Genomic DNA, 66,758 nt, shown 5'->3' with positions numbered 1-66,758 from the left:
AAACTTGCTAATAGGAGAAAGAGATGAGAGGCAAAGGAGGTCCCACCGGGCGTGCCATAAATTTGTACACACAAATTTTGTAAATCTGCAATAGAAACAAAATATGGAGTAAATAATATAATTTTATTAATTTGAGAAATTGAGGTACAATCCTCTGTAATATTCTTTACAAAAAGAAATAACTGATCCTCTGATTAAATCTCCTTTTTCTGTTAGTTGGTTGGCTCCAAGGGCTGTACAGGCTTGATCTTGAATCACCGTGGAATTTGATGAAGAATGACACGTCTTTGGCTGTGCTTGTTGTTGATCACCGTGGAATTTGATGAAGAACGGCATGATTTGATGTGCTTGGTGTTCTTCGCTTTTGGGTTTGGATGTCGGAGATGAGAGTTTCTGTATTTCTCTCTAGAATTCTAGATTTCTGAATTCTGAATTTTCTCTTTTCTCCCTTCCTCCAGGCCTCTATTTATAGGCTTCTTGGATTAATAGGATGATGATACGTGTCCTCTTTGATAAGAAAAATATCATAACTGGGCCGGGCCGGATATATCATGATAATTCTCCTTAAAAATAATTATTCCAAATATATTTTATTAGGAATAATTATTCTTTTTATTTAACCATCTGGATTGGGCTTAATTAAATAATTTAAGTGGACCAAACTTGGGCCAATTAAATAACTTAATTAAACATTAGACCCATATTTAATGAGTCCATTTGTCAAAACCAAAGTCCACATATTTTTGGACCATATATAGTCCTAACATAATTCGTTTATTCCATTTTAATGAGTAGTACTTATTATACCATGTATCGCTGGTCTCTCTCTATATAGTCTTTATACATATATATGTATATATATTCCATTTTATTCTGCTAAAGGCTTGACATCTCCTTCTAGTTAGGTATGAGGCTTGCATGGATGTGACAGATAGTGATCATAAGCCTGTCCGTTGCGTATTTAGTGTCGAGATCGCTCGAGTAGATGACTCTGTGAGAAGACAAGAGTTCGGACAAATTGTGGCATCTAATGAGAAAATCAGGTGTATGCTTGAAGAACTTTGCATGGTTCCGGAAATAATTATTAGTACGAACAATATAATCCTTCAGAACCAGGATACATCCATTTTGCGTATAACTAACAAATGTGGGGTAGACAACGCATTGTTTAAAATCATTTGTGAAGGTCAGTCCACCGTTATGGAGGATGGACAAGCATCCAATCATCATCCAAGAGGTTCTTTTGGCTTCCCTCGACGGCTTGAGGTAATTCCCTTGATTTTTAGAAAATCACGAATGCTCTTTTATCATATCATGCACTTTGGAATTAGCAACAATTTGATCTTTACTTCGATAATACACAAACATTTCCAAATTGATGTGTTGGACCATTTTCAGCATGAACTTCAACATGCTAGCCTGATTATTTCACTATATTTCATGTACTTACAAGTTTTAAGAAGTTATATCTTTTATCTAATAGAAATAGCTACAAATTTACTAGAAGTAAAATATTAGGAGAAAAAGAAATCTCTCTTTTTCTTTATTTTTGTGGTCTCATAAAACTCCCTTCTTATGGGTGAACCCACCGAAGTAAATATTCGTCACTCACAAGAGTATAGAATCAATTTGGAGTTTGAGTACTTCATGTTATGTATATCAATAAGTGTGGTCCATGAATTCTTAAAGGCATCAGACTTTCCTGTTGGCGTATGGAGTAAGATTGTTTTTGTTGGCTTACATGAGAAGCCTCAGAATATGCCTATAAATAGGCTGAATGTATAGTGAAATGAAAAAGTGAAAAAAAAAAGGTCTCTCTCTCTAAAAACTTTGCATTTTCAGTTGTCTCATAATATTACTATATATATATACACACACACACACACACATACACATATATTCATTACACATTATCAGCACGAGCTCCATCCATCTTAGATTTAAAGAAAAAGCTTTCTCTCCCTCTTTCTATCCCAATAATATATCTATTTTGTGATATTAGTTTTGACAGATTGTTGGGTTGGTTTGGTTTATTAAAGAAAATAGTATTTCTGATTCCAAAGGGTAAGAAAATTGTAATTATAGATTATTGTTCATAAAATAAATTTGTTCACTTAAATAATATATGTGCTTATACTATGGTCGGTTCTACCACTTTTATTATTTACTGATCCACTAATTATGGTCGGTCTTACCACATTTATTATTTAATATTTTATGGCTGGTTTTACCGCCTTTATTGTTTCATAATTTATTTACTATGGCTGGATTTACCATCTTTGTTATTTAAATAATTTATATTATGTTATTATTTCATTCAATGCCATTTTATTTATATACTATGCTAAATTATATTTTTATATTGTTGTCACATCTAGTTATTCTGAAAATGTCAAATTTGACAAAGCTGGAATTCGTGGCTCTGGATATTTCTGGTAAAAATTATTTATCATGGATTCTGGATGCTCAGATCCATTTGGATGTGATGGGCCCTGGAGACACAATTAAAGAAAACAATGATGTATCATTGTAAGATAAAGCAAATGCCATGATTTTCCTCCGGCGCCATATTAGTGAGGAACTAAAAACTGAATACCTCACTGAAAGAGATCCAGTTTGTTTGTGGAATAATTTGAAAGAAAGATATGATCATTAAAAAACAGTCATCCTCCCAAAGGCCAGGGCTGATTAGCTGCAACTGAGATTGCAAGATTTTAAAACTGTGGCTGAATATAACTCTACTCTATTCAAAATCAGCTCTATATTGAAATTATGTGGTGATACTGTTACTGATGAACTTTTGCTAGAAAAGACATTCACCACATTCCACGCCTCGAATGTACTCTTGCAACAACAATATCGAGAGCGTAGATTTAAACAATATTCAGAACTGATATCATGTTTGCTTATGGCAGAGCAAAATAATGAGCTTTTGTTGAGAAACCACCAGTCCCGTCCAACTGGATCGACACCGATCCCTGAAACATATGTTGTCTCATCCCGTGGTCGTGGACGCGGACGTGGTGGTAGAAATGAATATGGTCGTGGCAAAAATAACTACCACAATAATGAATATGGTCGTGGTAGAAATCATTCTTATTATGGTGAAGAATATCAATCCTCACATTTTCGCAATTAGAGATCCACACTATATCCTCAAAGGAGAGATCATCATGAAATGAAACAGGAAAAAAGGAAGGATGTGGCTCAACCTTACAAGGCACACGATAATACTTGTTATCGGTGTGGCATGACAGGGCATTGGCAAAGTATTTGTCATACACCTAAGCATCTGGCTTAACTTTACCAAGCCTCAATGAAAGAAAAGGGAAAACAAAAGGAAATGAATTTCCTTGATCATGATGAGCCAGTTGACACCACAAATTTGGAAATGAATTTCATTAATCACGATGAGCCAGTTAACATCACAAATCTGGATGTATTAGATTTTTTTGAGGACTGTGATGAAAGGATAAACTTCCTAATTGGTGATAGAAATGTCCACACCAATTAATCTTATTTTCTTTTCATATTCTGTCTACTATGTTTTTATTTTCCTTGTATTCCTTGTATTAAAGTTTTTATCCTCTAGTTTGTATTAAAGTTTATTTTGTTCTAAAAGTTTCTTTTCTGATAAAGAAATTTGCATGAATAGGAATGGATCTGACTAGTTCCAATATAAATGGAGAAGACATATGTATTGCAGATAGTGGAACAACACATACAATCCTTCGAGATCAAAAATATTTTTCCCACTTAATTCTGTCAGACGCCAGTGTCAGTATCATAACAGGTCCCACCAACTTGATTGAAGGCTCTGGACGAGCCAACATCATTTTACCACATGGAATAAGATTACAAATCAGTGATGCCTTATATTCTACAAGATCTCAGAGAAATCTGTTGAGTTTTAAAGACTTGCGTCGTAATAGGTATCATATTGAGACTACAAATGAAAGAAATGTGGAATATCTCTACATTACTTCCATTACCTCAGGCAAGATGCTGATATTAGAAAAACTCCCTGTTTTCTCTTCTGGGTTATACTATACAACCATTAGAACAATTGAGTCAAATGCTGTGATCCATAAAAAATCTTGTGACACAAAACTTTTTATGCTTTGGCATGATCGACTTGGTCACCCAGGGAGTATAATGATGCGTTGAATTATTGAAAATTCACATGGTCACCTACTAAAGGATCAAAAAAATCATCTATGCACCGCCTGCTCACAAGGTAAGTTGATTATCAAACCATCCCTTTCAAAAGTCATTGTTGAGTCTCCCCCATTTTTGCAACAAATTCACGGGGATATATGTGGGCCAATTCATCCACCCTGTGGACCATTTCGCTATTTTATGGTCTTAATTGATGCCTCAACAAGATGGTCACATGTTTGTCTGCTTTCTACTCGTAATGTTGCATTTGCTAAACTTCTTGTTCAAATCATCAAATTACGGGCACACTTTCTTAATTACCCAATTAAGACAATCCGTCTTGATAATGCCGCTGAATTTTCTTCTCAAGCTTTTGATGATTATTGCATGTCAGTTGGAATTAATGTTGAACACCCTGTTGCACACACTCATACTCAAAATGGTATGGCTGAATCTTTTATTAAAAGACTTCAGTTAATTGGTCGTCCTTTGCTTATGCGAACAAAATTACCTGTTTCTGCCTAGGGCCATGCCATATTACATGTTGCATCATTAGTTCGTATACGACCAACTGCTTATCATAAGTACTCACCATTGTAACTTGTTTTTGGTCAACAACTAAATATTTCCTACATATGAGTTTTTGGTTGTGCTGTATATATGTTCCAATTGCACCACCCCAACGCACTAAAATGGGTCCTCAACGTAGACTTGGAATTTATGTTGGTTTTGATTCTCCATCTATTATTAGATATCTTGAACCACTGACAGGTGATGTCTTTAAATCACGATTTGCTGACTGTCATTTTGATGAGACTGTTTTCCCACCATTAGGGGGAGAAAAGGCACAACAGCAACGTGATCTTACTTGGAATGCCCTAGAATTGTCTCATTTTGATCCTCGTACAAACCAATGTGAACGAGAAATTCAGAGGATCATTCACTTGCAAAACATTGCAAATCAATTACCTGATGCATTTATTGATACAAAGAAAGTGATAAAATCACATATACTAGCTGCAAATGTGCCAGCACGAATTACTGTCCCTGAGAGACCTTCTGTCAGTAATGCAGCAAATGCATCTATAACACGCCTGAAGCGTGGCAGACCAGTTGGCGCAAAAGATACCGCTCCTCGTAAGAGGAAATCACAAAGAAAAGCGGGCACTCCTGAAGAGGCCACAAAAGGAGCAACAGATATTATTGATCAATCTGAAACAATAGCCTTTGATAAGGCAGAGGCTCTTGATGAGTCTCAGGTACCTAAACATGATGAAATAATAAATATTGATGAGGCAAAGGCAACAGATGATGATGTGGCCCTTGATGAGACACATGCCCTTGATGAGGCAAAAGTACCTAAAAATGATGAGATCTCACTAAATTATGAAACGAGATGGAATAGAAATGAAATTGTTGTAGACAACATATTCTCATATCTCGTTACTCTTGATATTGATAATGAGGATCCGGAACCTCAAAATGTCGAAGAATGTCGATGAAGAAATAATTGGCCAAAATAGAAAGAAGCAATACAAGCAGAACTAAATTCATTAGCTAAACGTGAAGTATTTGGACCAGTAGTCCAGACACCGTGTTAATCCTGTTTGGTACAAATGGGTGTTTGTATGAAAACGTAATGAGAAAAATGAAATTGTGAGATACAAAGCTCGACTAGTAGCTCAAGGTTTCTCACAGAGACCTGGTATTGATTATGAGGAAACATACTCTTCTGTGATTGATGCACCTACTTTTAGATTCATAATACATTTGGCAGTCACAGAAAGATTGCATATGCATCTAATGGACGTGGTTACAACACATTTATATGGATCACTAGATAGTGATATTTATATGAAAATTCTAGAAGGATTTAAAATGCCTGAAACAAAACCACGTAATATGTACTCGATAAAATTACAACGATCCTTGTATGGATTGAAGCAATCTGGACGAATGTGGTATAATCGCCTTAGCGATTACTTGCTCAAAGAAGGGTATGTAAACAGTTATATTTGTCTATGCATTTTTATTAACAAATCAGAATCTGGTTTTGTTATTGTTGTAGTATATGTTGATGATCTGAATCTTGTGGGAACATTGGATGAGATCGAAAAGACGGCCACTTATTTAAAGAAAGAATTCGAAATAAAAGATCTCGGAAAGACAAAATTCTGCCTTGGGCTGTAGGTTGAATATTTTTTAAGCGGTATTCTCATCCATCAATCAACATATACAGAAAAGATTCTGAAACGTTTTTATATGGATAAAGCCTATCGATTGAGCTCTCCAATGGTTGTCCGATCACTTGACATCAAGAAAGATCCTTTTCGTCCTCGAGAGGATGATGAAGAACTCCTTGGTCCTGAAGTGCCCTATCTCAGTGCGATTGGTGCTCTTTTGTATCTTGCAAATTGCACAAGACCTGATATAATTTTTCCAGTCAATTTATTAGCACGATCCAGTTCTGCACCAACTCATAGACATTGGAATGGAATCAAACATATACTACGATATCTTCGTGGTACAACTGATATGGGCTTGTTTTATTTGAAGGCACCAAATTCTCCATTAATTGGATATGCAGATGTCGGTTATCTCTCTGACCCACATAAAGCTTATTCACAAACAGGATATGTGTTTACATGTGGCGGCACTGCTATATCATGGCGATCAATGAAACAGATAATGATTACAACTTCTTCAAATCATTCTAAGATACTCGCAATTCATGAGGTAAACAGGGAATACATTTGGTTGAGATCAATGATTCAACATATTCGAATAACATGTGGCCTCTCATCAATAAAAGATAGCCCAACAATATTTATGAAGATAATGCGGCATACATTGCACATATGAAAGAAGGGTATATTAAAAGTAACAGGACCAAGCACATCTCACTAAAATTCTTTTATGCACATGAACTCCAGAAAAAGGGTGATATTGATATTTAGAAGATATGTTCATGTGAAAATCTAGCAAATCTATTCATTAAAATGCTTCCAACTACAACATTCAAGAAGCTGGTGCACAACATTGGAATGCGTCAACTAAATGATCTTCAAGGTTGATCTAATAAGGGGGTGCAATTGATTGAAAAGGTATTGGCATACTGTACTCTTTTTCCTTCGTCCAAGTTTTGTCCCACTGGGTTTTCCTGGCAAGGTTTTAATGAGGCAATTTTTTTTTTTTTTTAATCTATGCAATACCATTTTTAGATATACAAGACTACTGTACTCTTTTCCCTTCGCTAAGGTTTTATCCCACTAGGTTTTCCTTAATAAGGTTTTAACGAGGCATATTCTTAGTGTAATTTTGTGGACCCCAAGGGGGAGTGTTATGTATATCAATAAGTGGGGTCCACGAATTCCTAAAGGCATCAGACTTTCCTGTTGGCGTATGGAGTAAGATTGTTTTTGTTGGCTTACATGAGAAGCCTCAGAATATGCCTATAAATAGGCTTCATGTATAGTGAAATGAAAAAGTGAAAAAGAAAAGGGTCTCTCTCTCTCTCTCTTTCTCTCTCTAAAAACTTTGCATTTTCAGTTGTCTCATAATATTACTATATATATATATACACACACACACACACACACATACACATATATTCATTACACTTCAAGAATTTTCTACACTTTTTGAAGTTCAATTGATCTAACTAAAAAGCTTAATTTATCCTATACATCACAAACTTGGATTGGTCGACCTTGACCACGGTTGGTCCAGTAGCTACTGGTCCTACCCTTGACTAGCCCACCTTTTTCACATAATCAACCAATGTGTACGTGGAAGGATCAATCCACAACAGGCCCAAATGATCCACCTACAATTTTATACACTTACAGTTTCTAATCAATTTCTGGACACCAATGGTAGAGACAAGTTTTATGTATTAAGAGTATAATGATTCATTCAATTAGAGATCGCAAACTTACATCAAGGTTTGAGTAAATTTTAAATCTCTTATCTGAAGTGAATGTTCTCACTTATTGTAGATCCCTTTGGTAAATGTCTCTCACTTACATCTTCATCTTGTTGATAATGATATTGCCTTTAGGAATCACCCATAAGTATCTATGAATGAACTTGGAAAGCTTACCTTGTTGGAGCCTCCATCAGATGAGAACATTAACCCTAAAATCTTCTAAAAATTAGTACACAAAGGCATAACCTAAATTAGACATGGATCCATGTATAGGCAAAATAAGAATAATAAACCTAAAGAATTCTCACTCATAAGAGACAAGTGTTTGTCAGTACCAACTAGGAAAAAGAAAAATCAATTTCTGGACATTATCAATTAACCAAGGTCAATTAGGTATGTTATCTAAAACCAAAGATATCTAATTTTATTATTTTGAGAGTGTGCGATCAATGACTTAGAGATCAATGACTTAGAGGAACCTCATTGTTGCAAACTTGTCTCCACGTCAATCCTTAATTTTCACTTTAGGGTCGAAATGAAGTGGCTCAAACCCCAACAACTAAATTATTTGCTAGCGAAATAAGTCATGAAATATTCTAAACAAAACGCACACATAAGAAATAATCTTATTAACCACAAAAATTAAATTACTCTTACATAGTTATAACCTTCAGCTCCTCGACTCTAATCTTTAAAGGATTCCGTTTAAATTCTTGAAGCACAATTGCACACCATGAAACAAAAATGTCAAGCACAGTATAACCCCAAGACAAACATAGAAATATGATACTAACTATACATATGAAAATAAAATAAAGAGAAGCAAGGAAAATCAAGAATTTCAACTCAAGAACTCCCCCTTATTTTGTTATATTTGCTCTAAATTCTGCTCTATTTTTGTCACAAGTTAACATAGGTTATGTAAGAATTACAAATAAAGTAAATGATCAGAAATAAGCGAATCCATGCCGAAAGAAACCAAAAGTTAGTCCCTAAACTCAACATTGCAAAAAAGGGATACATGAAAAGTCGTGTGTTGGAAGGAGTTCAAAATACATGAATGCATTAACACTTTCGAAAGGAATTCTAATATAATTTCATTAATTAATTCTACCAATGAGCCATTGACCCAATAGTATAACCTCTATGTCCTCAAAGAGGAGAGGAAGGGTTCGACCCCTGCGTGGACAAATATATCATTGGGCCTGTCACACCTTACTTTTATCTTGTGGATAGGGTCGATTATATGTCTATTTGGAATCCTGTCACTTCTGTTCTTCTAGTGTAGCAATTTCAGGCAGTGTTCGTATCTAAAGGATAGAGGTATTCTAAGGTTTTGGTTGCACATTCATTGAATGTGATGTTTAATAGACTAAATATAAGAAAAAGATAATAAGACTAATTCTTATATTAGTAGCTGAATATAGATGAACAAATATCCTGTCTAGGCATGATCTACAAGACCCGTGAGCATTTTCATCAAGTAACGCCTACTAAACGTACAACTCATGGTGCAATTCACCAACATATGTATTGTCTAAAAATATTAGAGCTATTGATATGTTTTTCCTTACCCTTAAATGAAATAAATTAAAGCAACAAAAAGAGAAGCTAGTGTATATTGGTTCAGTGATCATAATCTGAAAAAATAAAAACAATTGAGAAGAGAGCCAGAAGAAAAAATATGAGGCAGTACTTTATTGATATTTTAGTAGAAGTGTAATTTACTCATCACATGTAGTGCTCTTTTATTCTACTATTAACTTTCATGTTTATTCTACACCTTCAATTATCCTTGGCTTTGTCTTAATTTTTCAATTTTGTTTGTTGATCTCTCTCTCTCTAGCTCTCTCTTAATTTACGAGTGCTCTTTGGTTGGCTCTGTCATTATCTTATCATTTCCTGAGCATTTTCATCAAGTAACGCCTACTAAAGTTTCAACACGGAAAAAGGATAATATGAAAGGTAAACAACTACTCAAGGTGCAATTCACCAACATATGTATTGTCTAAATATTAGAGCTATTGAAATTTACATGTATGTTTTTCCCTACCCTTAATGAAATAAATTAAAGAAACAAAAAGAGAAGCTAGTGTATAATGGTTCAGTGATCATAATCTGAAAAAATAAAAAAATAAAAACAATTGAGAAGAGAGTCCGAAAAATAATACGAGTCAGTGCTTTATTGATATTTTAGTTTAGAATTGTAATTTACTCTTCAGTGATCATAATCTGAAGTAATAATAAAATAAAAACAATTGAGAAGAGAGTCCGAAGAAAAAATACATAGTTAGTACTTTATTGATATTTTAGTTTAGAATTGCAATTTACTCCATCACATGTAATGCTCTTATTTTTTTATTTTTTATTTTTTATTTTTTTCGTTGTTGTTGTGAATATGTACGTAATGCTTTTTTATTCTACTATCTTTCACGTTTATTCTACACCTTCAATTATCCTTGGCTTTGTCTATAATTTTTCAATTTTGTTTGTTGATTTCTCTCTCTCTCTCTCTCTCTCTCTCTCTCTTAATTTAACAGTGCATCTTGGTTGGCTCTGTTATTATGTTATTATTCTTCAAGTATTCTACTATCTTTCACGTTTATTCTACACCTTCAATAATCCTTGGCTTTGTCTATAATTTTTCAATTTTGTTTGTTGATCTCTCTCTCTCTCTCTCTCTTAATTTAAGAGTGCATCTTGGTTGGCTCTGTTATTATCTTATTATTCTTCAAGCTTTTGATTGCCGTCGTAACAGCTTTATCAATGAGAAAGTTCTTCTTAATATTGAAGGATTTAAGTATTAAAGTTAAATCCTCTCTAAAGCTTAAGTTTTAAAGTATATGGTTATTAACATGGTATCTTAATAAATACGGAAACAGATACGAGACACGGATACAACACGATACGGATACGGTGATATGACAAATCTTAAAAAATTAGGACATAGATTGGCGGGGACACGGCAAATAAGAAATATATTTTCTATATCTATATGATTTTTTTTTTTTTTTTTTTGTTAAATGGTAAGCTTTATAAAGAGAAAAAAAAGAATGTACAGGTTGGAGCACTTGGAGCAAACAAGCAATCAGCTCACAAGGCAAAACAGCAAACATAACAACCAACAACAACACACAATTAGTCTAGGCTTCTATCAAGCTCCACAACCACAAAACAATGCATGTCCTCAATCCTAACTTGTAACTCCAGTACTTAAGCAAATGAATTTGCACACCAAGTGTGATTTCCTGCAAAAACACAGCCCTGCATGAAAAGCTACAACAAGTCTTCTTGCTCAACCTGAGCTCAGCACCTCGGATCAGCTTCAATGATGAAAGCTTTGCTCGGATACAACTCTTGATAAGGCAGATGATGTGTTGTGGTGATGCAGCTCGATTCCTAAATGCCCTGGCATTCCTTTCAAGCCAAATGAAGTAAACTGCCGCATTTAAAAGTAACTTGTGGATATTGAACTGTCTTACTCTCCATGTACTAGAACACCAAGAGATTAACTCTCCCCAACTTCTTGGTTCCACATAGAATCCAGCAACATGTTGAATGAACCTCCAAATATGTGCATTGAACCTGCAATTGAAGAAGAGATGGTCCAAAGACTCTGAATCAGAGAGACAAAAATAACAAGCATTGGCGTAGTGCTTCTTCCTCATTGGCTTAGTATCCAAAGTGAATAATCTGCCCCTACATGCAAGCCAAGTAACACAACTATGCTTGGGGATGTTAATCTTTAACCAGAGTAGGTGTGGCCAAGTGAAAAAAAGTGATGGTGGACAGGGACGGAGCCAGAATTTTTGTTCAGGGGGGCACATTATACACTAAATTAATATAAATTAATATTTATGGAGTATATATACATAAAGAGAAATAGTTGGATAAATATAGATAGAGATTGATATTTTTGGAATGAGGTAATTCAATAAATTACATATATAGAATATAATGAAACAATTTAAGAATTTTTTTTAAAGGAAGCATATAGAGTATATAAGGGAAGAAGAAAATTGAGGGGGGGCACTTTTACACATTTTCAAAAAATATATACCTATTATAGGAAAAAATATATATAAAATAAGGAAAGGAAAAAATCCAGGAGGGGCACGTGCCCCCCTGGTCCTATACCGGCTCCGTCGCTGATGGTGGAGATAGATACTTGATTGAATGTGAGAGTGAAAACTGCTTAAAGGGACCTGGTAACCAAACAGATTCATCATTCTCTAAAGTAGGTGTGGGAATTTTGCTAGAAAAAAGAAAGGATGATAGAAAGAGGGTTAAGAAAGAAGAAGAAGAAAAAAAACAAAAAAACAAAAACAAAACAAAACAAAGAGACAAAGAAGATTAGGGTTTTGTAAGAAAAACAATTAGACCTTCGTAAAAAAATAAAGATAAGAATTCATAGAGGAGAAAAAAGTTCATGGGGAATAGTAGAAAAAGGAAAAATAGATAAAATGAAATTTTTTGTGAAAAGAAAAAAAAAGTAAGAATTTATGGGTGAAGAACAAGAAGAAGAAAGAAAAGAGAAGGTCCAAAAATAAGAGAGAAAAGAAGAGAAAGAGGATGGAGAGACAACAAGAGAGTCAAAGATAGAGACCTTTGACTTTGATACCATCTAGGAAGCACATACATAACCTAAAAGAGTAAAGAATCCGTGTTAGACACATGCTGGACACCGACCCCAACATGTGTCGGACACACTAAAATTCGTGTCCGAATATTTTATATTTTTTTTAATATCCGGACACGCCGTGGACACAGTTCCGACCCGCGTGTCCCACTCTTTGGGGATTTTTAAGAAAATTTTAGAAACAATGTTGAGTTGAAATATAAATATTAGGAGTTGTTTAATTGCATATTCCTATTTACTTAAAAACTTATTGTTTCATAAAACAATTTTATATTCAACAATTACATATTTATTCTTATATTTTAGTTCAAAGGTTCGAACCTTGCACTAGCTCAAGCTAAGTGTCATAAGCCTAGCCATCAACCTGAAAATTAAAATTGAAAACACGTATTGAATCAAAAAAGGCCACATGTGAGGGGGTGTGTTGAATGATTTAAATATTATAGTTACACCCTCTCTAAAGCTTATCTTTGAGTAAATGGTTGTTAACGGTTAATATATTGTTACAACAAACGTAGAGAATCACGACCGAAAATAAAAAATGCCACACGCAAAGAACACAAGATTTACGTGGTTGAGCGTAAGTATACTCCATGGTGAAGATCCGGCGAAAGATTTTACCATGCGAAAAATAGGAGATTACATGCTTCTCTCTCTTTCCTTGGTCATTGGTTACATACTCCAAACCCTAAACACTCTTATATACTGGGCTACAAGAAAATCCTAAACAGAGTCCAAAACCTGCAAGCAAAAAACGGGTTATAAATTTTTTGGTGGGCTTCAAATCCACACAAAGCCCATTTTGGGTCGTGACCTGAACCGAAACAGAATTCGGGCCACAACATCACATATATCAGTGGTGATATTGGCCCGTGATGATTACCTACTAAATTTCTCATAGAAAAAAGGGTTAATTACACTCGTACCCCCTGAGGTTTGCTCTATTAACAGTCAGATGAAAGATAGCCTATTTTTAAGCAATGACACCTCCTCAAGTTTGCTCCGATTGACAAAGACACCCCTTAGCATTCTGACATGTGATAAAATGACTAGAAAGCTCTTTGACTTGTCAATTGACCCATTATAGTGCTAAAATTACCAATTTAACCTTCTAACTAATTTTAATATACCAAACTAACCTCTTCAGAATACATATATGTATATGTATAGATATATATTATCTTCTCCAATTATACTTAAACACATACATATATAATTATATATATTGAAAGAGAATGAAGAAGAGGAGGGGAAGAAGAAGATATAAACCATTTTAATACTACTAGTATGGAGAGAAAAACTGAATAATTTTGGAACCAAATCCTTATGTAATATAAATGGAAATTAAAATTATTTTTATATATAGTTCTTCTTCAGTTTTTTTTATATTATAAATAAATAAAAAAGCTTCCAAACACACACACACATATACACACACACCGAGGGTTTTGAAGAGAGACCCACATCTTTCTTAAAAAAAAAAAAACAAAACCAGACAAACAAAGTGCTCTTCTCTTTGGAGCAGTGAGCGAGCCAGATGAGGCGATGGTGGAGGCGCCACCAACAGTGAGCGGGCGGCGAGACCCTCCATTCCTCGCGGCCACCATACCGCCTTGTCTATAATTGCCGCCGCCGTCGGACCACCTCAACCACCGTCACTGCGATGCCAAATGGGTTTGATTAGGTTTTATTGGTTTGATTTTAGGGTTTCGGGTTAGCATGTGTGGAGGAGGATATCGGAGAAGAGGAGGGATTGAATGCTATTTTTTTCACCAATATAGGAGGATTGTTGAAGAGCTTGATGTAGATGGGTTGGATTGGATTGGAGATAACATAATGGGGATGTGTGTGTATGTATATATGTATGTGTGTTTAATTCCTAAATTAATTTATTTCTGGAATGTAATACAAACATGTGATTAATATTGTAGTGGGGAAGCTGGTGGGTGGTGGAGATTGCAGCGGGTGGTGGTGGTGGTGGGTTTTTGATGAAGGTGAGAGGGTAGAGAGAGGAAGAAAGTTCTGGGTTTTTGAGTGGGGAGGTAGAGAGAGAAACCTAACAAGGGCAATTTCGTTATTTAAAAATTATGATATTTTATTTTAAAATTAATATTTTATTGAAGGGTAATTTCGTCATTTTCCACCTCTTAAGGGCCTGTTTGGTTCAAATTTTTTAGAGGGGGTGTCATTGTTAAAAAATAGGCTAACTTTCAGTTGGCTGTCAATAAGATAAACCTCAGGGGGTTGGTTCAAATTTTTTAGAGGAGGTGTCATTGTTAAAAAATAGGCTAACTTTCAGTTGGCTGTCAATAAGATAAATCTCAGGGGGTGTGAGTGTAATTAACCCTAGAAAAAAAGTAGGTTCTTATTAGAGCCAAACTGATATCTTGATATCTGATTCGACCATCCCTGTATGTATGACAAGAAATGCTGTTGTCATTTACATATTTGCATCTTTTTCTATATATATATATATATATTTTAAAATTTTGAGTAACATGTAATATGGCCTGACACTATTATGTTGTTTTTTCACTACCTAATCAAATGACTGCATGCTGTCTTAAGGGCTGCAATGCAACCATGGCATTATTAAACCCTAGAGGAGTTTGTTGATGGTATCCCGCAAAACTGGTGGTGTGAAGACAACAGAGATCAGGAAGTTATACTGGTGGTTATGGTGCGCGGCAACTGCACTACAGAGACAAGAAATCACCGTGTCGGTGTGCGCCACAGCTTCTCGGCCAGGACCATGCGTATGGATCTCAAACCTGACACAAGCCGTGTCCAAGCAAATGTCCTTCACCGGTTCGATTTTCCACGGCTTAGCTCTTCCTGTTATGTGGAAAACCACTTGCGGAATTTGCGTAGTCCTTGAAACAGTAAAGATAATGTCAGCACTGAAATCCATGTTTGATGATGGGAGGCATGCATCACTGAGTACTAATCTGTCTAGCTGAAGTATCCTCTCGATCTCCTCTATATACCTCTTCTGCGCAAGCTTCTTGATGTAAATACGTGCAGAGCCTTGATGCCATTTTGCGCCATCTTTGGAATGAATTTGATTTCTTGTAGTACCGTTTTCATCAAGAAACGTTGCACATTCGGACTGACTCAGTCCGAACGTGCATAGCAAAATGAGCACGTGCATAGCAAAATGAGCAGTAGTTGGGTGACCATTGAGCTGTGGCTAAGTTGGTATCAGAAGGGTCCACAAATCTCAATTAACCTCAAATTTTGAGGTGAGGAGTTCAAAGCTGAGAAGAGCTGGATTTAGCATGTCCAAAATTCATTAACCAATTAAAAAGTTAAAAAAAATAGAGGGAGGGACAGCTGTTTGAAAATTTTCTATTTTTTTTTAGTATTCAAAAGTAAATCAAATTTTCTTTATAGTGAAAAGTTGAGTATTGATCGTCTTCAATGAACTCCATGAGGAAAATTTGTATGTATTTATTGATGTTAATTAATGGTGTATACATAGATTCAAATGTGTAGTGATGAGTAGTTCTGCCCGAGAAGGTATTGAGTATGTCAGAGAAATGCAACCAATGAGAATGTCCCATATCAACTTGTTAACAATTTTTATAAGTGCGACAAATTTTATTGAGTGAACTTACCAATGACGTGGTCTGCCAGGGCACCTCACGGTCTTTATCATATAGTGTCGAGGACATTGAACATGCCTTTTTTCACTCTAGCATTTTAGTTTGAATTGACGGAAAAAGAGTGGGTGGCTTAAAAGATTTTGGCACGTACTAACAAAACATTTTCCATGAAATTGTTATTACAACAGATCGAGTCTCTTTAGGTACAAAAATTATAAGAATTGGCATAAAAATGGGCAAGGAGATTTATATTATTATTATTATTTATTATTCTTATGTCCTTAGTTGGTTTAATAAAGTATACTGTGTGTAGCAACCAGCTATAATTATTGAAGGGCCTTATTCTTGAATTTTATTTTATTTTATTTCTTAAAATGTTTACTAATTCTAGTGTGTGAATAAAATAAAGTGAAAAAGCAAGTGGGGTTCTCAACTAGCCAAGCAAGAACCAGGAATCAATGAGAGAGAACTGTCCATGTTAGATATATATTTCATGTGGGGAATCAGATACACAGGGATGAGGCTTACAAAAGATGTTGAGGTGCAATCATTTTCTTAGCTCTTTAGATATCCTCACAAATATATTCATGTAGAATATATCAGAAAAATCATGCTTTACCATAGGAACATGTTACTTCACTTTGAGGCACTTAATTTGGACTTTAATCCAGTCCTCATTTATTTATTTATTTATTTTCATTTTTTAATTGATCACCGTAACTAAGGACACGAGCTACCATAAGCGCACTTGTATATATGGATGAGGTCACCTTATCTCACACTTTTTTAATAGACTTACCCTCGCAGAATGAGGCATTTGCCAATAAAATAGGATATCCATGGCATCCCAGAATGTTGTTGGATGCAACTTGTAAATATATATAGGAATATGCACAAAATAAACCTAAACTCGAGCTGTTCTAGATCATTAACTCCATATTTTTTTTTTGGTTTTCTTGACAAGAAATTCACGCACCCATTTGTCTTTACGAAGACCTGAATCATTACTTCTCACTTTGATGGCTACAACATTCACTGGCATGAGAAGATTAGATGGGCCAGGTCTGATGTTCAAGCTCTGAGTCATCCATTCACTGGACTGCTGTCTTCTTGAGTTCCAGAACAGAATTCTGAGAATAAGTTAATGTTGAGATTTATTGATTTTCTGCAAAAATATCTTTCTAAGGCTTTTATGAAATACGAAGTTGTAATGCAAAAGTCGTACAAACATATATGAATATCAAGGTTATATAGAATATTCAAAGACCTAATCATGCATAAAAATAAATAAATAAATAAATAAAAATAAAAAATAAAAATTCGTTCATAGGACTTTTGGTAGTATTCTAAACTAATTAGGAAGTTTGAAACAGAACAGGAAACAAGTTACCTAAACTGTATCAGGTTGTGGTTCCGATAGCCATATGTGGAACCGGTTCCAAAAAGACAAAAGGCTTTCTTCGAAACTAAGGTTCTTGAACCGGTTCCCAAATTTGGTACCGGTTCTCACTTGATAGAATCCTTAAGAAGGTTTGAAAACTTGGTAAGAATTCTGTTTTGGTAACTTTATGTGGAACTAGTTCCCAAAAGAGAGAAGGCTTTCTTCGAAACTAAGGTTCTTGAACCGGTTCCCACTTGATAGAATCTTGAAGAAGGTTTGAAAACTTGGAAAGAATTTTTAATAACTTGAAGAATATACAATATAGGTAAAGTGTCATAAGTGAGAAACAATTTCCTAAAGTGTTGTTATTTCCTTTCTAGATGATCGCGGTATATCATTTTTTAACAACTTTCCAATTTCGTGGATTGATCTTGATCTTGATCAGATAACTTGAAATTACAACTCAATCATACTTATTTTGACATCAAAATTTGCCAATTACAAAAATTTTATCTCACACGTGGATGCATTAAAGTTAGACTTAATTAATGAGGCATCTCTCCTCAAAAGTCTTCTTAAGTCAAAGGAGGATGAGTTTGCTTCTACATGCAAATGCTTGAGGCAAATGGAGTTGCACAGGCTCTAATGGTGTCCAAGGAGGCTCCATCCATGCCCATTCAAGACACTGATCTTGCTTTGGTAGGGTGCTGGGAGATTACAGTGGTTCCCACGCACCACCACCTGGGATACGAGGGGATATTTCGGGTAATTCAACTCCTATTTCAAATTTGAATATTGATATAACAGTCCCTACATCACCCCTATCTCTGTCGCATTACCAACTATTGCTTATCACCCTACCCCTTACAAGTAAGAGAATCTCCAACGGTAAAATGTTAAATTCGGATGCCAAATCTATATTTTGACAGTACTACAGTGTCAAAATGCTACATTTTAACAATTCTGCTCCAATGATGCATTTTATGTAAAATGCTATTTTTTTGACACAACCACTATTCTTTTTCAACTACCATTCCTACCATTCATATTTGCATCAGTAATGGTAATATTAAGCACATTCCAAATCAAGTTGTAGACATTAGAAGGGAACTAAAATTAAACTTAATAAAAAAGAATCAAATATCTAAAATATCTAGTAAAAAAAGGACCCAAATATATATATATATTTATAAATTTATTTATTTGATTATATTATTATATAATTTTTTTTTTCTTTTTCAGAAATTTATATATATATTATATATATATATATTTAGGGCAAATCATTTCAACCTCCCAAATAGCCAAATATAGTTTTAGGGCAAATCATTTCAGCCTCCCTAGTCGCCTCCATCTCTATTCTCGTTCTCAACTCTGAAATCGCCCATTCTCGTTCTCAACTCTGAAATCGCCCCCCCCCCCCCCCCCCCCGGCTCTCTCTCTTTCCAACTGCAAACTACAAAATCAACAAGAATCAGAAGTTCAAAACCCATATCTTTCAGTTTCAATCGCCTGTTGTTCCAGTTTGGGTTTGCCGTTCACAAGCCAGACACTAGATCAAAACCAAGCATTGTTCCCGAGAAACTCAATGTTCATTTGGTTTCTAATGAAAAATTATTAAATTTTTTTAACATGGACTAATCTAATGAAAAATTAATGTTAAGATTTATTTGAAAGATGCAATTATTACCTAATTATTTATTCAATTTTAACTGATTCACCAACATCTAAGAATTGTTCCCTATAAATATATGACCCTCCACCCGCATTTCCTTGCACATCATATCACAAACTATATATTGTACCGAGAGAACGTCAGGTATCACGAACCCAATGAGTTCGGGGACCTTTCAAATGGGAGATTTTGAGGGGAAGGTGCAGTATGTAAGCCAAGATGACCCTGAGGCGATAAAGGCCGCAGAGTTTGCTGCGTCTAAGTCCAATCCCCAAGTTGATTTCTTTGGGATCAAGTCGGCCTTCAAAATAGCTTTCGAAGGAAGCAAGGAAGTATATTACTTCCTCGTGTTCTGGGCCAAAGACCTCAAGGTCAATGGCGGTGAATTTAAATTATATTTCACAGTCGTTAAGGGCTTTCCTGATCCGGTGGTCCTGCTGTGCACACCAATAATCACAGATGTTGGAATGGGAGGTGGTAATGGGAAGGAGCAACCGTTCCCACCAAACACAGCTGATGGAAAGGTGCTGGCTTTCAAGGAAGATGACAAGATAGCAGTACAGGCCGCAAAGTTCGCTGCGGCCCAAAACGGAGTGGATTTCCTGGCGCCGAATTACTGTACGGGTTTCAAAATAATTTTCGAGGGCAAAGACCCTGCGTTTTCCAGCCTCGTGTTCGAGGGCAAAGACTGCACGGGTGAATTGAAATTTTACTTCACTATGACCATGTTTCCAGAAAATCGCCATCATTTGGTCCTGCGTTTCAAAACTTTGGACCACTTATCTGCGGTGACGCCCGCTCCAATTGATGCTGAAGGAAAGGTGGAGATTATCAACGAAACTTGGATAAAGGAGGCCCAAGAGGTGGTAAAGTTTGTTGCGATCAAATATGGCCTGAAGCATCCTGTGATCATTTTGGGCTTCAAAATATTTTTCCCTTCCCTACCCCCATCCGTGCACCAGCCATATTACTACCTCATGTTCTCGGCCGAAGACCGCAAAGGTGTGAAGAGAGAGTACTTCACTATTGTTGTTGACAAGAATTCTACACCAGATGCTGTCCTGCTAATCGAACCAGATCCAGATGTGAAGGTAGTCCCTAGTTTAAAAGTTTGCCCTTCTAAAGTTGGCGGGTAAAAGGTCCCATTAAGATACTACATATTATGTATGTACGTTCTTAATGTTATCTGCCAATCTAAAATAAAATAAAAGGATCCCTTGTCAAGGAAATAAAAGGACTTGTTGTTAGCTGACCCCTAGCTATATGGGATCAAAAACAGTCCGTACTCCATGTAAGTTTGAAGACTCTATAATCTATTTATGCATGTGTGTGTGTGTTTGTTGATTGTACGTTTTAACTTGTTGGGTCAAAAATATATATATATATATATCTTTGGGTTATATATAGACAGTTATATATAATATATGTATGCTGTTTGTGTCACTCCTGGATTCTAAAAACTCTTATCTTAAACCAGAGGTGTGAGGTGTAGGGTTTAATTGGCTTACTTGAAATTCAAATAACTCCACTAAATTTGAACCATAATATCCCAATGGGTTTGTATATGACAAATGCACGTTCAATAGTTTCTAAAAACAGATCTCCAAAACTCCTTTAGAGACAAAACAAGAACTTTAATTTGATGCAAATTGCTCCGGAATTAAATACTTTTGTCAAGAATGACTATCACACTTAGTTACTTTGGACTCAATATGAGCACCACTCCTTAAAAAAATTCATAAAAAATTCGATTTTAACCGAATTAGTGCTAAACTAATTATTTTTAAAAATATACTCAATCATATCTAGTTTAACAATATAAATTTTTTCTAAATCATATTTCAATGTTTTAGGAAGCTAAATCAAAGCTAGCGAATCCTAGAATCAAGGTAAGAATTCAAGCTGAATTGGTAGGCCTTGGAGGGGCCTATTGTGAGTTGCACTATGGGGGAATAGCAGGTTGTGATGCTACTATGAGAGAGCGTCCTCTTAAAATTAGTCATGAACTCTTTTGTATTAGTAATACAATCAACTATATTACAAGGATTTGTAAAACGACAATACTAATCAACGTATCGGTGAGTAGATCATCCCTATTGACAGCTCACAGGTAATATGTAATTACAAAATCAACAAAGTGATAAAATAAAAAAAATCTGTAATTACAAAATCAACAAAGTGATAAAATAAGAAAATTAAACAGAAAAATTATTATATTTATTTATTATTTTTCTGATTTTGTAATTACAACTTATGTGTGTATTTGTGATTGGACTATATCAACTGTCGGTAAAAATAACCTACTCACCGTTAAAAGGATTATAAACTTTAGTAAAACATATTTAATACCGATTTTAACACGAGATAGTATTCATATTCCAATTTTTTTATACGTTTGCACTACATATTTTTTTTTTTAATTATTTTGAGATGACAATTAAGGAGGTACCTAAATTCATTAATGCATCATTCCTTATTTTATAAAACCATAACTTTCCTTTATATTGTAAACTTTAACTTTTTTTACCTTAATAATTTATGTTTGGCTTTAAAACGCAATCATAATTTAAATATCAGTTTTGTAAAAAATTAAATATGTAAATAAATCAGATTTATACATCAAGACATGCATATATAAAAATGTATAATGCAATTACACTAATGGATATTGGTTCAGTAATTTAATGGCCCTTGTCATTGATTATCAATTTACTTTTAAATTTTTTTTTTGATAGTTTGTTTAATATTCTTTTCTTTTCTTTTTCGAAGGTTGTTTATTCAATATTCTTGTTCTAACTATGATATAGAGTTATAATATATTCTTGTTTCAATGGTTGCTTTGTATTGTAGAGGTCCTTGAACCTATTGTTGTCTTATTGTCTCTGGAAATGGCCTCCGCCTTCATGATTATTCTGTTTTCCCCTCCCTTTTGAGTGCTCTTGTAATTATTCTACCATCAATACAAGCTTACCCTTAACTTAAAAAAAAAAAAAAAAAACTATGATATATAGTACTTAAATGTCACTAAAAATTCTTAGCTACTAGAACGGGCAAAAAATTGTACAGCAACTGCCTTTTTGTTTGTTTGTTTTGTTTTTTTTTTTTTCTCCAATGATTAATGTCTAATTGTAGTAAACACTTTGGCATTGATTTTTCATCTAAAATCATCTTAAACAAACTATTTTTGCTCTGATAAACGAAAATTTTTCCTATTTCCTAAACTATTACATTACAAATTTAAAATCTTAGTTAAACAAATTCAGCTATTATATTTTTCAAAAAGTTAACCGCTTTTGTCATTTATGATTCATGTTGTTTCTAAAATTACCATTCCTATCACCGTCCCAGACCGCCGGATCGTAATCGGAATATCTCGCTGGGTGGCGACGCTGCAGTGCTTTGAAAGCACATGGATGGTTTGGATCGGACTAAGTATGATAGTATACCTTCCTTGGGCTCGGTTGGTTGGCCTTCGGGCTTGTATTTCTTTTACTTCTACTTTGTTGGCCCACTATACAAATGATCCCTTATAAATTACTTAGCATTTCGAAAAAAAACAAAATATTTTTGTTTGTTTATTATTATTTTATTCCATTGACCTGTTAAAGATGGCCCTATGTATTTTTTGTAAAACAAATTTAGAGCTCGCTGGAACTCTGTGTTTCATGAAGAGGTGTGGAAAAAGAAAGAAGAAAAATGAAATACGCAGTAATATATAGATTAAGATTTACATGGTATGGTATAATACCACCACATATAAACACTTCATCTTTCTTTTACCTAGGCGATGTGAAATTGCGCACCCGTAACTCGCCCAATGTGGTAGCCTGTTAGTGTCTCGCACCCGCTTACGGCACACCCGCCCATAGGTTCATCCTATTTTGTTTGTAGTGGTAAATATTTGTTTTTGGAAGTTTATAAACCTTTGATTTCCTTAAAAAAAAAAAAAAAAGTTATACCCTTTAATGATAAAGTGAGTTGAGAACTCTTTTAGGATTTAAGCATGTGCATAATTTCTAGTTTCCTGTAAAAGTTGTATCTTTATATTTTGATTTTCATAAAAATATTTTCTCCAAATGACACGGAAAAATTCTAATTTTCTGTGAAAATTGTATCATTATATTTTGATTCTGTATTATGTCCTTATTAATTGTTTATTCATTCATTCTCTTTCTTCATGTATAGATATATTAGAATTCTTAGAACTTTATGATTCTATAAGTTAGGACTCTTCTCCACACTCTAAAAAAAAGTGAGATAATCTAATACTCTAGTGGAGTCCTAATATATATTACAAACTTAAAAAAATTAAATAAATAAATAAATTTGTATTTCGACATATATATATATATATATATATATATATATATATATATATATAACCCAATTGTATATACATATATATTTTTATGTGATGCATATTACTTTATATTGAATTGGTAAATGTACTTTTGGTATACAAAATCACTTTCTTTTCAATCTCTTACTATTCAAACTAATGAAACAATATTTTTTCACAATTTTTTTTAAAAAAATTCATTTTAACCAAATGCATAATAATAATCAAATTTTCTTTTCCCTCATTTCACTTTCTTTTCCTTTCACTTTCCAACATCAAATTCCGATCAAAATTCTTTTCCTTTCACTTTCCAACATCATGGTCTGATTTTCCACGGCTTAACTCTTTCTGTGATGTGGTGGACCACTTGCGGAATTTGCATAGTCCTCTTGAAATTCAGAGAAATAATATGGGAATTAAAACTCTATTCGATATTATTCACGATGGTGTTACATTCAATTTATAGAGTAATATCTAGCTAAAATAGGTAACTAAATATTCAATAATCGGGAAACTAATTACCTACCAATTAGCCCTAAATGAAGGATAAAATAATTCAATCCTACAGCTGTACAATAGGTAAAATCTCAACACTCCCCCTCAAGTTGGTGCATAGATGTCACACATGCCCAACTTGTCTAAATTTTTTGAAAACACTTGATTTGAGACTGCTTTGGTTGGTGAGAATGTCAGATAGTTGATTCTCAGATCGAATTTTAGGCAACTCCACAATTTTTCCATCCAACTTCTCCTTAATGAAGAATCTGTCTATTTCGACATGCTTTGTACGATCATGTTGAATTGGATTATGGGCAATATCACATGCTACTTTATTGTCACAATATAGTCGAATCGGTTGCCCAGGTTGATAACCCAAATCCTGCAAGAGAAGTCTTAACCACAAAGTTTCACAAAGTCCAAGTGCCATACCTCTGAATTCAGTTTCTGCACTCGAGCGAGCAACAACATTTTGTTTCTTACTTCTTTATGTAACAAGATTACCTTATACAAAAGTGAAGTAACCAGAAGTAGATCGCCTATCATCTATAGCTCCAGCCCAGTCAGCATCAGTATATGCATCTATGTTTTGATAACCATTATTTTTAGTGAACAAAATTCCTTTTCTAGGAGCAGATTTCAGATACCTTAAAATGCGCATAACTGCAGTCATATGTTGCTATCCAGGATTATGCATAATCTGGCTAACAATGCTCAATGCATAAGCTAGATCCGGTCTTGTGTGTGCTGAGTACATCAATCTCCCTACTAGTCTTTGGTATCTTCCGTTATTAGCAGGTACTTGGTTGGACTCAACATATAACTTCAGTCCTTCTTCCACTGGTGTCTCAACTAGTTGACATGCTGTCATGCCAGTCTCTTGTAATAGATCTAAGGCATATTTTCTTTGAGATGGAAAAATTCCTTTATTAGACCAAGATACTTCGATCCCAAGAAAATATCTCAAAGGACCTAGAACTTTCATTTCGAATTCTCTGGACAAGTACTTCTTGAGAGCCTTCATTTCTTCAGGATCATTCCCTATAACCACTATGTCATCTACATATACAATAAGTGCAGCGATCTTACCCTGTTGTTTCTTTAGGAATAATGTGTGGTCTGAATTGCTCTGACGGTAGCCAAAGGCTTTCATCAACTTTGTGAATCTTCCAAACCATGCTCTCGGAGATGTTTCAACCCATATAATGATTTCTTTAACTTGCAGACTTCCCAACTATACTTTTCAGGTATCATGCATCCTAGTGGGAGATCCATGTAGACTTCTTCAGATAATTCACCATGCAGAAAGGCATTCTTCACATCGAATTGTTGTAATGGCCAATCCAAGTTTACAGCTAAAGACAACAAAACACGAACTGTGTTGATTTTGGCTACAGGTGCGAACATCTCTGTATAATCAATTACATAGGTTTGGGTGTAACCTTTTGCCACCAATCTTGCTTTAAAGCGTTTAACTGTGCCATCGGTTTTGTACTTCACAGTGTAAATCTATCGACATCCTACTAGTTTTTTTCCTGGTGGAGGATCAATGAGTTCCCAAGTTTTATTTTTCTGTAAGGATTTCATCTCCTCATTCATAGTTGTTTTCCACCTAGGGTCAACTAAAGCTTTTTTCACACTGTTAGGAATAGATATAGTAGATAATTGATTTACAAATGACAAATTTGATTCTGACAAACGATGGTTCGACACATAATGATTCATGGGATACTTAACTTTACTAGAAAGTTCGGGTTCATATGTGGGTTTAGGAATACCTCTAGTGTGACATTGTGATACTTATTTTCTGAGTGGCTTAGGCACTGAATCAGGAACATCCTCAGCAGACGATTGGTTTGATATATCAGTTGCGAGGGACTCAAACTCGAACAACGGTGGAGTTGGTGCCATACTTTCCATTTTTGGGTGTTCATCACCACTTTAATCCAAACTTATACCACTTGAATCCAATTCGCCCGATTCCTGATTGGCTGGTCCAACTTGTAAGTCATCGCCACTAGAATCGCTGGGTGCCTTACTTGCTCAGAATAATAAAGAACATAAAGAGAAGGCATTGTATTACTTAAGTCGCAGACTCACCCCGACAGAGCGAAATTATCCTCCAATTGAAAAAACATGCCTCGCACTTGTCTTCGCCTCTAAGAAATTGAAGTATTATTTCTTGGCTCATATGATACATCTTATTGCAAGAACTGATCCTCTCAAAGATGTCATTTCTAAACCGATCCTTTCCGGACACTTGGCGAGGTGGTCAAATTTGTTTAACGAATTTGAAATTATTTATATGCCACGAAAAGCAGTGAAAAGGCAAGTCTTGGCAGATTTCTTAGCTGACCATCCTATTCCAGCCGATTGGGAAATTTCTGAAGATTTTCCTGATTAAGAAGTCTTCTTTGTGGACATCCTCCCTCCATAGATGAATTTTTCGATGGGGCAGCACGATCAGACGGAGCCGGAGAAGGCGTAGTTTTTGTTTCCCCAAAAAGACATGTTATGCCATACTTTTTTGCATTCGCTGAAAACTAATCAAATAATGTAGCTGAATATCAAACCCTGATCATTGGCCTTCAAATGGCGAATGAGATGAAGATCGCGGAAGCATTGGATGGGAAGAGATTAAAAGCTCAACAACAGCTAGAGTGTTATCAAGCTCGACTTTCTAAAGCATTCAATAAGAAAGTTTGAACTCGGTCATTTCAAGTTTGAGACTTAGTATTAGCTATTCGTAGACTAATTGTCATGAATCGCAAGGGAAATAAATTTGTATCCAAATGGGATGGACCAAATTAGTTTAAAGAAATTAATGTTTTTAAGTGTGAATTATATAATCCTATAACGAGGGTGTATTTGTAATTGGACTACATCTTAGATTAGTATGAATCCCCAACTCACCAATGAAAAATTATTAAATTTTTTTAACATGGACTAATCTAATGAAAGATTAATGTTAAGATTTATTTGAAAGATGCATTGACTGCCTAATTATTTATTCAATTTTAACTGATTCACTAAATCTGACTCACCAACATCTAAGAATTGTTCCCCTATAAATATATAACCCTCCACCCCCATTTCCTTGCACATCATATCACAAACTATATATTGTACAGAGAGAATGTCAGGTATCACGAACCCAATGAGTTGGGGAACCTTTCAAATGGGAGATGTTGAGGGGAAGGTGCAGTATGTAAGCCAAGATGACCCTGAGGCGATAAAGGCCGCAGAGTTTGCTGCGTCTAAGTCCAATCCCCAAGTTGATTTCTTCGGGATCAAGTCGGCCTTCAAAATAGCTTTCGAAGGAAGCAATAGCTTTCGAAGGTATATTACTTCCTCGTGTTCTGGGCCAAAGACCTCAAGATCAATGGCGGTGAATTTATTTCCTGATCCGGTGGTCCTGCTGTGCACACAAATCACAGGTGATGGAATGGGAGGTGGTAATGGGAAGGAGCAACGTTCCCACCAAACACAGCTGATGGAAAGGGGCTGGCTTTCAAGGAAGATGACGATATAGCAATAAAGGCCGCAAAGTTCGCTGCGGCCAAAAACGGAGTGGATTTCCTGGCGGCGAAGTACTGTACGGGTTTCAAAATAATTTTCGAGGGCAAAGACCCTGCGTTTTACAGCCTCATGTTCGAGGGCAAAGACTGCACGGATGAATTGAAATTTTACTTCACTATGACCATGTTTACAGAAAATCGCCATCATTTGGTCCTGCATTTCAAAATTTTGGAGCACTTATCTACGGTGACGCCCGCTCCAATTGATGCTGAAGGAAAGGTATTGGAGGTCAAAGAGGCCAAAGACGCCGAAGAGGCCGTAAAGTTTGTTGCGATCAAATATGGCCTGAAGTATCCTGAGAACATTTTGGGCTTCAAAATATTTTTCCCTTTCCTACCCCCATCCGTGCACCAATCATATTACTACCTCATGTTCTCGGCCAAGACCGCAAAGGTGTGAAGGGAAAGTACTTCACTATTGTTGGTGACAAGAATTCTACACCAGATGCTGTCCTGCTGTTGAACCAGATCCAGATGTGAAGTAGTCCCTAGTTTAAAAGTTTGCCCTTCTAAAATTGGCGGGTAAAAGGTCCCATTAAGATACTACATGTTATGTATGTGCGTTCTTAATGTTATCTGCCACTTCTTTTTAGCTGTCCCCAAGCTATATGGGATCAAAAACAGTCCGTACTCGATGTAAGTTTGAAGACTCTATAATCTATATATGTATGTGTGTGTGTTTGTTGATGGTACGTTTTAACTTGTTGGGTCAAAAATATATATATATATCTTTGGGTTATATATAGACAGTTATATATAATATATATATGCTGTTTGTGTCACTCCTGGATTCTAAAAACTCTGATCTTAAACCAGAGGTGTGAGGTGTAAGGTTTAATTGGCTTACTTGAAATTCAACTAACTCCACTTAATTTGAACCATAATATCCCAACGGGTTTGTATATGACAAATGCACGTTCAATAGTCTCTAAAAACAGATCTCCAAAACTTCTTTAGAGATCGACAAAACAAGAACTTTAATTTGATGCAAATTGCTCCGGAATTAAATACTTGTGTCAAGAATGACTATCACACTTTGTTACTTTGGACTCAATATGAGCACTACTCCTTAAAAAAAATTCAAAAAAAAATCGATTTTAACCGAATTAGTGCTAAACTAATTATTTTTAAAAAATATACTCAATCATATCTAGTTTAACAATATAATTTTTTTCTAAATCATATTTCAATGTTTTAGGAAGCTAAATCAAAGCTAGCGAGTACTAGAATCAAGGTAAGACTTCAAGCTGAATTGGTAGGCCTTGGAGGGGCCTATTGTGAGTTGCACCATGGGGGAATAGCAGGTTGTGATGCTACTATGAGAGAGCTGAGAGCGTCCTCTTAAAATTAGTCATGAAGTCTTTTGTATTAGTAATACAATCAACTATATTATAAGGATTTGTAAAAGGTCAATACTAATCTACTCATTGGTGAGCAGGTCATCCCTACTGACCGCTTACAGGTAATTTGTAATTACAAAATCAACAAAGTGACAAAATAAAAAAATCTATAATTACAAAATCAACAAAGTGATAAAATAAGAAAATTAAAGAGATTGATTGATTTTTTATTTTTCAAAAAATAATTATTATATTTATTTATTACTTTTCTGATTTTTAAATTACAAATTATGTGTGTATTTGTGATTGGATTATATCAGCTGTCAGTAAAAATGGCATACTGATCATTAAAAGGATTATAAACTTTAGTAAAACATATTTAATACCGATTTTAACACGAGACAGTATTCGTATTTTTTTTTTTAAACGTTTGCACTACATATTTTTATTTTTTATTATTATTTTTTTTTGCGATGACAATAAAGAAGGTGCCTAAATTCATTAATGCATCATTCCTTATTTTGTAGAACCATAACTATCCTTTATATTGTAAACTTTAACTTTTTTTACCTTAATAATTTATGTTTGGCCTTAAAACGCAATCATAATTTAAATATCAGTTTTGTAAAAAATTAAATATGTAAATAAATCATGTTTATACATCAAGACATGCATATATAAAAATGTATAATGCAATTACACTAACGGATATTGGTTCAGTAATTTAATGGCCCTTGTCATTGATTATAAATTTACTTTAAATTTTTTTTTTTTTGGATAGTTTGTTTAATATTCTTTTCTTTTCTTTTTCGAAGGTTGTTTATTCAATATTCTTGTTATAACTATATGATATATATATATAGTAGGGATTTTTACATATAAATAGGTTTAGTGGCCCATATTTACATATCCATTGAGTCAAAGTACCATAGTTTCAAAAAAATGTGTTTGACTAAATTACAGATGTGGTACATGAATTCTTACTGTTTAAAATTTGTGTTACGTACCTAAAATGCCCTTCTCCCTATTTTCTATATTGCCTAAAATGCCCTTGTCCATTTTCTAATACATTTGACCTTTTAGAGCCCTAACCTCACGAAATCTCATTTGTGCAAGAGCACTCTCTTTCTCTGCCCTAACCGTCACTCAAATATCATTCTTGAAGAGCCTTTTCTCTCTCTCTTCCCCTCTCTGTAATAGCCATTTCACCCTCATTCGTGCACCCTCTCTCTCCCCCTCTCTGTCTAACTAGCGAAGCAAGACCAGGCTACCACGAAATCCCGGCCCTCTTTCAGAAGAAGAAGAAAAGAGCTATCGGTGAGCCAGCAGCAAGAAAATCTGTCTCTAAAGATGGCGATACGCCTCAGCATCTGCAACGAGACCTATTTCCCTAGGGCACCTGCCCACAAGTGAATGTAGAAGCCAAAGGAGTCATTCTTTTCCTTCAAAACGCCCCCATTTTCTAGTTATGGTAAGTACTCTCTCTCTCTGTCATTTATTCTGTAGATGATTAGTGCTATAATTTTTTTTTTCTCAATTGGATGTCTGATTTTCATCTAGGTTTTTTTTTTTTTTTTTAAAGAGACATGAGCTATATTATACCCTCTAATTCTATATGTTTTTATTGTTTCTATACCAAATTTTTGATTCCACCTCTCAATATGCAGGTATTCTTTTAGCATTGGTACCACGACAAAAATTCAATTTTTTAATAATTTTTAATTAGTAAACATACAGCTTTGTTGTCAAGGCCTTGATTCTCCTCTAGACTATATTCATCTGAACTTATGTTAACAAACTTGATTGATCCGTAGCGCTCATTCCGCTCCCTTAACATGTTGACCTGGTAATTTAATTATATAAACATTTTTTCAAATTAACACCAATTCATGAATAACAGTACGTTGGAATCAAATTAAAAACTTGAAAATAAAATGTAAAATGCAAACATCGCGCATGCAAAGCTGGCAATCACCATCATAAAGCATCGTAACCTTCCAATTTGGAGACGATTGTTCATCATCATCTTCTTTCTTGGGAGCTACAACTTCCACAGTTGGTTCATGTATTGCGTGAATTGAATATTTATATCCTGCAACATGGAAACAAAAACTCAATAGCCCCAATATAAAGCAAATTCATGTTATTCTTTCCCTACTAGAATTAAAAGCTAATTTGAAAAATATTAATGGCATAATACCAAACACAATTATCAAAACCACAAAACAACATATCTAATACCAAATCACAAAAACCCATTTGGAATTAGAGTGAGTAATGTAGAGAAAATATAGAAATGAAAATATATATATATATATGACACAATTGTAACCTAAAATGAAAATTATAGGTGTAGTATATATGTGTGTGTGTGTATATTACCTGTTTGGAAATTGGGATTATATGAAAGGGTTCTATGAAGAAGAGGGTGTGAAGAAGAGGCATGGTGTCTAGTTCTGAGATAGCGAGGGATAGAGAGAAGAATTGGGTTTGCTTGTCTTCCACCTCTAAAATCAAACTTCCACTTCCATTTTGCAAATAGAGGACCCTTTAACATAAATGAAAGAGCCACCTTTCTGATTTTGAAAGGATGTTCTACAGTGACAAGCTGGTTTTGTGCAGCAATGATAATCCCACTCCAAGATTTCCCTTTTTCTAATGGCACAAATTCTTATCTTCTAAATGAAGGCAATTGGTTCCAATTTGTAAACTTCAGGAGGCAGCTTTTTAGGTAAAAATGCTAGCTAGCTGCATACACCCCTCATCCTATTGAATCAAAGCCTCCATGGCCAAATTTGATTGTTGTTTCAAATAAAGATGTGTAACAAGGGCATAAAAGCAATTTGTACAAGCTCTAGTACCAAATGAACATGGACAACACTAGAAAACTTGGATGAATGCTCCCTACTAACCCATTGATAGGTAGTCGGCTTTGTGGACTAGAAGAGTATTTTCTTGATCCTAAACGTATCACTTTTTAGATTCCCAAAAAAGTAGTTGCAGAAAATTCTGGACCAAAGCTATTAAGAGTTCTAGAGTTCAATGAAAGGTTAAATTTGTTGGATAGAGGGCTTCTTAATGAATCTAGGCCTCAGGATGAAAGTGAAGAAGGGGAGTGGGGACAATAAATCTGGTAGCAGAAAGTGAATTAAACAAAAAGAATACAAAAAATCTCTTCTAAGATCCTACCTAGAATCCCTCAAACTTTGCCAATAGAAAAAGTTGCATCACACAATCAATCAAAACTTCAGAACCATCTCTCAAATTCTAAATACACTAGACCCTACGGTCCCTACTAAATTGGATGATTGATTATATAATTAGGCCATTCAACTTCTAGAACTAGGATAAGACTAAATAGAAAAACATGCTCTGTATCAAATGGACAAAGGCAAAATGATAACAAACTCCGAACTTGTGGGAACTTGCCAGAAGCCAAGGCAAAGAAAACAAGGCTTTACCAAATTTTATGTAGTCCCATAAAAATCTAAAGACAATAACATAACAACTTAACGCAATTTCCTGTGCCACATTTTCAATCGATCGCCTGAAATATACTACCGTAAGTTATTTTTAAAATCTTAATATCACTCCTTTGTATTACAGCTACTTAACCAAAATGCTGGAATTGCTTTCATTTAGATTGTGAAACACTTAAAGCCTTATTCAAGTATAAAGCCCATGATAGCAACTCTGCTGCATTTTTATCATGCAGTCATGTTGTCCAAATGACCAACAGAATAGAAAATAAGTCTTCAAATAAAAACCTTACCAGCAAATAACATACATGAAAACTGAGCAGAATATCATAGACTTCAAAGGGACTTCCCAATATGCTAGAGAAAGAAGCCACTTCCCAAGTTCTGTAACAGGGGATAGTAACTCTTGCAGATAAGTGTGAAATTTAGAAGTTGTCAAGAAGAAATCTCATGATTCCAGCCACAGTTTATTGAGATGAAAGTAAAGTACGGCAGAATTCAAGTTGCCAACCCCAAACAGTTAGACTAAAATAGAAATGACATATCATTTGTGTTAATTCAGTTTGTTTATGAAATGCAATTAGTAGACATTGGCCATGTAATGGATTCGTTCTATTTATTCAGTTAGAAGGCTGCTTCCTATAACAGTTTCTTTTTGGCTACACCAACCATATGGGGATTGGTTGTTACACTCACATCCAATCGCTTAAAATCCTTATCAATTTTGAATGTAAAACAGAAAAAGAAAAAAAATAAAAATAAAGAAGAAGAAAGTATTTCTAGCAACACCTTCATGACTGCCAAATTGGTCTCAATGTCATTTACTTTAACTCCATCAACTGTTTCTTGTGCAATCACCACCTCTTTATAGCTGTTTTTAGACTCTTTGACTGATCTTTTCAGTGAAGTCATCTCTCCTACAAGGCTTATAAGATGTAATTTTCTCGACTTTTGATATAATTTTTGTTGTAGAACAATTTCTTAGTATAACTTAGTTGTTAGTACTATAGGTCAATGTTCATTTGCACTTTTCCATGTTATATATTCTGCACGGTCAGTGAAAATTTTCCAAACGCCATTTGTTGGTAAGAATCAGTGATTTTTTTATTATTATTTTTTGAAGTTGTTTTTTGTTTCTTAATATCAAATATATATATCTAGTACAAATCTGTGAATTCTTTCATAGTTGTATTAATTGGGCAATTTTTTTTTTTTTTTTTTTTTTTTTTTTCATGTTACATGATAGTGCTGTCTTTTTGTATCTAATGTAGTAATAGATTGCATTTTTCAAGAGCTCCAATGGAAATATTCAACCTCTTAAGTAAACTCAAAATTCTTATGTAATTGTTCAGAATGTTTTAAACAGCAGTACTGCTAAGTTGGATAATGAGGTCACCTGCAAGGTGTTGGGCAAATTATAAATTCTTTTTTAATTTTGATGATTAAAATTATTATTATTCAAAGTTTAGAATTGTCTGTTTTTATATTACTTTTGTTCCTTATTATTATTATACAATGCCTTAACACCTTAATTTTTATTGCATGTGACAGTCACAGAGACAAAGTGGTTCTTTTGTTCCAACTACACACAGAAACAGAGAGAATGCATGTCCATCAAATACACAAACAAGAGGACTCTCACTAGGACCACACAAAGGAAAAGGGCCACAAATTGGTTTACCACAGAACAAGGAAATACATACTTGTATTTGCCCAATTGGGAGTCAGAGGAAGTGGGATAGGAGGATCTCAGAATCCAAAATGTACTTGAAACGATGTGGGATATGGGACGTTTGTAATGTTGAACAGCGTCATTTTTTTTTTTGCTGGTATTTTGCAATCTGTTGGTGCTAGCTATTTTTTAACTTTTAAAAAAGAATAGCTTTGCAACTTTTGATTGTGGATTACGTTGGTATGTTTTTGCAACCATTGTATTGCTTATTATAGTGGCATCTACCTTAAATGGAGTGAAATGAAGTTACTCTTTTGCATTGGGTTTTCATGAATTAGTATTGTATGGCTTATTATACTAGGGCCTCACTGAATTTTCTTCGACTATTACATGAATGTACTATAAAAAAAAAAATTTCATTCCAAACTTGAAGCAATTGAATGAATGAAAAATTGGCCTGTTGTTTCCTTGGTTCCATGGTGTCGAACAAAAGGATAATTTAATCTCAATAGTTGTTAAAGAGATACCACACTCTCTCAATAAACATAATTGTCAAAGAGATACAACACTCTCTCAATAAACACTTCATTCCAATTAAGTTTTGTAACTCTGCAATTGTCAATAAAGTTAAAAATGTCATTTCAGCCATTGCAAAGGGCCAAATTGACCTTCTACCCATTTATCCATCCTGACATCAGCACTAAACGTCTGTTACTTAATGGCAGGGGGTAAGTTGATATAGTCAAAGGTTAGGGGGTATGCGTGGAATATTGAAACCTAGAGGGGGTGTAAGTGCTATATGGTCTAAGGTCAGGGGGTGTAAGTGGAATTAACTCAATTATATACATGTGTAATGTGATTAAGTTGCACATTACATCCATAAACAACTCCATTAGCGCTATAATAACACAAAATATTCTCCAAGCTAGCTAAGTGAGTGCTTAGAAAATATAGCACCTGGAGGTCAAAAAGTGGTACCTTCAGTTCAAAAACATGGTACCTTTGGAAAAAAAAAAAAAAAAGTGGTACCTTCGCAAAAGGGACTTATTTTTGTAATTGAAAATGGTATTACGCCCCACACCGCTAATTAAGTTGCACATTAAATCCATAAATAGCTCCATTAACGCCATGAATAACATAAAATATTCTCCAAGCTAGGTAAGCGAGTGTTTAGAAAATATGGTATCTGGATGCCAAAAAGTGGTACCTTCAGTTCAAAAATGTGATACTTTTGGAAAAAAAGTGGTACTTTCGCAAAAGGGACTAATTTTTGCAATTGAAAATGGTATTACACCCCGCACTGCTAATTAAGTTGCACATTACACCCATAAACAGATCCATTAACGCCACACAAATAACACAAAATATTCTCCAAGCTAGCTAAGCGAGTGTGTTAGAAAACATGGTGCTTGGATGCCAAAAAGTGGTACCTTCAGTTAAAAAACGTGGCACCTTTGGAAAAAAAGTGGTACATTCGACTTATTTTTGCAATTGAAAACGGCATTACACCCCACACCGCTAATTAAGTTGCACATTACATCCATGAATAGTACAAAATATACTCCAAGATCACTTGGAACATATTCCAATCTAGCTAACTTGAGGGAATAAATAGTACAAAATATACTCCAAGATCACTTCGAACATTGTTTCTTTGCTTTTTTTCTTTTTTTTTTTTTTTAAATTCTACAATATATTCTAAACACAATTATTCTCTACTTGATAGGTAAAGAAGCTGCTTTTAAGCCAGTTCCATAATTCGACTTTACTTGATATCTAGTTGATTGGCAATGTTGAATAAATAACCAAAAACATTCTTAATAATGCATTTGTACATCTAAATGGAACATTGCTAATCAGCAAAATATTAACCAAAGGTAAGGAAGATACAAGTATTTTTCATATATATAAGCCCTTTTACTTTCTAATGGAACTAACAATCTATGTCTTGCGCCTGTGTTCAATACATAAATGATGCATGTCTTCAATATGAAAAAAAAATAATAAAAATGCACACATCATATCATATCACTACATACAACATAAGACGTATTAATGAGAATAACAAAAATTCATTACTTTTCATTAAGCAAAAAAATTAAGTCTAGTACAATGTTTACAATAAATTTAAAGCCACCATGAATATTAAAAAAAGTTTTCATCTATCCAATATGACAATGTCAATGAGGAATAAAAACTAAACCACTAAATTCAAGAAGAAACAATCATCTTTTTCAAAATAAGAACATAATCATCAATTTTGAACATATATTAGATCCCCTCGTTCATACAAAATCTTGACGGCAACAATCAATCCTTCAATCACATTCTGTAATAAAAAATAAAATAAAATAAAATAAAATAAAAAATTCAAGTTTATTACATTTAATGAAATCATTACATGGCTCTATTAAAAATTTACTAACACACGATGCAAAAAAATAATATTTGAACGAATTTAAAGCTTACTTGAACATGAAAAGTCATAGTGATGATTCGAATAACCCTTGTAGCCTCCTTTGATTCCTATAGAAAAGTCCTTAGCTCTTAACCTGCTAATTTTTGGATTTCATATACTATATATATATATATATATATATATATATATATATATATATATATATAGTGTAAAGAGTTGAAAGAATAAAATGCATCAGTAATATATATTACTTCCATTGGGAGAGATGCTAAACATAGAAAATTCCAAAGTAGAATTGAAACAAAGGTACATAAAAAATTGATTTCATATCAACATCAGTATATATATAAGTGTTACAAATTTAGATCAAGCACTCACCTTTACTATGAAGATTTATGTCTTCAAAGAAAGAATAAATCCCCTTTAGAAGGTAAAATCACTCCAATCCTGCCCAAAAACCTGCAAATAAATTAATTGCCTTTTATTTAATAATTAAATTCAACAAATTTCAATCTTAATGTTTCTTGATACACTAAATTAAAGATTATATGCCAAAAATGCCCTAATAGCAATTAGAGATTTAGATTTTTAGAACATAAAAGGAAGAATTTAATGAGCCAATCCTTTGTATGCTAATTCATGAACAACACATTCAAGGTATACTGCCAGATTAGCAAACCAAATAGTACTACTGCCACAAACTGCTTAAAATGTTAAACCAATTCAAATATATACACATTTTCTAAAACGCAAAAATGAAAATCAATTAAACCAACTCATCATTAATGAAACTCAATACAACCCAACCCACCATTATTAGTTATACACATCTGTATATTCATCTATTCATCTCTAAGACGTAAAATAGCTAGGTAGAGATAGAAGAGTACTAGAAACAATCGCAGGGGGGAATACAAAATTAGCGCATGGCACTATTACACTTGTGAAGAATAGAAGCCAAGAAATATATATATATATATATATATATATATATATATATATATAACCTCAATCTCTCAATCAAATGAGCTAAGAACATTGGTAGCAACATTGTCAATAATCTCAACACTATAGAATCTCAGGTATTATAAATTAATTTATTTGATTGAAACTGAATTTAGGAGGGAATGACTCATGATGGCCATCGGAATCCACATCTAATAAAAATGGACACACTTTACCTTTGTGCATTCCTACTAACTGAAGACAAATCATTTGTATATAAATAGAAATGTAAGTTTTGCAAGTTTTACTATATTTAGAAGTATTAGTAGGCATGATTACTATCTTATTCTGTCACGTTTGCTAGACATCCCTTCATTTCTAATTTCTAATTTCTAATGATTATTTATAGTCTAAACTGAAACTGAAGAGGAAATTATATATTAAGGACCAAATATATGTTAATGAATTTACATACATGTTAAGAGAAATCAAAATAGACAGTCTACTTGCTTCCATAGAACATGCTCTTGTTTGACAGTTAAATGCAAATCTATACATAGTCTTCCAAAAGAAGTTGTAAATTAAATAACATAGTTTCCAGAATATATTTTTCCTTAATTTTGTCTTATTTTATAGCTGAAGGGAGGTGGAAATCAGATAATTGCTTATTTAACATATTTTAATTAGTAAGAGGATGAATACAATTGATGAATTGAATGCAAACAACTGACTCCATTTGTAAATGACATCTCATAAAGGACCTTGTTTTACTTCTCCATCGGGACTACATAAAAAAGAGAGAATTTATAAGATACCACCATTTTAGAATATAATTAATCATAAATCATTTGCTTGGAAGTGTAATTTTACAATATTCTGATCCTATTTTTTTTTTTTTTTTCTCTTTCCAAGTATGATACTAATTTTATCAAGTAACATCTCCAAAATTGACAAACCTATTAACATATTTTAGAATGGAAGTCTTGCTAAAAAGAAAGAAAAATTGAAAAAGAAAACAATGGATATGAATAAAATGAAAGTGGTAAAATCATCAGGATGTCCAACTGCGGCACAAGTGATATTTGTTGAAATCTTACCATTTCAGTGATGCTTCAAGGATGAGTCGCACAACCACCCACGGGGCTTTGCAAGCAACAGAGTCCTGAGGGATTTGTAGTAATTTCTCCATTGAGGCCATCTCTACAGCTGTCTGCGGCGGGCTAAACTGAAACTGAAGAGGAAATTAGATATTAAGGAACAAATATATGTTAATGAATTTACATACATGTTCATACTCTTTTAAGTGTCAATGCTTCATATGATTTATAATGATTTTTAAATTTACCAACACTAGTGTATGCACATATCCTGATTAACTGATTTATATTTTTAAAAAATATATCAACACTACATATCCTGATTAACTGATCAGTACCATTTTGAGTAAACAAATTTTACAGGAATTGAATCACTGACAAAGGCAGAAACAATTTAAAAAGGATAAATAGCATGAAAGAAATCATCTGTTTATTCTCTTGCTCCATGTACTCCTTGTTGTACTCCTTGTAATAGTGCTTTTCAAAGTATAAAAGCACTAGAAAGGGAAAATAGTAGAGAATAATGATACAGATAGCTAAATTATAAATAAAAATATATACTGGATTTTTACCTGGTTCATTTTTCTCTATATCAAAATCATCTGAAGGATTAAGGTACTTGGCCGGATCAAGGTGTTTGGTGTACAAGACCAATTGATGTTCTTTTAAGCATTATTTTTTTTGTAATAAGTATCTAAGCATTCTCTTTTTTTTTTTAGGCGCTTAGAAAGAAAATCAATTGGGTCTTATACAACCTTCACGGTACTGCTTTGACCAAAATGATACTGTAAAAAGAGCATGTTAGTAACTATTTAGATTGAAATGGAACAGAAATTACAAACCTGCCACAAGAACAATGACTAAAGAACAAGATTACGGAAGAGAGAAAAATGAATGAAAAACCTACCACAAGAACAACTAACGTATACGACATGGAAAGGGGAAAGGAAAAACATAAAACATCAAATTCAGTACAAGCCACATTATTCCACATCAAAGAACAAAAGGATGGAAAAGATTATTTATCGATAAAAAAAAAAAAAAAAAAAAAGGGAAGATGCTTCCATAGAACATGCTCTTGTTTGACAGTTGAATGCAAAATCTATACATATTCTTCCAAAAAAAAGTTGTAAATTAAATGATTTGTGAAATAAAAGAACGTTAGAAAATAAAGTGAAAGAAAATATTCTCCACCCAAAAGAAGTCAAGCCCAGTGATTTTAATAGTACATCGTACTAAAATCCTGACGCATTCTCCTGAAAATGTTTTTATTTTGTTAGTAATTGCCCTTTAAAGTAACGTCCCTCGGTTAATTGGGAAGTTTTGTGCAAAAATTAAATAAATAAAGGAAGGTTAATACAAATTGTCATAAGGGAATTCACTTTTAAAATGATTGTTGAAGCTTCTTAGCTTTCTAAAATATATACAAAAATAAAATAATAATAATCTCAAAAGAGTGGCAAAACAAACCAAAAACCCTAGAATTTAAGCCAATAGCTAAAAGAACAAGAGAGTTCGGATCCAGAACGTCCTCAAACAAGTACAATAGATAAGTTACTTTTGCTAAAAATACCTAAAATGTTGTCCTTAGAAGCAACAAAACACAATTCCAATTTTCAGTGCCCCAAACATAGTTCAACATTTTTTGGAAAGCATTTTGCATCCAAACAAATCGTGCCCTATGCTGGTCAGATTTGGGAATTCTATCCGTTAATATTTTGCCCAGACTAAATAGCAAAGTTCCTTCAAGTCTCCAACATGTACACAAAAAGATGGGTATACTGGGAAGCTTGACACTATTAGAGTAGCATTTGATGACTTCGAGTAAAAGCTAACTACATACTTTGTTTCCATTTAATATTTACATATATTATAAATACAAATTAATTTTTACAGTATGTTCTAAATGAATGACATCCAAATTAATTTTCATCATGCCTCTCGAAAGACAACTTGCTGACATAAATAATTATCCTATTAATTTTCATTATCTACCATTAGATGGAATTCACAATTGATGTACATTTTTGCTGTCGGGCTACCCATAATTGGAATTGGCAGGAAAATCAAGATAATATTTGAGATTGAAAGAGAGTATATGTTGAAATTAATCTATTCAAGTGTGGATTAATTTCAACATATAAGGGGAGAACGACAATCAGTAACAACCCATTCTCCTTTAAGCATACCCAATGCCAATCTCCATCGAACTATCCAAGCCAAATCACACCCACAAAAAGATCACAAGATAGCAAATACCGCAATAAAGGAGTGCAGTGAAGCAGCCCCAAAAACCAGATTCAACCATTATATATATACCCTCAATCTCACAATCAAATTCATATTCTCGTAATCTATCTCACAACATCAAAACTAATAGAAAGTAGAAAGTATAATAAAACTCACAATTAGGGATAAAATTGAAGAACTGTTGAAGCACCAGTAAATAGTACAAGATTGAAGCAAAAATGGAAGCCATAGCCAAGCTTACTCCTTCTTGAATTTAGATCGACCAGCTGCAGAGTTTTCCCTTGGAACGGAGAAGGATTAGGCAGGATTCTTGTTCTATTGTTTGGAAGGGATCAACCATGAGGTTGAAATTTAGGGCTTATTGGGCAATATTTTTTTCCATAAGTAAATAGCGAGGGAATGGTATTAATTTAAAGTAATTTTGGGTCCAATATGGACGATGTAACAAGCATGTCGTTATAATAAATAAAAAAAAGATAGGCCTATAAAAGAAAATAAAATGGGCAATTAAATATAAGCCGTGAATATAACATTTAACGACTTGTCCAAAACATAAAGACTTAAATAGTACTTATTAATAAGGCTTGTTTTTTTATACATGTCGTTAATCACAAGTCGTAAAAGAGCATTTTTCTTGCAGTGGAGTGTCCAATCATCCCCAAAGTATCATCACAAAGAACACAGTCTTCATGTAACATAAAAAAATACAGCTAAATTAATGTAGGATCCAAAACTACAAACAAAAACATTTCAGATAGTTCAATTCTTTCCAGCAACATTATATTCTAACATGTCCTTGCTAAACATGCATGTGATTCCCACCACCCCCGATTAGAGTTTGTGCATGAGAGGGAACTCATTTAACTAGGCAATTTCCAACTGAACTTAACATATCACATGAGGCTTCAATTGAAATGTGCGTCAGTAACAAAGTGAGCTCCTTTACCGTAAATAACTGTTCACAATAATTGTAAGAAAAATTCACAAGATTTGACAACCAAAAAAAAAATGGAAGAAAAGGGCTAACATTAATTCAAAACAACCAGGTAAATTGTTATAACCTATAAAAATTGTAGCTTTCCAGTTCACATTTTTTTAGTTTAATCCAAATACTCAGTTGTGGTCAAAGGATCTGTCTCATCTAAGTTGTTGGGATTTATCTTATTTTTTATTCTTTTGGAAGGTTAAGCAATCACACACACACCCATACCTTCACTGAGGCTCAAACCCTGACCTCCCCCTTTGGGAAGGAGGGGCATGTACTGGCCTATTGCCCATTTGATGTGTTGGCTTACAATCTCACACACACACATATATAAGAGAAAAACATGTCTTTTTACAGGAGATGTAATTTTTCAGACACCTAAAGTTAGCCACTCAATCATTACAGAATCCTCATCTTATTCTATTAAGACTTCAGGATAACCATACTAGGATACACCATATATACATGTAATTTTTGTTTTTATTTTTTTCGGAAAATTAGTATGCAAAAAAAAAAAAAAATTGTACAATATACATGTAATTTTTCACATCCAAATAGATAAATACATTTAAAAACATGCCTGTTTTATAAACATGTGCCAATCCTATAGCATTCACAGTGAAGAAAGTGATAATGGTTGTACTTTTGGTGCTCAAATATATGAAGAGAGAAGTAAATAATGGAGAGAAAAATAAATGAAACTAACGGCACCAAATAAAAATAAAAAATAGAAAAACGAGGCAAGATTCATAAGGTATGCAACCAAAAACCCTAACACTCAAAAACTCCAAAAATCAACCATGATCAATAGAGACCAACCCACTTTCATTCACATTTAACAACAAAAATTGAATCTGTAACAAGAAACTAACACCAAATACACAAAATCATGCACAAATCTTGTGTTCCCTAATCTCATTACACATGCCAGAAAACAAAACAGAGAAACCCAATTTACCATCTCTTCGACCCTTAAAATGGGATTGTTGAAGGATTGTGCTGTTTCAAGTTCCATTCTCCATGACTGTACCTTCGTTCATCTTGCTGTTGTCCACCAGATTGAAGATTGAGAACTTCAGTGCTCTAGCTCGCCGTCAATGGCTGTTTTCCCGGAAAGCCGAAACAGCCAGAGAGGGCGCACGAATAAGGATTATGAATGATTAGGGCTCCAATGGCTTAAATTAGATGAGGAACTAACAAGGGTAATAAGGTAAATGCATTGGAATAAGGAGAAGGGCATTTTAGACAACAAAAATTTTAAACAGTAAAACTTCATGTGCCAAGTCATCATTTAGGTCAAACTCATTTTTGTGAAAATATAAGACTTTGACTCCGTCAATGTGTATATATGGGGCCCTAACCCCATTTATATGTAAAAATCCCTGTATAGTACTTAAATGTCACTAAAATTTCTTAGCTACTGGAATGGGCAAACAATTGTCCAGCAACTGCTTTTTTTTTTGTTTTTTTGTTTTTTGTTTTTCTCCAATGATTAATGTCAAATTTTAGTAAACACTTTGGCATTGATTCTTCATCTAAAATCATCTTAAACAAACTATTTTTGCACTGATAAACAATTGTCCAGCAACTGCTTCTTTTTGTTTTTTGGTTTTTTTTTCTCCAATGATTAATGTTTAATTTTGGTAAACACTTTGGCATTGATTTTTCATCTAAAATCATCTTAAACGAACTATTTTTGCACTGATAAACGAAATTTTTTCGTATTTCTTAAACTATAACATTACAAATTTAAAATCTTAGTTAAATAAATTCAGCTATTATATTTTTCAAAAAGTTAACCTCTTTTGTCATTTATGATTCATGTTGTTTCTAAAATTACCATTCCTATCACCGTCCCAGACCGCCGGATCGTAATCGGAATATCTCGCTGGGTGGCGACGCGGCAGTGCTTCGTTGAAAGCACATGGATGGTTTGGATCGGACTTAGTATGATAGTATCCCTTCGTTGGGCTCGGTTGGTTGGCCTTCGGGCTTGTATTTCTTTTACTTCTACTTTTTCGGCCCACTATACAAATGATCACTTATAAATTACTAGCATTTCGAAAGAAAAAAATATTTATTTTTATTTATTATTATTTTATTCCATTGACCTGTTAAAGATGGCCCTAAGTATATTTTTTTAGAACAAATTTAGAGCTCGCTGGAACTCTGTGTTTCATGAAGAGGTTTGGAAAAAAATAAAGAAGAAAAATGAAATAGTAGTAATATATATATTAAGATTTACTATAATCATATCAAATCTGTCAATAACCAACTCACTGGGCTATCACTATCCCTATATATAGATTCTTATAAATCTCTGGAGATATATATATATATATATATATATATATATATATATAATATTTTTAAAATTTTGTATTATAAATCCATCCCACCACATGGTATGATATTGTCCGCTCTACTCTAGCACGATTTTGTTCTTGGATTTTACTCCAAAATGCCTCATACCAATTCGAGATAATATCACCATAGGCACTTCACATTTCCCTTACCTAGGCGATGTGAGATTGCGCACCCGTAACTCGCCCAATGTGATAGCCTGTCAGTATCTCGCACCCGCCCATAAGGTCATCACATTTTGTTTGTAATGGTAAATATTTGTTTTTGGAAGTTTATAAACTTTTGATTTCCTAAAAAAAAAAAAGTTATACCCTTTAATGATAAAGTGAGTCGAGAACTCTTTTAGGATTTAACCATGCGCATAAATTCTAGTTTCCAGTAAAAGTTGTATCTTTATATTTTGATTTTCATAAAAATATTTTCTTCAAAAAACATGAAAAAATTCTAATTTTCCGTGATAGTTGTACCATTATATTTTTATTCCCTATTATGTTCTTATTAATTGTTTATTCATTCATTGTTTAATTGTTTAATCAAATTATGTTTAATAATTTGATGTTTAAAACAAGTTAAACATTAAATTATATAAGGCCGTGTATAACCGACCAAGATATATATATATATATAACAGAGTAAAATGATTAAGGCAGTGTATAATCGACCAAGATATATATATAGAATAAGATAAATTACTGAATATTAAACTGGTATTGAAATCAGAAAGTTTTTACAACAGATTACTGAAAATAACTTACAAATTAATGTAACTGATAGTGGTCTGAAAAATACAGCATATTGGTGATGTATTACACTCAGAAAGGATAAATAAACAAGAACTGAATATTACAAATGGAACTGAATATTGAAGCCTGAATTCTCTCTCTCTCGAAATCTGGAAGAGTAGCCTGAATGAAGTCTGAATTCCAATAGGACTGATCACTGCATTTATAGGCGAGGCTGGAGACATCTGAGGCGTGATTCCCGGCTTTCAAAAAGTAACTTTTGACTTTTCTGACTGTTTGTAACTGTTGGTGAATAGTGAGTTACTGTTCCTGTCGTTTGTGCCGACGGTTACTGTAGATGAATAGTTCTTTGTCGGGAGCACTGTTGAAATAGTGATTCTGCCGACAGTTATTGTAGAAATAGTGACTTGGACCTGCTACTGTAGCATTGTTGACTTTTCTTGAAAATCGTTAGTAAGGATCATCATAGGGATTTTGACTATCTTGGAAAACTAAGTCATCATATAGATTAACCGGGTGACTAGACTCTGCTTCAAAAGATGCATCATCAGCTTCTTCCTCTTCTTGGGAGAGTTCTTGGAGGTGATCAGTTAAGGAAGCAGCCATTTTCTTGAGCTCTTCAATCTCCGTTTTGGGAGTTTTCTTGGATTTGGAGGTAGTTGCAGAAGAGGAGGTCTGTTTGTGTTGAGTTACTGGTTGTGGTTGTGAAACCGCTGTGACTGGTGTTGGTGACTGCTAGGGAAATTCTCCCTCAATGTAACCAATGATTCTGTCAGTTTGGAATGCGTCCCACCATTTGATGTAGTGACGACGGATAACTCTGGTACCTTGGATATCATATTGCCATTTGAAAATCCATGGAATTTTGTATTTGCAAGAGAACAGGAGGAGGATAGGGAACTGAGAATTGTGTTTACTAACTTTGTACACAGTGTGGAAATATGTAATTTGGTTGGCAAGAGTTAGGGGCAAGATTTCAGGAATGGAGCTATACTGAGACCACCATTTCAAAAACCAAGTAGGGAGTGGAGTTTTGTAATTAAATTGGTTATCAAAATTGAGAAATCAAGAATGTATAAATGACTCATTTTGGTGAAGCAGGATGATGAACCAGGCATTCATGTAGTCATGGTAATTAAACACATAATCATTATCAGGTAAGGGTTTGCATTGAGCAGGATGACCACCCCATTCTTCTAAGGACATGATTTTTTGTATATAGAGATAATGGTAAAGAACCTTTGTCTTATCAATTTTATCAAAATTTTTGTTAATACGGATGGACTTGGTGGAATACAGAATATTTCTGTAATATAGAAGTGACTTGAAGGGGTGACTGGAAAGGTAATGAATATTAGGAGGAAAGAAGGACCGGGCCAGTTCAATGGAGTCCTGTATGTGACTAAGAGAGGGCTCAATGTAAAATAAGCCATGAGCTGGTTTTTCAATGTAGTCACTAGATGCTTTTGAGGCAGGACTTGTGGCAAATGACTGGGGGTAGCGTGTAGGAGTGACTTCAAAGGGATCGGGGGCAGGGTTAACTAGAGCAGACTTGAAGGTTGGTAATTGAGAAGTAAGTGGTTGAAATCTATTGGGGACTGCTAGGGCAGAAGATTGTGACTGGGATTGGGATCGGGTAACTGGGGTGTTGTTGGAGCACATATCAAAAGGTTTAACTCGGGGCCGCTGGGGAGGCTGTCTTTCTGCCATTAGTTTTCTGCAAGAATTCTCTGGTAAGAAAATCTGGAATATAATTGTTACTGCCTTTGATATATTCTATATCAAAATCGAATATACTTAATATAGCTTGCCACCAGGCAAAAATTTGTTTAGAAGGGATATTTTCAACATCTTTTTCTAAGACATATTTTGCACTTTGACAATCAACTCTGAGTAAAAACTTTTGATTCAAAATATCATCTTGAAATTTACTAATACACAAAACAATAGATAAAATTTCTTTCTTAATAGTACTATAGTTACTTTGTGCTTTTGTCCAAACACCAGAATGAAAGCGAACTAATTGTTCAGGTGCATTTGGACAGACTCTTTATTTGAGAATGCCACCATAACCAATATCAGAGGCATCGGTTTCAATTATTTTAAAAGAAGCAGTAGTTGGAATGCCAAGACAAGGTAAAGACTTGACATAACGCTTAATGGATTTGACTAAATCAGTATGGACAGAGGTCCATGGAGGGGGGTTACTCTGAAGGTGATCAAATAGGGGTTTACATTGCTTGCGAAGATCTTTGTAAAAATCAGCAATGTAATTTAGGGACCCTACGAACCGCTGTAATTGTGACTTTTCTAGAATTTGATCTGTAAATTTATCAGCAAATTGAAGAGACCTATCAATGGGACGAATTTGGCCTTGATAGATATGGTAACCAAGAAACCGGATGTTGGTTTGGAATAACTTGATTTTTGTAGCAGAAACAACAAGACCATTTTTTTGAATTGTGGCTAGAAAAGATTTCAAATGTTTCCAGTGTTCATCAATGGACTTGGAATAGATAAGAACATCATCAATATAAACAATGGAAAAGTGACTATAAGGATTGAAAATATAATTCATGATATTTTGGAATTCACTAGGAGCATTTTTTTAATCCAAAGGGCATTACTTTCCATTCATAATGACCAAAGGGAGTAGTGAAGGCAGTTTTGTATCTATCTTTCTTGCGTAGACGAATCTGCCAAAATCCTGATTTCAAATCAAATTTGGAAAAAATAACTGCTTGACTAAGGCAACTAATAAGATCTTTTTTATTGTGAATAGGATACCTAATCCATTCTAAGACTTTATTTAGAGGTTTGTAATTGATAACTAGGCGAGGCACACCTCTTTCTAGTTCAGAATTTTTCTGAATATAAAATGCTGGACATGACCAAGGTGACTTGCTTTTCTTAATAATCTTCTTATGTAGAAGATCATTAATTTCTTTTTTGCAGAATTCCATGACTTCAGGACTCATTTGTATAAGTCTGGCTTTAGTAGGAATATGTCTTCTCTTAAATCCTTTAATATAAGGTAACTTCACATAATGTCTTTTTCTGTGCCAAAAAGCAGTGGGTAGATCAGAACAAACTGTATTTTTAATTTTTTGTTCAAAATCTTGAATCTTTGTTTGGAGAACTGGTTCAGTTAACTAAATATCAATTCTTTTGTAATTAACTTCTTCCTTCAAAAAACTCAACTGTTGAGTTTTACTTTGAAGCAGATTTATTGATTTAGACACAGAGGAATCAATTACTGATTTCAATTCATTCCTGGAAGGAGGACTAAGGAATTTGAATTGAACTTTGTGTCCAAAAGGTCGAGTAACTAATCCTTCATTATCAGTGGTGAATGGGTAGAGGAGGTAGATGAATGGGACACCTAATATTAGTTTGTCAGTCATATTTTTGACTAAGACAAATGATGTCTTAAAGCATACATTGTTCTGGCAAATATGAGCTTTAGAAAGTTAGTATTTTATGTCCATTTTACTACCATTAGCTGAGCTTAGCCTTTCGGAGGTTTTCTCATAGTATTTAGTTGGTGTGAGACTTTGCAATTAAGATCAGCTCCTATATCAATCAAAGCAGCAACCTCAAGTTTGAAATCTTTGTTGATGATAAGAGTAACTTTAGTATACCATTTTTGAAATGAAATGTGACTCAAAGTTTGGAGTTTGTTAGAAGATTTAGAAACCAAAGGGAGTTGAATATTTTGATTCTGCTGAATGAGTAGAAGTTCCTTCATCAGAGGACTCAGAAGAGTCCTTTCCTGTAAAGGAAAAAGTAGAATGTTGTTTTAGTTCTTGTATATCATTTTTCATGACTTGGTGATCTGTTTTGAGACTTTTAATCTCATTTTTTACTATGTTAATTTCTGTTTGCAAGTCTTAGATAGTAACTTCTTTTGGTTTATTATTAAATCTTTCTAGAGTTTTATATAGACTAAAATTAGGCTTACTAACTGACGGGGCTTCAGGTTCTGAGTTACCTAGTAATACCTTAAGTTTTTTAAGATATAGATTTTTTAACTCAAGGTCATCAACTTTACTGATTAAATCAATAAGTAGATGTTCTTGTTCATCATTTTTTGTGAGAACATTAAGTGACTGAGTAGGATTACAGCAACTATCTTTGCATCCTAATGCATCCTAATGTAATATTGGTTTCTTATATATATATATTCATATAGAAAGACTCTTATGCGGTCCAAAAGAACGGATTTTCCAGCGGACCAATACACTACAACAATTATGGTCTTTAACAGCAATTTTATTTGCTGTTGAAGTAAAAAAAGTGCTGCCATAGCTACTTGGCAGCATTTATTGGCAGCGTTTGTATTTGCTGTCATAACCTGTGTCGCGATAGGGATGGCAGCAATTGTATCTACTGCCTTATATGAAAAACATATGACAGTAAATATAAATGCTGACAAAAATGACACTCTTTTTGTTAAAAATGATATAACAATATATTTAAATGAAGCAAATTTAAGAAAAATTCAAATTCTTATAATCAAGGTCAATCCATTCATAAACCAAATTTATTGATCAAATAAACTCAATTCACAACAAAGTCGAGAGAAAAAAAAGGAATTACAATGCATTTATTAGTGTAGCTATGTCTCAATAACAAGGGAAATAAATGTCTCATCAAATCGTTTAAAAAACAAAAAGAAAAAAAAAAGTGAAAAAGACTAAAAAGGGAGAGACTCCATGTATATCCTCCAAATATCTTCCTTCTCTACGAGCAACCTGAAATAAAACATATAATGTATTAGAAACCAATAACTAGTATTCGAATTAATACAAGCAACAATTATGCATCAAATAAGTCCCAAATAGAAGAAAGAAACAATCAGATCACAAAAATAACACAATGAGCCAATAGGTGTCATCATCAACATCAAGTTTTGTGCTAAGTAAATAAAAGAGGAAATATCTGATTCATCAAACCAAGTAATTATCAAGTTTTGTGCCAAGTAAAAAAGAGAGCAAGCTAAAAAACCATACTCAGTGCATGATTGCATGAGCTAAGGACCTGTATACCCGTATTATTCACATGGGTAAACTAAAGTCAAATTTGCATGTGAATTAAGGACCTTTCCACAAATATTTACATCAAATTGTAAGAAAACAGACAAATAACTAGATCTACAAAAATAAAAATAAATAAAAACAATCAAATATTCCCATTATAGTTCTGTAGCCACAAATTATCAATTACATAGACATCAATGAATCATATTATTAGAATAATCATGTCATCAACAAAATTGAATGAATTTATACATCAAAATCGATTAAAAATTGAAACCAAGTTCTGAAACTAGCTTCAAATTCTTAGAAAGAAAGATTTTCGTCCAATATTAACAACAATCCCCAATTAAAGCATGAATTCCAACAAAAACAAAGCACTATTGAAGAAGTTACTTGTGAGTGGACAAAAATGGATATAATGTTTACTTGTTTTGATGAATCAGATATATACTTGGCACCAAAATCTAAGAGGAAATAACAGAGTTGCAAATTGATGAGGAGAAGCTCAATATCAACTCTATTTGTTATATGCAGACTGAGTTTCATCTTTGTTATCCACCAAGTCATCATTCTCTATATATAACCTGAATATAAAACATTTAACGTATTAGAAACCAATAATTGTTATTTTCTAGTTTCATATCACCAGCCATTTTCAAGTTCTGCTCTAACATTACAAAAATATTACAGCTACAAATGAAATTCCAATCAAAGCTTCAAACTACAGAGTTTATCATTTTCAAGTTTTGTGCTTGTTGAATAACTGACGTTAGCATACTAAAAAACAAGAGCAGTGCTAAGAATCGTGAAATTCACCACTGCCCAACCACATTCGTAAGATGAGTGGATCCCACGAAGGGATCCACATGGATAGTAGATCAAGTGTTGGAAGCTAAGTCACATATCTCGTATTTGCTCTTGCTCCCATTATGTGTGGCTTAGGTAGTTTTATTGGCACTACTGTTTTCTATGCATGCATAATAAAAGATACAGTGGTAAAATCCAACACAGCAGATAACATCAGCTAAGACTAGCGTCATTTCTGGACATAAACTGTTGCATTATCAGACATTTCAATTGTACAAATTATTTTGGAATACACTTTGGACACTACTGTTTTCAATTGTACAAATTTCTCGTGCTGAGATTATCTATGAAACAACAGTCACTACAATAGTGGGTTGCTGCTCACTTCAAAATGCCCAACAATGGAAAAAAATGATAACTCCATCTACTAACATTTTCATTCTACTAATCATGTGCATCATACTTTATCATTGAACTTGATTAATTTGTGGCCTCCCCAAAAAAATGGTAAAACATGGCTGCAAATTGAATCTCAACAAATCCAATAACTACTGAAAATTGATATACACAGCAATGTGTTTAGCTAAACATAAATACGATACCCCATTTAGCAAGAAAATCCTTATTACGTCATTTTACTAAAATAAGATAATTGAAGTTATACTTAAATAAGCAGAAGGCCAAGAAACGCTAGCTCCAGTTGTATCTCCAAAACGTGTACAAGCAATAGGTAATGGTTCTTCTCACATGATTGGAATGGTAACACTTACTTCCCAAATATGATGTCCCAATTCAATGCCTCTTACTTTTGAACGCGGGTTCTTACTCAAAAGAATTCCTCGAGCTACTATGACATTGGGCTTTTTGAGACTTAACAAAAAAACTTCACTCATGCCCTATTAAAACAAAACAAAATTTCAAGTCAATAAAAATAATTCAAGATAAATCAAATGCATATCACGTTAGCTATACCCATTAAGGAGAGGGTAGATTACAATGAGATAGACTTGATGAGGTAGATTAGAATGGGATAGAATGATTACCTGTTGCCTTTTCGTTGGCTGAGAACAAGCAACAAATTGTTCATTTGGAGCAGTTTGTTGGTGTGGCTTATACCCACTATCCATCTGGCTCTACCTCAAAAATGAGGTTCAGTTAAATGATAAAAAGATAAGAAAACTTTTGAAATTTATCATTTTGCTATCAAGTTAGCTGACGAGTATTGATAGGGTCAGTTTGAGTGGAATATGAATATTGCTCAGTATAAGCAGCGGGTTGGTTTTCGTTATCTGTACCATCCATCTGGACTTGCATTCCAATTCTTAGTTATCTCATTTTTGTTTGAAGCCCTAATGCATTATGACAATTGATGGATAATAATGTAACATCAGTGAAGAGCATTATCCATTGCTTTATTATATCGAAGGTTTTCATTACCTGCTATCTTTTCATAGGCTGAGAACGAGCAACAAATTGTTCATTTGGAGCAGTTTGTTGGCATGGGTTATACCCACTATCCATCTGGCTCTACCCAAAAATGAGGTTCAGTTAAATGATAAAAAGATAAGAAATTTTTTGAAATTTATCATTTTGCTATGAAGTTACCTGACGAGTATTGATAGGGTCAGTTGAAGTGGTATATGAATATTGTTCAGTATAAGCAGCGGGTTGGTTTTCGTTATCTCTACCATCCATCTGGACCTGCATTCCACTTCTTAGTTGTTTCATTTTTGTTTGAAGCCCTAATGCATTATGACAACTGATGGATAATAATGTAACATCAGTGAAGTGCATTATCCATTGCTTTATTTTATCGGAGGTTTTCATTACCTGCTGTCTTTTCATAGGCTCAGAACGAGCAACAAATTGTTGAGTTGGAGCGATTTGTTGGTATGGGTTATACCCACTATCCTTCTGGCCCTATTGGGACAAAGAAACAAAACCTTATTTATAACAGAATTCTATATGTCATATTAAGTTGTCATGCAAATGCACTATTAAGTATATATAGCAGATTGATCCCATTGATGCTCAAAGATCCACACACACAAAATAATTCTATGATAGGAAAAAAATTATCATTTACCTTTTCACTTTATATGTAAATTAAGTGACTACTCTCATCTCACACACTCTTGACACACAAACCTTTTATCAATTGAATAGTACAAGTTTTGTTTGTGCATATATAGAGTTATAGACCAAAATAATAATAATAATAATAAATAAATAAAAGACTTTGTTTTAATTAATGAAATATTGAGTCAGCCTATGAAATATTGGACCTTTAGGAGACCTCTTTACATCAAAAGCAATTGATACACTTAGTGCATGGACATAAGATCATCCCCTCTTTAGCTGCATTAGAAAATGCAAAATCCAAAATGTTTCCAACTCCTTCTACGTATTCTTCGCTCACACTGATATTACCGAACACAAAATAAAAATAAAAAAAGTCAACTCATTAAACATGTGTTATCTGTGAATCCAACTCCTATCCATATTTGGGTCCTTAAAGTGGCAACTATAAGCAATGCGATTGAAGAAACTACAAAGGCAAGTAGGTTATAGAGTACATGCTAATGTGATACTGATAATTCATCTATTTCAATGTTCTATTATTATTTTAATTATCTCTATCTTTGATTCGAAATTATGTACAATGTTGCAGAATGAACAACATAACTAATGAAACAGGTAAAATCCAACTCTTATATAGACAGATCATGCAGAAGACAAAATTCAAGCAATTTTCATAACAAAAAAGTTAATGTAATTGACATGGTTGATAAAGCATTTAATGAATCCTTTTAGCAGCAAGTAAGGAAAGGCCATCATCCAGTGTTGGTTACATTGTGATGCGGTGTAAGGAGAGCAGACACTCTTCAGGTAATTCATATTACATTCTCAAAGAAGAAATTTCCACACTTCATAAATACTAATGGTGAAGTTATAAACATGGACCACATGGACACTCTTTATGTAGTTGAAATGGAAAACAGTTCTTCATGCATTCCAAGTGCTCCAGAAAGAAGTCTAATTGTCTCTAATACGGTGGCATATGCCAAAAGTTCATTATTCTTTGCAACCAGTTGACAGCTATGAGATGCAGTGGAAAACCACAGGTTGCAATTGTGAACAATGCTAATGCTGGTCACAAAAAGGAAGAAGAATGAATGATTTTTTTGCCACACAAGTCTACAAAATTATATACAGCAAAAGTTTGTATATAAAGATTTCAAAGCAATGAATCTATATAACATGTCAGCAATAGAGCATACTACCATACTACAGAAGGTGAAAATTGTAAAGGAAAAACTATTAAATCTACTAAGAGCGAGGAGCGAGGAGACCAGTCCGAGTCAAGCTAGAGGGAGAGAAAGGAGTGGGGGTAGAGAGAGAAAGCGAGGAGCGACGAGAGAGAAAACGATGAGCGGCGAGAGAGGATTGGGGGTAGAGAGAATCTAAGTCGAACTAGAGAGAGAGGATTGGAGGTAGAAAGAGGAAGTGGGTAGTGAAAAATGAAAATTGGAAAATGAAAAATAAAAAATAAAAAATGAATAATAAAAATGAAAATGACGTGGCATTTTTCTTTTTTACTTCAGGCGGCATTTTTTATGAAGTGCTTTTAAAAATTCTTTTTTAACAACATTTTTTAATATTTGCTGCTAATTTTTTGCTGCTAGACCTATCTTTTCTGGTAGTGAATAGTCAAATAATTAATTACACGTTATTATTTTATCAGACCTAACCATAGTTAATATTTATTACGTTGATAGTCAATTTATCATAGTTACCTTAATAGTCAATTTACCATAGTTTTCACGCATTACAGTATCTTTTAAATTTTATGCACATATATAATTAAATATCCAATCTCATCATCCCAATTTTGAAAATATTTTATGGTATCAGAAAATCCAATTTCAAAATTTTAAAATATCTCAAAAACTATTTCTTTTATACTTTTTTCAGTGGTTGAAAATAATCATGCAGAAACATTTTGGCAAGGCCATGTCAAGTGCATATAACACACACACCCCCCATTTACCACTTCAAAGTTTCTCCAATTTAGATCGTCATTAACAATAACTTTAATATTATATGTCTAGCAATTCATGGTACTACTTGCATAGGTATATCAAACTAAACCTTATTTATCAATTTGTAATGTAAATTGAAAACTCCTTCTCATGCCATTAATCAATCATATTCTTCCAATATGCCAATTGGTTCCCTATACTCTAGATACATGTGGGACAATTCTTAAATTAGTTCCTGAATGATGCTCAATTTCTAATCTAAAAAAACTAAGATCGCATTGCTGGGTTAAAAGGACAAATTGAGAACGAAGTATGAAATAATTACAGAATAAGCTTTTTTCATGAGTTCAAAGGATACCAATTTTTTAGGGTTCGTGAATAAGCTTTTTTAATTTTTTTGCTCTTTTAATTTGTTTCTTTTTAATTTAGGGGGATTTTTTCATAAGCAATGATTACAAATTTATAAACAAATTGACTGTTGGAGATTGCAAGGAAAATGGAAGAGATTAAGGAGGAGAGAGATTGAATAAAGGTATTAACTAAATATGGTAAATTGACTATTAAGGTAACAAATATTAACTATGGTTAGGTTTGATAAAGTATTATGTGTAATTGACTATTAATTCGTTAAAAAATTTGTTCTTTTGGACCGTATGAGAGCCTGCCTGTATATTCATAACTCAATTGTATATACATATATATTTTTATGTGATGCATATTACTTTATATTAAATTAGTAAATGTACTTTTAGTTTAGAAAATTATTTTCTTTTCACTTTCCTGCTATTCAAACTAATGAGACAATATTTTTTCACAATTTTTTTAAAAAAATTTCATTTTAACTAAATGCGTAATAATAATCAAATTTTTTTTCTTTCATTTCATTTTCTTTTCCTTTCACTTTCCAACGTCAAATTCCAATCAAAATTCTTTTCCTTTCACTTTCTTTTCCATTTCACTTTCCAACGTCACTGTCTGATTTTCCACCGCTTAGCTCTTTCTGTGATGTGGTGGACCACTTGCGGAATTTGCAGTCCTTGAAACAGGTAAAGATAATGTCAGCACTGAAATCCATGTTTGATGATGGGAGGCATGCATCACTGAGTACTAATCTGCCTAGCTGAAGTATCCTCTCGATCTCCTCTATATACCTCTTCTGCGCAAGCTTCTTGATGTAAATACGTGCAGAGCCTTGATGCCATTTTGCGCCTTCTTGGAATGAATTTGATTTCTTGCAGTAGCGTTTTCATCAAGAAACGTTGCACATTCGAACTAACTTAGTCCGAACGTGCATAGCAAAATGAGCAATAATTGGGTGACCATTGAGCTGTGGCTAAGTTGGTATCAGATCTCAAGTTTCAAAGCTGAGAAGAGCTGGATTTAGCAGGTCCAAAATTCATTTACCAATTAAAAAGTTAAAAAAATAGAGGGAGGGACAGCTGTTTGAAAATTTTCCATTTTTTTTAGTATGCAAAAGTAAATCAAATTTTCTTGATAGTGAAAAGTTGTGATTAGTAGGGATAACTTATTGAGTGTAAAGTTGAGTATTGATCGTCTTCAATGAACTACATGAGGAAAACTCGTATGTATTTATTGATGTTAATGGTGTATCACGTAGATTCAAATGTGTACTTATGAGTTCTGCCCGAGAAGGTATTGAGTGTGTCAGAGAGATGCAACCAATGAGAATGTTCCATATCAACTTGTTAGCAATTTTTACAAGTGCAACAAATTTTATTGGATAAACTTACCAATGACGTGGTCTGCCTGGGGCACCTTACGGTCTTTATTATATAGTGTCGAGAACATTGAACATGCCTTTTTTCACTCCAACATTTTAGTTTGAATTGACGGGAAAAAAAAAAAAAGAAAAGTGGGTGGCTTAAAAGATTTTGGCACGTACTAACAAAACATTTTCAATCACAATTGAAATTGTTATTACAACAGATCGACAAAGCTTCTTGTATACAAAAATGACAATCAAAAGTACCCAAATGATCCTTTCTTTGACTCTTAATTCTAGGATGCTGCTCCACAAACATACAACTGTCTTCTAGGATTTCTTTGTGTTAACCTACAAAATTGCAACAATCAAAAACAGTAATTAATTAATTGTTGTATATATGAAAATTATGATATTTGAAAGTGTTGGTATGATTTTAAGAATTGAGAAATTAAGTTTGATTAAAGTATGATATGATGATTATTGGGTGGGTCTACTTAGGGGCGTAGCCATGAATGGGCTAACCTGTGCTAGGTCCAATTTAAAAAAAAAAAAAAAAAAATTAGTACTACTAAGCTTATGTATTAGTCTTCATTTTCCTATCAGCCATTCAACCCAGCCCAATTCATAATAAAACATTCAGCTCAACCCAATCCAAACACATTGTTGCGAACCCAAACACATTGTTACTTTGAACTCTCTTTTTCTCAACCTTCAAGATTGTGTGAACAATTTGAATGTTCAAACTTATAAACAATTAAAGTTTCTTCAAATTGTACGGCAAAGCTCAACTTGGTATCAAGTAACACAAACACTTAAACTTTACTCTTTTGAGCACAATTTTAAAGTGAAAAAGTAGTTATGTATGTTTCTAATCCAACCCGTTCTCTACTTGAATTTTTTTTTTCCTCGGTAAATTCTCAGTTTGAAATTTTTCTTTAGCCCCTCTCACTTTCAAATCCTGGCTCCACCCTGTCCATGAGGCATTCACAAGAGGACCTTTATAAAGTATCGGACCCATTTACTACAAGAATCGTGCTCCACAATGAAAATTTACCAAATGCAATCTTGAAGAGAATTTGAAATTTACACCACTGTTACAATTTGAAGATAACTTTCTGTCAAAAATAAATTTGAAGATAAATTTCTTTCAAAAATAAATGAAATATAACAATTTAACAATCACACCATTGTTACAAAAAACAAAAAAACTAAATAGTGTATTTATACCAAATCAATGTTCTTTATTTGTTGTGTAAATTGAAAAGTATGTATGTATATATTTATATATCAATAGACTGAGGCAGGTGCCTTATATTTATATGGGTCACATAATTGCTTATCTATATAATGGCTTGAATTTCCCCAAAAAAAAAAAAAAAAAAAAAAAAAAAAAAAAAAAAAAAAAAAAAAAAAAACAAACAAACAAACAAAAAAAAGAATTCCATATTATAATTTCGAGATTTGTATTTTAATTTTTTTGAGGATAGATGTTGTTTGGACTGAAATGAATTCAGATTAAAGATGTTGGATAATTCAGATTAATCCAATACAAACATGTTGACAAGGGGTATGATTTGATTTGATAGAAAACTAAGAACAACAATTGGATAACCAATGGTATGACCTTTTTACGAAAAACTGAAAGCTAAAGTTAAGCATAAACAGTGAAAGTTCATGTGCACCACTCCTACCATAATAATTAATGTATTAATATTTTTTATAACGAAAATATAGAGATACACATACATATTTATATATACATTTATATAAATAAAAATAATAATTTCAAACTCAGCAATATTTATTAGAGAGAGAAGTGAAGAAAAGAGAAGAAATTTCTAGAGAGAGAACTTAGAGAGAGAATTGATGAGAGTCAAATTTAGAAAGAGAGAGAAGATCGTGAGTTAGAGAATTTTAGAGAAGAAAAAATGGGGTGAGTGTAATATAGAATAAATGTGTGTTGTGTGTCTATTATGTGATTGATGAAATATGGGTTGAATATGAGTATCCATATTTAGCCCATCTTGACCCTCAAATTATATAGTTAAAAATTACCCAACCCATTTTTGACCCACTTTAAATATAGTTCATCCAAAACTATTAAAAAATGGACGAATATGGACGGGTTGATGAGTTGTGACCCATTCTGCCACCCCTACTGTTTTGTGACAATTAAATCCAATTCAATAAACCTAAATATTTTTAGTGAAATGGTGAAATCAAAAGGCTCAAGAATACTCCTTCAGAATTGAAGCTTTCAGAGAGAGGGGGAGGGCCGGCAAAATTGTAGGGACAAGTCTTTTGCAGGTGTAAATCTTTTGCGGGGGAAAGGAGATATCATATACCACTTTGAATTACTGTCTTTTGCAAGTATATTACGATGTATTTTGCTGATAATGTATGTAGGGGTTTTATTGACATTTTATTTTAGTGAGTATGAAAGTGGAGTGCTAAAGTATATTTTTAGGTGCAAATATCACCACCCTATTCTCATTTCAAGCCTTTTATAAAAGAACTTCAATTAAATAAAATTTTAAGTTGTTTTCTATTTTCACATGAAATTATCCTTCTTAAGGTTGTGTTTATTAAGATGGAATGATACGGATGTAACAACTCTCCAATATTTCATAAATTGAAGGAAAGGAAATGATCATCTCATTTTTTTTTTTTAATTAAAAAAACAAAGACAAAAAATAAAAGATGGAAGAGTACATTAGAGAATATCTCTTACTACAAAATGGAAGATGTCACCTCTCTTTGCACACTTCACTTAACCGAACAAAAAGAGAAAATACACCTTCTCTCATTAGAGACCTCTCATCCGTTCTTCTTAATCTTCCTCAACCCATTTCCCACTCTCCATGAAGAAAAGTGGTGCTAAAGTTGCATGGGATGCTATTTGTAAACCCAAACAAGATGGTGGTCTAGGGTTCCTGACCTTGAGCTATTTAATAAGGCAGCTGTACAAGATGCAGTACCATTTCTGATAATATAATGATAACACCTCAAAACCAAAATGTTATTCAAAATAACCACTTTTGCTATTCAAGCTAGATAATACAAAAAGATTGAGAGATAGATAGTGATATGACTTGTAGATGTGGGTCAACATGAACGAAATGGATACAAGTTAGGGGCATTTTATGTGAATAAGATTATAACACATTGATTAAAAGAAAAATTCTATGGAACTGTAATTAGACCAACTATGCTATGAAGTGGAGTGTTGGGTTCTAAGAATGAAACAAGAAAATCACATTCATGTAGTGGAAATGAGAATGCTACTGTGGATGGTTCAAGTGACTAGATGAGACAAGGTCACTAATATATAAAGAGGGTATACTTGGATGATTTGAAAAAGATAAAGATAGGGGACGAAATGGCATGTGACATAAAAGGATGGAGATATATTTCATGTGACGAACCCCACTGATATGGGATAAAGACAATGATGATTATGATTTCTCTTGTTCTCTCTGTTTGATTTTTTATGTTACAACATATGTTTAGAGCAAAATCTTACAACCAATATGCCAAAAGGTAGCGCCACAAAGCCGACATGTAAGTGTTGATGAGTAATCTATATGTTTTATGCATGATTGGATAGTTAGGTTTTAAAGTTTTTGGTAATTGTTGGAGAGATGGGAGATTTAGAATGTTGGAGAGCTTGTAAGAACTTGTATATTATAAAATGCACTATAAAAATAGAGAATTTCATAGAAACTGTAAATATTAGTTAGATGGAAAGTTTTATAGAATAAATCTTACCTTATAACCATTTATTAGGAAGATTGATGCCTATATAAAACGATATGAGTCTCATTCGTGGTCAACCGAGTCTTAAAAGTGAGCATAAAGCTTAAGGGTGGGGTGTAATTGTTTAATTTGTACAAATTATTTAGGCGTTCTTTTATAGTTGAGCAAGCTATTGTCCTGAGGGGAAAAAAGGTACACAAAGAATGTTAACCGAAAGTTACTATGCTCGATACTGCACCAAATTACCGTGCTAACATTGCTATAGAGAAAGTCACTGTGCCAGTTTACTTTGCTAAGATTGTTGAGATAGACATTTTTTAAAAATAAATAAATAAATAAATAAAAAGTTCTACTTAATAAAAAGAAGTTATATTAATGTGAAATAGAAAACTCGATCATATTCAAATTTGTGAAAACCAAAGTTGTAGACAACATAGACATAATATATATATATATATAGATAATCTTTTGTTGTTTTTGATAAAACCAACAATAAACAATCACACACAAAACATAAAATTTATATTTACATTTTCACTCAAAATTAGTGTTCATAAATGAGAAGAGATTCACTATAATACAAAAATACAATATTTATGTGGTTTACCCACATAGAGATGGTACACAAGTGAAGAATTTTTAAAACTAAACCATGTACACAAAGAGTTCTTCTCCGTGTACTTCATAAAATTCCCTCTATCAAATCCGTATTTACCTCTTATAACACTCGATAATAACCTAGGTAAGTATTTGTATGGTATAAAATTTAATTCCTTATTAGATAAGGATTATAGAATATAAAATTTAATTCCTTGTTGAATGAGGAATATTACAATTACTAGTGTCTCATAGTACTTACTACCTACCAATCAAAAAATTACCTATTAAAATACACTCTAAAATAAAATTTACTTAGAGACCCAGACTTCTCTTCTTCTTTTTCTTTCGTTTTTTTTCTTCTTACCAACAAAAAAATTACCTATCAAAATAAACTCTAGACTATAATCTGAGACACAAATTTACCTTAAACCTTGGCTGATTGGTTCAATTATTAAAGACAATATTCTCATTTCAAGCCTGTTATAAAAAGTACTTCAATTAAATAAAATTTTAAGTTATTTTCTATTTTCACATAAAATTATCCTTCTTAAGGTTGTGTTTGTTAGGAGGGAATGATCGGGGATGGAACAACTCTCCAATATTTGATAAGTTGAAGGGAAGGAAATGTTCTTCTCATTTTTATTTATTTTTTCAAAAAATAAAAAATAAAAAATAAAAGATGAAAGAGAACATTAAAAAATATCTCCTACTACAAAATGGAAGATGTCACCTCTCTTTACTATTTTCACTTAACCAAACAAAAAGAGAAAATACACCTTTTTTTTTTCTTTCAAACAAAAACAAATCCAATGGTGATTTTACACTAATTTTGTCATCAATTTCTTTCCGTACGTGTGACCTTTAGTAGGAAACGTGCTTGTTTTATTTACTTTGTATTCTGTTGGCCTTTCTAGGCCTGGTTGTTTCTTCTAATAAGATTTTTATTTATAAATATATATATATATATATATATATATATATATATATAAAAATAAATTCTTGTAATTAGCATCAATTCATAGTCTATCTCAATCACCCTAGCTTTGAACCAAACCTACCCAAGACTAGGTTTTATTCTCTTAAAATGACTAATTTGTAATATTTACATATAAAAGGTATGATAATAAATTGGTTACAATGGCAAGAATGTTATCATATTATTTCTCTTTTTTCATAATTTATCGAATCATGAAAACAAATTTTAACTATCATTTCATTTCTTTTTTCTCATAACTAATATTATCATTTTTTTCTTTTTTATCCAAACCAAGCCTTAGGTTAAATTCAAATTCCTCTATCTCTCTTTCTCAAACTTTTCTAAATCTATATATATATCAATATATATATATATATATATATATATATATATTCTTTTTATTGATGATAAATAAATTATTTAAACTTTCTTTTACAATTTATTTTATATGTTTAGAAAATTTCAAAATAATTTTTTTTTTTTTTTCGGTAAGCCAATTTCAAAATAAATTTTACTAATATAGTTTAATTCTTATTTAGTTTAAGATACTACTAATAGTATTTATATCTAAATAACTCTATAGTATTACTATTAATAAACTACTTATTTTGATTTCAATTTTCAAATTTTATGTTTTATAAATATATTATTAATTTCAATTTTATACTTTTATTTCAATATTTATAAATTTTTACATGAATTATATTAAGATTTGGTTGTTACTTATGTGCGAGACTAGTACAATTAAAAATCTATAAAGTTAATTTTTTTTATATACATAACTTATATTTTTATTAAATAATATTTTAAGTAGTTAATAAAAGACTTCCAAAATTAAAATAGATTTTTTGTTTTTTTTGAAAGGTAAATTTTCAATATATTTTAATATGAACAAAAAATACAGGTCCAAAAGGGCATCAGCCTATAGGCAAGTTATAAAGCTGGAGCAATAAGCCCATTACACCCAGCCTATGAGCAATTTAAATTGATCTACAAGATCCGTTAACGAACCATTTAATCCGGTGATCATGGGAATCTCTTCCCAACATGAGGTCTCCTCCTTCAAGCACTTTGATTAGGTGGTTTTGCCGGTGGCCGTAAGACACTTTCAGGGAGTTCCCATTCGGCTGCGACTCTGCTTGCAATGGATGTGTCAGTGATTGAAGAGTTCAGAAGTTTGGAGCGGATGGAGTCCAGTGTCATATGAAGAACTGAATTTGCAAATTGGTGCTTCTTTTGAAAAATTCTGTTATTGCGCTCTATCCAAATGTTGTAGACCAATGCTGCAAGGCTAAGTTTAGATACAGAGTTACTGTGAAACTCTGATTTGCCTCTCCAGTGGTGAGAGGCCCAATTGATCAAGTCATTCCATGATGATGGCTGAATGTAGAACCCACATTTCGCTTGTAGAAATATCCATAAGGGTCTGGTGAATGAACATTTGAAAAAGAGTTGATCGTGGGACTCTGGTTCAGCATTGCAAAGGACACAAGTTGTGGTGTTGATGTGTGTTATGCACCTTCTATTCAAGGTTGGGAGTCTCTGCTAGATTGCGACCCAAAGTGTGAAGGGTTGCTTAGGAATTGATGGTTTGGACCAAACTAAGTGAGTCCATAGTTGGGTTGGAAGGCGTTTTGTGAGGTATTTCATTGTTACAGCTATGGAGAAATTGGATGAAGAAGTAGGTGTCCAAATGAACTTGTCCTTTCTTTGAGTCATGGGGGATGGCAAGGCTGTGGTTGGTTGTAATTGAGGTATAATGGATAGTATGGAAGTTGGGAAGTTCCAGGTAGAATCTGTAATGAAGGAATTGAGTTTGGTTTTACAATTATGGCCAGAGTCCAAAATTTGTTGAGGGGAAACAAGATGATGTAGAGGACCCAAAGGAGACCAGCTGTCAAACCAGAAATTGGTTGCTTTGCCATCACCAATTTTTAATTTGACAAGGGGCATGATGTTGCTTCTGAGACTAAGTAGCTTCCTCCAGCTCCATGAGCAGTGACCTGGCACTTTGCATAGCCCATAATATAGAATATGTTGGACTTAAGTTTGACCATTAAGTAAGAATAAGTATAGTAGGTAGAGTGAAATCTCCTTATATTCTGACTTCCTATCTTACTTGTCCTTATTAATCTGGAACCTTAGATCTCTTCAAGTGATCGCTCTTAGGGTTGTAAATGAATCAAGCTCGAGTTTGACTCGATACTAACTTGATTTGTATTCATTAACTTAGTAAACGAATCAAGTTCAAACAAAATGTTTAAATTTATTTCATAAATGAATCAATTTCAAACCGTGAGTTCGATTTGAATGTTTGTACGTGAACATATTTATGAACAAATTTTTAAATAAGCTCGTGAGGGCACGTGAAAATTGTAATAATTTTATGAGATAAAAGATTCACATATGGTTAAACTTAGCCCAATTCATTCATATTAGAAGCTTTCATTCCTTCCAAAAACAAAACCCAAGCCCATGTATCACATATATCATATGTATCCCTAACCGCTAGAGAGCACCCACAGTCCATGGCAACTACAACTACTTGATTGTCGGCAGGTCTCTCTCTGTGATGACCCTGTGGGCGGGTGTGCCGTGGGCGGGTGCGAAAGACACTGTCAGGCTACCACACTAGCGAGTTACGGGTGCACAAGTCCCATATCGCCTGGGTAGAGGAAAGATGAAGTGCTTATATGTAAGTGTGTCATCTCCAATTAGTACGAGGCCTTTTGGGGTAAAGCCTAAAAGCAAAACCATGTGAGCTCAGGCCCAAATCGGACAATATCATACTATGTGGTGGAGAGGGTTGTTACAAATGGTATCAGAGCCTGACCTAGTCAGAAGTGTGCCGACGAGGACGTCGGGCCTCCAAGAGGGGTTGATTGTGATGACCCTGTGGGCGGGTGTGCCGTGGGCAGGTGCGAGAGACACTGTCAGGCTACCACACTGGCGAGTTACGGGTGCACAAGTCCCACATCGCCTAGGTAGAGGAAAGGTGAAGTGCTTATATATAAGTGTGTCATCTCCAATTGGTATGAGGCCTTTTGGGGGTAAAATCCAAAAGCAAAACCGTGCGGGCTCAAACCTAAAGCGGACAATATCATACTATGTGGTGGAGAGGGTTATTGTACTCTCTGTGTCATCGGATCTTACCTCTCGTTCATTTTTCTCATATATACGTGTGTGCGCGCACACACACACACCCATAAATATATACATATATATATACGCACATATATATACATATGTACATGGTTGTAGTCTCCGTACTATCGTCTCTCATTTCTTTGTCGCCCTGTTTAATTTCGCAACATTTTTTTTCTATTTTATTTATTTTTTATATAGTGACAGCTAAATAGTCACGTCTGACTATTCACTGCTCGGATGTTGACAGAGATTTTTTATGAATTGTTGATAGTTATTTGTTTATTTATAAATCCAAAATGTCCATGCTTATTTTTCATGGTGTATAGGAAAAAGGATGCAAATTGTTGGCAGCTTTTAATCGAACTGTTTTACATTCTCTTACATTAAATATTACATCTTTGTAAAACACAGCTAGGGTGGTTATCCAGAGCTGCGGTGGCTGTTACTTTTTTTGTTGCTGCTATTATCATGCTAATGTGTCTGCCTCGTAAAGAAGTTGGAAGAGAAAGACTAAAAGAGAGCAACAAGAAGAATACATATATGAGGAACCTTTGTTCTATTTTTTGGTTAAGTAAATATATAAGGTGGATTATGTATTTTTCCTTGTCCTTTTTGTTTGTCATTGCTTTGAAGTTCTTCTCACTCTCCTTGTTTAACTCAATAAGCAGCAATCCAGACTTTAAATATCATTGGAGGTGTAGCAAACTGGCTCTATCCCATCCAACATTTGCAGTTGATGTGTTGTTGTTCTCACATCGTAGCCTCTCTTCAGTTCTGACACTATATCAAGCTTTCAATAATTTCCTTGCATTGTCTGGATTAAGCATTAATTTCTCCAAGAGTTTGGTTTTCTTCTCAGGGGTGGAAAGCAGGCTAAAATAAATATACTAGCCCTATTACAATTTGGAACTGGCACATTACCTATAACCTACCTAGGTTTGCCACTTTCATCCAAGGCCCTTAGTGCAACAGACTGCACTTCCCTTGTTACTAGAATCATTGCAAGGGTGAAGAGATGGACTTCTAGATTCCTCTCCTTTGTAGGGAGGGTTATCCTCATTAAGTCCATCCTTTGCTCAATGTAATCCTACTGGTCACAAACTTTTGTGTCACCTAAGAAGGTTATTGATGAAGTCAACTATATATTGATGAGATTCTTATGGTCAGGCCCTGAATTAAAAAGTTCTTGTGCTAAAGTGGCATGGGATGTGGTTTGCAGACCTAAGATTAATGAAGGTTTGGGTTTTCTTAACCTTGAAATGTCAAACATCATTGCCAATTTAAAACATATATGGAAGTTGTTTACTAGGAGAAAGGATAGTCTTTGGGTTGCTTGGGCTTACAGATACTTGATTAAAGCTAGGAGCTTTTGGGCTGTGAATCTAACAGCCTTAAGCTCAGGGTTCTAGAGGAGGTTACTAAAGTTAGGGGTATGGCAAGAGGTTTGTTGAAGCATAAGATGGGAAAAGGCACAGACACAATGATGTGGATAGACTACTGGCTACCAAATGGACCTTTACTAAACCAGCTCAACCTAAATGTTGGGGAAATTCTCCAACTGGACTTGAG

General features: G+C 33.6%; 2 protein-coding genes across 2 annotated transcripts; one reads left to right on the top strand and one right to left on the bottom strand.

The window, feature by feature from the left end:
- Positions 1-6,420: 6,420 nt before the first annotated feature.
- LOC132314135 (secreted RxLR effector protein 161-like) lies at positions 6,421-14,731 on the top strand. Its single transcript, XM_059813034.1, has 2 exons — positions 6,421-6,894; positions 14,657-14,731. Exons 1-2 carry the CDS (start codon positions 6,421-6,423, stop codon positions 14,729-14,731), a joined length of 549 nt encoding a protein of 182 aa, XP_059669017.1.
- Positions 14,732-24,902: 10,171 nt separating this feature from the next.
- Positions 24,903-25,376, bottom strand: LOC132314133 (uncharacterized mitochondrial protein AtMg00810-like). Its single transcript, XM_059813033.1, has one exon. The coding sequence runs from the start codon at positions 25,374-25,376 to the stop codon at positions 24,903-24,905; it is 474 nt and encodes a 157-aa protein (XP_059669016.1).
- Positions 25,377-66,758: the final 41,382 nt, after the last annotated feature.

This window comes from Cornus florida, unplaced genomic scaffold, assembly GCF_030987335.1.
Source record: "Cornus florida cultivar Cherokee Brave unplaced genomic scaffold, ASM3098733v1 CherokeeBrave_3.0.0_Hap2_Chr06, whole genome shotgun sequence".
NCBI classification, from domain to species: domain Eukaryota; kingdom Viridiplantae; phylum Streptophyta; class Magnoliopsida; order Cornales; family Cornaceae; genus Cornus; species Cornus florida.
Note: the sequence above shows the minus strand (reverse complement) of the source record. Positions and strands in the feature narration are given on the sequence as shown.

Excerpts from the sequence above, each read along its gene's own strand:
- LOC132314135 (XM_059813034.1), top strand. The coding sequence starts at position 6,421 with ATGGATAAAGCCTATCGATTGAGCTCTCCAATGGTTGTCCGATCACTT. Across the intron at positions 6,895-14,656 it reads AGATACTCGCAATTCATGAG|TGGGGAAGCTGGTGGGTGGT; the intron begins GTAAACAGGGAA and ends TTAATATTGTAG.
- LOC132314133 (XM_059813033.1), bottom strand. The coding sequence starts at position 25,376 with ATGAAAGCCTTTGGCTACCGTCAGAGCAATTCAGACCACACATTATTC.